Source organism: Lepeophtheirus salmonis, chromosome 3 (assembly GCF_016086655.4).
Source record: "Lepeophtheirus salmonis chromosome 3, UVic_Lsal_1.4, whole genome shotgun sequence".
Classification (NCBI taxonomy): domain Eukaryota; kingdom Metazoa; phylum Arthropoda; class Copepoda; order Siphonostomatoida; family Caligidae; genus Lepeophtheirus; species Lepeophtheirus salmonis.
In genome coordinates this window covers 49,010,689-49,061,940 of record NC_052133.2, presented here as the reverse complement: position 1 = coordinate 49,061,940, position 51,252 = coordinate 49,010,689, and the positions used below count along the sequence as shown (strand labels likewise).

At 32.8% G+C, this 51,252-nt stretch overlaps 2 protein-coding genes across 2 annotated transcripts; one reads left to right on the top strand and one right to left on the bottom strand.

The window, feature by feature from the left end:
• Window positions 1–5,319: 5,319 nt before the first annotated feature.
• smg (sterile alpha motif domain containing protein 4 smaug) lies at window positions 5,320–36,927 on the top strand. Its single transcript, XM_040709477.2, has 7 exons — window positions 5,320–5,695; window positions 15,921–16,127; window positions 17,058–17,543; window positions 17,936–18,141; window positions 20,188–20,645; window positions 21,463–21,844; window positions 34,764–36,927. Exons 3-7 carry the CDS (start codon window positions 17,432–17,434, stop codon window positions 35,478–35,480), a joined length of 1,875 nt encoding a protein of 624 aa, XP_040565411.1. The 5' UTR covers window positions 5,320–5,695; window positions 15,921–16,127; window positions 17,058–17,431; the 3' UTR covers window positions 35,481–36,927.
• Window positions 36,928–41,608: 4,681 nt separating this feature from the next.
• LOC121115387 (putative ammonium transporter 3) lies at window positions 41,609–49,872 on the bottom strand. Its single transcript, XM_040709608.2, has 6 exons — window positions 49,384–49,872; window positions 47,897–48,054; window positions 46,356–46,464; window positions 45,740–45,948; window positions 43,313–43,626; window positions 41,609–43,250 (listed from the first exon to the last, which is right to left on the bottom strand). Exons 1-6 carry the CDS (start codon window positions 49,818–49,820, stop codon window positions 42,945–42,947), a joined length of 1,533 nt encoding a protein of 510 aa, XP_040565542.1. The 5' UTR covers window positions 49,821–49,872; the 3' UTR covers window positions 41,609–42,944.
• Between the last annotated feature and the right edge of the window lie 1,380 nt (window positions 49,873–51,252).

Below are 51,252 nucleotides of genomic sequence, written 5' to 3'. Positions count from 1 at the left end.
CCTTTTGGATGCATGTCGTGGAGAAGGCCTGCAGTGTCCTTCATCCAAACACTGAGACACTTAAATCCACTGTCAGCCATCCCCAGGACGCCATGACAGAAGACAACATCTGCAGCGGGTGCCGAGCCTTCTGCCGCCACCTGACAGCCATAATTGCCATTGAGAGTTCGGACACACATCCATTTATAGTATTAGTTTTGTTGAAATTCTATATTAATAAATAATTAAATCTGAATATCATTGTGTATGTGTTTGTTCTTCAATCACGCCCAATCAATGGGTTTAACCATTCATCCCCTTTCTCAATTCTTCCTTATCATATTAATTAATAGACAGCTGAAACGTCATGTCGAACTTGAATAACCTGCTTTGCCCAGTGTGTGCCACTCAAACTGAGGCAACTCTTTACACTAAGCTGCACGTGTTATCGAATCATCCAAAATACTATGAATCTTTTTCCATCAACAATTATATAAGGCCTCCCCTAAGCCTTAGGGTCGACTGACTCATGTTCAACGGCTGTTTACGCGAAACCTTTCTCCACATCGGTCCTCCAGGATATTTCTGAAGTATTTGCTACTACCACCAAGATCTGCACCAGAGGCGGCTCCGGTCAAGTTTACACTCGGAACCTTCCGCGCAACCTCTGGGTCCTTCCTACTCCTTGAAACATAATTAAAAAATTAATTTCTCTGTTTCAAGGGTTGGGTATGAGTGAAACGCTTTAGCTCCATCCATTTTCAGGGGTAGTTGCTTCGGCATGTGAGTTGTTACACACTTCTTAGCGGATTCCGACTTCCATGGTCACCGTCCTCCTGAAAATCCTGAAATTTTTCATGAAGGTTCTTAACGCTCCAGAAACAGACCTGGTAAAAAAAAAATTGGAATTCAAGGCCATGATGTCCTCAAAATAGAATTTTTTTAGCACTTTACCTGTACAACCTGAGGAACAGGGACTATTTTAGATATCAGAAGTGTTGTTTGATGCTCAGGGAAGCGGCAAGGGAAGAATTTAACCTCCCTCAGGGAACACTAGCTCATATACACAACCCGTGGGCGAGGGTGTATTCTAGCATATTAGAAGGGGTTCTTCGTGCTTAGAAATGCGGCAGTGGTGTAGTTTAAACTTTCTTGAGGCTCAGTGAAGGGTGCTGGAGAATTTTAAATGACCTTGGGCCCTGCACTTCACTTGCACAACCTGTGGACTGGGGTATATTAGAAGGATTTCTTGTTCTCTAGAATCATTGCGGCCGTAGAGTTTAAACTGTATTTTGTCCCAGGACTTTTGGTTGCATGTCAAGGGGAAGGCCTATAGTATCCGTCATCCAAACACCAACGCCATCAACGCCACTGTCATCCAACACTGGAACGACAGAGGACTACATCGTGTGCAAGGCCTATTGTCATCGCCTGGAAGTCATCATTTCCTGCTTAGGACGGCTACATTTATGATTAAAAGAGCGCAGACACACATCTATTTATAGTATTAATTTTGTTGAAATTCTATTGTTAATTAAAAAATTATATCTTGTTGACGTTTAAAATTCAAAGTGTTCAGATTTTAATGGACCACTCGGTAATGTGTTGAGTTTCTATTTTTACGGAAATAATTTCGAATATATTAACTTTTTCCCTTACAATTTATCCATAATCTTCGAGATAATAATATGTTTATATATGTCACTTGGCAATATAAAAGCAGTCTTGAATTGTTTTCGTAAAAGTTGTTCAGTAAACTAACATAATAGATTAATTACTGTTCTTTAACATTTTTTTATTCGTTGAGTTAGAGACGCGTTATTAATTTCTTTGTTACGTGTGGCCAAAATTCAATATACAGTGTACGTAACCAAAATCTGAACAAATGTTAGTACGATAATATTTGATCATATATCTTAGGAACAATAAGAGATAGAAACTTGAAATTTTATTTAATAAATTATCATATCATTAAGTTATAATTTATTAGAATAACGAGGATGAGAGTATGAACTACACATTCTATAGCGAGAAAATAGAAACGTCAGCACATATTTTCTACGAGTGTAATAGGGTGAGTCCTTTAGTCAGAATGTGTCAAGTAAAATTAAAAGAAAAACTACAAGTCTCAACGTCAGAAATTGATTGTGTAGTGGCCACCAATCCAATTCTTCCCATGGCTTTTAAAGTGGAGGCAATCATCAGTAAATTGCAAATTAAAATATATTCTTGCAAATGTAACAAAAAACCCATACCAACAAATTTGGAAGGTGTAATAGAGAAAGAGGGGGGTTTTAGCCAATTTTTCCGACAATGGTCGTTAATTCGGACTTTTGGGTACTTGTATAGAAGAGAAAAAAAAATGAAACAGCGGCTCCATACAGATACTTACATCGAACTTATGGATAAGAAAATGCTACCTTGGTCCAGAGCAAAGTTCGGGAACAACTTTGTTTTCCCTCAAGATGGAGCTCGTTGTCATCACGCCCCTAAGACCAATGCCTTCCTGAGAAACAACTTTTGGGACCTCAACATGTCGCTGCCCTCCTCTTCAGACGGGAACACCTTGGACTACTCTATCAAGACACGGAGAAGGTGTGTGCTACTCCTCACAAGAGTTTCCATTCTCTAGAGGCTTCCATCATGAAGGAGTGGATCGAGCTCGAGTCTGACTACATAGTAAAGATCTGCAAGGGATTTAGGCCTCGTACTGAGGCAATTTTAGAGCTGAAGGCTCACATATTCAATAAAAGCTGTGCGGAGCACTATTTTCAGATTGTTTTGTTAAATAAATGTCCTCACAAAACCTCTCGGTTCAATTTTACTCTTGAATAATTGAAAATAATCAAATGTGTACCACTAAAAAAAGTGAGGAATATTACCTAGATATAATCCACTCATTCTCACAGGATATTATTTTGCCGAATTAAAGGGTGCATAATGGCCTGTAGAAAAATCGTCTGATTCTTTGTTATGAAGCAAAATAGGTGGATAAAGAAAAATAATTTTTTCTCATTTTCTTCTCTTAACCCAGCCAACTTTTATGTATACACGTCACATATATAAAATAAAGTGTCCCACAAAAATAAAAGTCTATTTTTAAACTATGTTTGATAAAATGCCCGAATTGCCAAGTCGGCACCTGTTATCCCTTGTTGTAGCGTAAAGAAAAATCATATTTGTGTATGTAGGTGAGATCAAACAGAAAAAAAAAGAGGATATTCATTTTAGTTTTTAGGAAGAAAAAGCCAAACTAACAAAACGTGCAACTTTCCATACTATAATCTTCAAACTTCAACAATTATTTACATCAAAATGAAGAGGTTATGTGATTTAAAATTAACTTTGTTTGGTGAAAACAAAATCCCATTAAAAATAAATTTTGGATGCATATGAGTGACTACCGTGCTTCCAAAATTTATTTTTTTGTGGCATTTTCTCTTCTCCAAACAAAGTTTATTTTAAATCACAGAACCTCTTAATTTTTATATAAATAATTATTGAGGTTTGAAGATTATATTATGGAAAGTTCTTAAAAATACATGGTCTATGGCTCTGTTCCAAACTTCAATATGTATATTTACAAAATATCGATAATTGTGGTTATTCGCCTTTAGTGAATATTTAAATAAAAATCTTTTTGTTATGACCATGATAAAATAATTTCCATATAAATACATAAACATCAAAACTTATGTCCACAAAAGATATATTAAGTTTTTTCCCTGAATTCACAAATGAACAGGGTTAAGTCTTGATTGTTTCCTGGAGTCTTTATTCAAGGATATGATAACATATTCATCTCCCGTGACTGAAAGAATATTATTAGCCTCATATTTCTATAAGCATCTGTGTAGATACTGGTTGGATTCGAGTCACATCTATCCAGTTCTAATAAGGACATATGACAAAGAAAAATGTAAAAAATTCTAACTTCATCAATTAAGTCAATTTGACTGGGGTTTTTTCCAAAAATGGGATCCTATTTTTAAAACTTTTTGCTTTTTACTAGATTTTTTTTGGTGAAAAAATATTTTTATGCGAAAAAAGGGGTAAATTTTTTTCATTCGTTTATGCAGCAGAGCAAAAAATATAATATTTGATATTTTTTCCAAAAATATAATTTTTTTAAATAGCTGTGGATTTATGAAATTTAAAAAAAAAATATTATAATTGAAATTATTTTCGAAAAAATACAATATTTGAATTTTTGTTTCAAAAAAATGATTTCTCTCCAAAATAATTTTTTTTTTTTTCCAAAATAATTCATAATTCACATTTTGCTTCCAAAAAAATTAATATTTGAAATTTCATTTCTAAAAAATTTTATTTTTCAAATTTTTTGCATCCCCTTTCTTGTCATGGACGTTTGTTTTATCCAGACTCATTCCACGAACCATTTTCAATGTCCTACTTTGAGAGAATGAGATTGTTGTCAAGATTTCTTGGAGTATGGAGTGAAGTTGTCGTTTCCCTTAGTATAAAAAAATACATAATGTCCCTGGGGGTCGGCTGGAGGGGCTGTAGTTCTCCCCAAATTAAGAATTGTTTGTTTTTTTACAAGAAAATTTAATTTTAGAATTTTTTTCCTTCAAATTTAACTTTTTTATGATAAGTTGTGGATTTTTGAATTTTTTTTTTTGAATAAAATAATTTTATGTGAATAGTTGTGCACTTTTGAAATATGTAAAATTTAATTTTTGAAATTTTTTTCGAAAAAAAAGAACTTTTCAAATTTTTTTCCAAAAAAAATTAATTTTTCAATTTTTTTTTTTTTGCCCTCCCCCTCAAAATAAGTTCTTCGGACGCCCCTGACCCCAAAGCTTAACAGTGGGGAAAAAACACTGTTTTTTTTTCATACATTGTCTCTCACCTTTAAAATAAACCTACCAGTAAAATTATTAACGGTTCTTTTCTTCCTCAACGGGCAAACTTACCAAATCTACAGGGATCAAATTTTCTCCACTGTAAGTCGTAGTTTTTAAAATATTCAGATTATTATATAAACGAATCAGGGAGTATTTATTTTATTTCCAAATAAAAAATGGAAAATTATCTAAGTACATTTAATGCGTATAATTAACATAAATCATTATTCATTGACAAATTTACGAATCTAGCAGATGACAGATCGTGAAAAGAATGCCATCAAAGCAAATAGGCAAAAAATGAAGAAATCCTTCCTCGTCCTTCCTCAATACAATTTGAAGAAGAGCGAGAGAGAAAGAAAGAGAAAAGGAGAGTGCCGACCCGGCAGTTTATAATATGATGAAGCACGCGCGCACAATTCATTCTGTTATTACATGCGCTTGCCTCATCTTTCTCTCTCTCTGTCTAATTATTCCTCTTCTCTTCTTCTCCTTTGGTGGTGGTGGTGGTGGTATGTTTGCGTTGTTACGAAGCTAGATTATTAACGCAGTCAAACTTTGGAGCTGGTCTCCTGAGGAGGCCCTGTGTCATACATACAAATTGTACAACATAGTATCATTTTAGTTGAGTTATTCCGTATTTACAACAACTACTATAAAAGCAAGCTTTTCCCGAAAAATAAATGCATATAATAGTTAATTATTTGAATTACATAGAATACAAGTGTGATTAACTGATACTACAAAAAGCGTAGTTCCATCTATTTTGACAGATAGACAGAACCAAACAACCAATCAATCATCGTTGAGCAAGTGAATATTCCAAGTCATTCTGTCGCTCTCTTAAGGTAATAATGATTCCGTGTCGTCGTCCCAAAAGGTTCTCGGGGGATTCATAATAATTAATTAACGTATATAATATGTAATTACTAACATAATAATATAACAATTGCTTAAGTAGAATCTTTATATAAATCAAAAGCAATCTCCGACAAAAATCAGGAAAACGAGAAATTCCCAATTAATTATTTTAATTAATTCATTATTTCATGTATACCACTCAATGTTTCATTGACCTATATCGGTCAATTATAGCATTTGATACCCAAAAGACTACAAATATTTTAAAGCCTTCGTTTGATGTAAAGGCTTAAATTTGTTCGGATATGGCCTTTCTTTTAATAGCGAGCAAGCTGTTTTTGCTATTTGGAGTATTTAGAATACGAATAGTTTATTAATAGAAATGAGGATCACTAATGTACATTATATATATAAATGTTATCCATATTCATTGTTTGTAGAGAAATCATTCTAGCTTGCTTTTGTCTTGATAGAACATATATATCAATGAAAGTTGCAGAAAGTGTGAAGATGGGAGAGGAAAGAGGCGGGGAAGGCAATGGCGATAGTAAGGGATGGAAAAGAGGCAGTCAAAGAGAATTTTTTGTTTCTTATTTTGACGTCATCTTTGCCTCATCGATTTTTGTATTTGTTTTAATAATGGAATAAATCTACTAATCGTGTCTTCCTCCTCTTGAATCCTTCTCACTGATCCCGGGTATCTCATATATTTGAATTGATACTATAGGTGCGTCCGCAGGATTATATATATATCTATTTTTTTTAAAAATATTTTTGGTTTTTAATTTTTAGAATTTTTTTCAAAAATTCCAAATATTCAATTTTTTTAATAAAAATTTCAAAAATCCACAGCTGTTTTATAAAAAATTTACTTTTTTCGGAAAAAAATCAAAAATCCACAGTTCCCTATAAAAAATTATAATATTAATTTTTTTGGAAAAAAATCAAAAATCTAGTTGTTTATGAAAAAATTATAATTTCAAATTTTTTTAAAAAAAATTTTGAAAAAAAAATTGGAAAAAAATTCTAAAATGAAATTTTAGAAATTTAGAAAATTCTCAGCTATTCACTAAAAATTTAATTTTTGGGGAAAAAATCAAAAATCCATAGGTATTGACAAAAAAAAAATAGGAAAAAAAATTGAAAAACTAATTGGTTTGGATATTTGGAGGGGAGCTACAGCCCCTCAAGCCCACCCCCTGCGGACGCTCCTGTATTAAATAAGAACAAGGAAAAGATATGGCTGGAAAAGGATCGATTTTTTTTTACTTTTGTATTTCATCTTTAAATTCAATGTTTCTCTCAAAAAAACAAAAGCTTCCGTCTTTTCTCAGTCTCTCTCTCCGTCTTCCTTTCTTCCTCTGCTTTCTAAGACATTTCACTACTGCTTGGGAAGGATGCATAAATACACATTGTGTAGGCTAGAGTAAAGATTTGTTTTTGTTAATTGTATACCTGTCAGGGTTTCTCATTTCCCGGAAAATTACCTTAGAGCGGGATCCGGGGAAATATCATATTTTAGTTAGGTTATGTTTAACTTATGTCGATGTATTTTTTGTTCATTAGAGGATCTTAGACAGATGTTTTACTACAAGTAGGGCAGTGTCGGTCATTAATTATACAGTCCAGTCCAGTTTTAGGACCTGTCCTATAGGTAGTGATGTAAATTATGCGTTTCTTTTAGCCTGTCTCGTTTTGTTTTGCAATCTGAAGAATGAATTTTCTTTTCATTCAGCTGCCGTCATTATTATTTGACTCCTGAGTAGTGAACATCCTTTATACTACATTTAATTGTATTTAAAACCTGATTGAACAGTTGTGTATGCTCTTGAAAGATGGAGATTAATCCTGGAGGATATGTTGCCGAATTATAATTATCAGGGTATATCATTTCCCAAAAATTGCCTTTGAGAAGGATACTTTGAAATATCATATTTTAGATGGGTATTGTTTAGTTTTTTTTTTTTTTTTTACCAAAGTACAACTTTATTTTAATTTATTATTGTATCACAAATCACATACAGTGTGAAAGTAGACTCCCAACTAACACCTTAAAGCCACACTTACAAAAAAAGGAAATCACATTCCTATAAAAATATTTTTATAAATCTATCGATAATTAGTTGGACATAATCATTCGGCAGCGACCTTCTAGTGGAGAGATGTCCAAACTGTGCCCCTGTACCCTCTTAATGTTTAAGTGCGGTCCATAACTTGAAGTGAGTAGTGTACCGCACTTAAAAATTAAACTATTCATTCTCACTTCAAGTTGTATTTTTCAGCAAAATTGTCTCAATATCATCAAAACGCGTAGAACGCACATACTCCGTACAAATATAGGAATTTTTTGAAAAATTATCACTCTGAAAAAAAAAAAAAATTAATGAGAAAACAGATTTTTTTTTCTAACAGAGGAAATTTTTTAATTTTTTTTAAAAAATTAAAAAAACCAAGCCACGGCCTAACTTATAGTCAAACGGACTCCCTGAACAAGAAAGTCAGATTAGCCTTTTTTGTAGCCGTTGGCCCCGAAAAATGAGATTTGGCCTAAATTCGAAATAAATATATATTTAATAGTTTTATTTTATGTAGCCATTTTTCATCGAATTTAATTTATTAAGTTCTGTGGCTCTAAAATATTTCAAGTGGTAATGTAGCCCATTATATTAAAAGGTTGGCCATCCCTGTTCTAGTGGATCTGAATTTCCATTCGATAGTCTCAACTTTTGTCGTAATAAAATTAATTTCTTTTTGACTGAGGTCAATATAAAAATATGTAATTCATAATATTTTAAAATTCAAATAAAAAACATAGCTTAAGTGAGCCCAGACATTTTCTATATTCTCAAATTCAAATAAAATATCTTTGCTTTACTAAAAAAAACCAAATTCGTACTGCCCAAAGACAAGGTGTAACTATTTTATATTTATCTTAAATTGTGACTGATCAAGCAGAGTGTTCCCCAGGCCTTTTGGTCAGAAGAATCTAACCGATGGATGTTCAACCTATGGCCAACTTGCCTTATTGCATCCCGCTTAATGTTTAAGCGTTGCCCACTAATCATCCTCACTACTAATAGTATTTTTTGTAAAATTAACTCTATTTAATTTTAACGAAAAAACAGAGAAATAAAGAAAAAAAGAAGCAGACACCCTTAAACAGAGTTGCCAAATTGGCCTTGAAAAATGAAATCTGCTCTAAATTTAAAATACAATTGTGTTTAATAGTTTGGTTTTAAGAAGCCATTTTTCATGAAATTTAATTCAATAGGTTCCGTGTCCCCTTGAAATATTTCAAGTGTTAATGCGGCCCATTCTATTAAAAGGTTGGACATCCCTGATCTAACCCAAACCCATTTTTTCTTCTTTCGATTTGATTCAAAAAGTGTTGTCTTGTGTTCCTATCTCAACTAGTTAATATTATTTAAGATTTTTATTTTAAACTTTGCTTAAAAAGTTATAAAAATAAACCCTGGATCCTGTTTGTCTTTTATAAGCCTATTTTTTTTAAAATTATCTTTCCAAAAACTGATTATGTGACAAAAAAACAATTTCTTGTTGAAGATTTTGCCTAAAAAATCTATCTTTCTTTTAATTTACGTGTCTAATAGAGAATCCATTTTTTTAGTTTTTGGCAAGACGTTCCTGCCATTTCATTATTTTTAAAATTTTTGAGGATAGTTTCCAGTTTATTGAATCATTTCTTTTTCCAAAAACCCCTTATATTTATACTTTTTTAGCCAGAAAGAAATATTCATCAAGAAGAGTTTTTAAAGCAAATTTCTACAACTCAACTATTCAGAGAGAGAGAGAGAGATGACCAGGAGTTGTGCTATATCGTCCGGTCCAGTCTTAGGGCCGGACCTTAGGCCTGTCAGTTCTTAGATTGGTCCTTGGAATGTTTCCTAAAATATGGATGGTTTATTAAGCCTAATAAGATAATTGAGATATGAGTTCAGAATATTGCACATATCTTGCAATAAATGTTCATATTTTCATAAAAATACACTGAGTAAAAATTGTATCCCACCACCTATTTAATGATCTATTGATTATATATTTACAATTGATTCTGGAAGTTTTTGAAGGAAAAATTGTCTTAACTGCTCATATCAATGATTATAAAACTCAGGTTACAGGTTTAACAAAATAATCAATATCTTCAGAGTCATACATAATTAGGTTCTTATTTTTCTTATCTTCTGAGAAATTGTCTACGACCCGGATCTGCGCAAATATTTTTTTTTAAATTTTGGGCTCTTAATAAATTATCTGGATCTGATTAGTAAATAATAAATGTAATTAAATTTAACTAATTATTTGTATATTTTAAGAAGAAAAAATGAATTTTAAAGTTGTCTTACCGTTAATATATTCTTAATTTATGATATCAACAATTACTTCTCAAAATGTTCTACTTCTGCGGTAAGCATGACCTCCAATCTAGGTCTTTCACTCCTTGGTGGCGTAGTCATTAGACATATCAGCCCACTCCTTCTCAGCGGAGGTCTTTATGGAATTAACATTGCAGTGGGTGCCTTTGCAGACCTCTCCACAAAGGCCCATATTCCATAGTCCAGTGATGAGCATTCCGGTGATGAGGTGGCCCACATATTTGAAGGCCAGAAATAAGTGATATTTTCCTTGATCCAAGCTGAACTTGTTACGGGCTTATGACCCAGTGTTGAAGCTTGTTACTAATAGTAATTCCCTTCGGGGGAGTTGGCATCCAACCAGGGCTTCACAAACTCTTTCCTTACCTCCTGGTAGTCTGTGGCTCCCACCATTGCGAGCCCTAACAAGTCTTCAGTGGCAATCTTGTTGTGTGCTACACTTCTTGCCTTCCTGGAGAGGCTCTTGCCGCTGTTAATGAGCCTCCTGACCTTACGGACAAGCTCAACAGAACAATTATCAACGTCTGCAGCTCCTTAACAGAGTGATTGACGCGGAGAAGATCTGCAATCTAAATAATCTATTTTAACTCAAAAATCCCTTTTCTTCCAATTAAAATGGTATGTACAAAGTCAAAAATAACATCCTAGGCCTCTAACTTTGCCAAATTCAGTTTTTTATGACTCTTTACAACAGAAAAGGTATTTGTGCTGGGGGGGGATATCAATCCTAAACGAAACAATTTAATGCCCATTTATGTATATTCTGAACAACAGAATAAAAAACTATACTAGTAATATTGCAACATAATTCTTAATTTAGTACAATTTTTATTCTTTTATTGATTGGTTAATTTATGTGGAGTTTTTATATCAAAAATGATGGAAACAAAGAGTTAATACATCCTAATATAAGTACGCACTTAATGCATTTTCAATTTGATAATTATCTATTCATTTTGAATAGATAATTTGTAATTTGAGGAGTTTTTTTAATATATAAAGAAAAATGTATCCATTTTAACGAAGCATAATATATATATATATATTAATGATGCGTGGGTTGATCTTTAGCTCACCTGATACCCCTGTTCGTATGTATTGAGCCTGCAATTTCAACAAAAATCAGCTCGTTCATCACTTACTAGTTAAGTTTTTTAACCACATACTTCTTACTAAACAAGTGTCTCCCATTCCTGGGCTCTTAAATCTCAATAGACAATAGGCTAGAAACTCAAATACCCCCACCCCCTTCTCGGGCGTCTATACCACATATGCACACAAGGAAAGGGTAACCTTGAGGTTGATGAAATAATTTTTTTCTGGAAACTAATATAAAGCATTTTTACGTGACGTCAGCATTGTTAATGTCAGGCATTTTGAGGGCCTAAACACTCAAGTTCTATAAGAATGAGATGTGTAAATGGAATCAAATATTAAAAGGACTTAAAACTGTTGTCAAAAGTGGCCTCTCAACCCTCACAAGGCTCTTTCCACCCACTTTTTTGATAGTTCTCTGGACTGTCTGGTGTAAAATCTGGAGATATCATGCTTGAGGGAATTGGCATGGGCAGTTTTCTTTAACTCCTTCGGATCCTGTTTGGCCTTTTTATCAGAGCCCTTCTTCCTCTCCAATGTGTCAAACTTTCTGACGGTGTCCTGAAGACGCCCAACTGCTTGGATTGCGCGAATGAAAATTCGTTCATCACGTTAAGTGTCATTTTCTCGACTTGTATATAACCTTTAGAGCTCACGTTTGTTTGGTTTTGTAACTAATGGTTTATGCTTTAATATAACCAAATATGAATTAAATTCAATTCCTCAATCTTAATTAATTATTGAATTAGTGAGTGTTCAGATTTCAATGGGCCACCTGGTAAATGTATGTTTCATGATCCATAGAATGTGCCGGTGTATTACCTCAACCCGTTCCTTCTTATTTTGTTTTTTCTTCATTTTTCCCATAGTAGTCTAATAAGATAAAATGTTGCAGATCCTTCCGGCTGGCTTAAATGATTCAAAAGATGTGGGATCCCGGCCTTAAAAAAAACCAGCTCATGCATCATTAATATGAATATATTTTTCTAATTATGAGGTTTGTGCTTGATATAATAACAATATGTAATTATAGTTTATTATAATTAATATCGTGCCATATCCAACTGCGTTTTGACATATATCTATGTTTTTTTTAAGGCTATTAAATATATATTAATTATTCTCAACTAAATATATATTATAGTACATGATTGTATGTTTGTAGATGTTTATCTGGGGTCTTAATAGACCTTTTCAACATTTGTAAATCTGTAACATCCTTATCAAATATGCTCCAAATGTTGTTTTGGGATCAAAAGAGGTCAAATTTATAGGCCAAATGTTTATAACTTTTAGAAATGTTAAAATTATATCACTCAAAGACATTTCCCTATACACTATTTATCAATGGGGCATGAGTAGAGTTGTAAATCGTAAGCTTTTTCGGTTTGTAAAAAAAAAAAGAGTATGAACACAAGTCCCAATCTGTATCAAGCAAGGACATAGACAGGAAGTACTCTGTTTTTATCTTCAATTATACAGTTTGGAACGATTAAATCTCCTGCAACTTTGTAGCAACACGACAGCCATATATTTTGTACTGGCGCTGATTTTTATTTTGCTAAGGTTTCTCGTAGTATTTAGTTAGTTACAAACAAAGTGCAATCACAACAACATCTCTTTAACATATAAAAAAGGGCAATGTCTTCAAAGAGAGAGATTGAAGATGTGTCGCAATTTAACTTATAATTTGTGGTGATCCTACTTGTAACAACAAGGAGATTTCTTCCATCCTGAAAATGCCAGAACGAACGGTTAGACGCATCAAAGCGAACCTTAAGGAGTGTGACAATCCCTGGAGGCTGTGGAGAGGAAGATGCACGACCTGGAGGGGTGCAGGAAGGTAAGAAACAAAGGATTCATCAACAAGGTCTAGGAGATCATTGATGCGGATCCCACGACGTCTATGCGGAAAATTACCGCGGATTTTTACTCATCAAACAACATCATCATCCAGTGTGTCAAGAACGACTTGAAGTGCCGGTCCTCCAAGTGTCAGGTGGTAATCTGATGAATGAATTTTCTTTTCTTTAGCTGTTGTCATTATTATTCAACTCCTGACTAAAGAACTTCCTCCCCTACTACATTCAATTATTTTCTTAGCCTGATTGAATATTCGTGTGTGCTCATAAAAAACGAAGAGTAAACGTGAGGAATTGTTGTGGAGTTATATTTGTAAGTCCTTGTTAGACTCCGAGTAGAATTGAAGATAGACGTTAGAGTAATTCTTTTAATGGTCTTTAGAACTGGCTCTATGATTGAACTGGACTAAATAAATAAGGTGTGCCACATCACCAGATAGGGTCCTGCATATATGTCCTAAAACTTATAAAGTTCGGTCTTTGATGACGTCACTCCACTTTATTTCTTCTCTTTTAAACAAGTTGTAGTACTTATAGTCCGAAGGACCAACGGTCTAAAGGTCAGGTGCTAAGACTGGACTGGATTGGACCAAATAAATAAGGTCTGATACAAAAAAAGTTTATATGTTTTCTCTATCTGACTCATGGCTCTAATTTCCACAAAAGGAGACCAAGTAAACTAATGTGTTAGTGACCCATAGATGACGCATCTAGTAGTATTCATGCTAAATAGAAACAAAGAAGTTCTCTTTGATGATTCATTTTTTTCAGTGTTTATGGACCACCTAGTACTTATAGATATATTATGTAAATAAATTGAACCTTATATAGTGTGTGTTGTTTAATTTGGTATCCTTGATAATGATGATGGATGAATTTCCATCTTGAGTGTATTGTACATATTATTTAAATGTCAAGGACCCATATAACTACCACACTGGTTTTTAGTTGCACTTTGCATAGATTTGATTGTATGTAGAATTTATTGTAATTATGTCCGTAATATTAGAAGATCTTTTTATAATTTTGTAATCGTTTTTATTCCCCCTTCCCCATCCATTATCGTTGTTATTTGATCTGAAAGACCTTTAAATTCTAAAAGTTCAGTTGCTTTGAAGGATGTTCCTGGTTAAATTCAAGTATAGATTGACTGAAATTCTATCCATGTATGTACAACAGGCTCTCTCTCCGGGTTTTACACCTGTGGTAAATTTCTGGCAAATCCCGGATTCAATTATTTGATAATATAAACTTTATTTAGTTATTATGATTATATACGTACCGGTTAAAAAAGTGGGATACGTGCACTCTAAAAAAACCAAACTGCGCATTATTGGGGATAAATGGGTAAAGAAGGGATCTGTGTAAAGGAAAAACTAAGTTTAGCGATTAGCAAAGGAAAAATAGGTGAGCGTGTGCTCTTTCTTCTTCTTTGTTCATTATTTAATCAGTTGTGGGTGTGTAAATTTCTCCCTCTGGAGTAAGCTATCTCGCCTATCTTCCGGGTAAATTGTTTTACATTATAAAATTAATAAATATAATTAAAACATTTTTCCTACACTAATGATATTTTAAATCTAGAAAGTTATCTTCTTTATTGCAGTAATTCATTTTTCCCTCCCCAAATCATCTAACATGCAGCTGATATTAATAGGTGTCTTAATTCACTAAAATCATAAGTTTCGCTCTTGCCTTTTCCTTGCACTCTTACAAAATCCTATCTCTATATATGGGTAAGATTAGCCTATAATGTATTCTATCTTTTAAAAATTTTATTAATACATACTTGAATTTCACTTTATTTACTTTTTACTTTCGGGATCCCAATATTTCCTGGGATCCCGAATTTTACTGGAAAATGTTAGTAAGGGTCTCATTTTAGTAGCCCCTTAAGTCTTGGTCCTCCTTTTTCCTCGTGCTCTCTACAAAAATCCCATCCATATTGATGACTTTCCTATGCTGTAAACGTATTGCTTCAACGAAAAAGTTGGCAAACCATGTGTTTTTTTTCCTGCAAAATAACCAAACTAGTTTTGTTGCAGGTGTTCTTATATGAAGAAAATTCATAATTATTTGATAAACATCAACTTGAACAGGTACTCGTCAATTACTTTGAATAACAATATATTTCTCAATTCTTAACCCGAAACAAAAAAATCTTGGATTTTGACCAATTAAAAAATATATATATTGTTAGATGTGGACACCAAAGAATCCTTATTTAAAAAAAAATGGTTTCTTCGTTGTGAGGCTCTAGATTTTGAACATATATTGTTAAAAAAAATTTGTTTCCAAATTAATTTTGAAAAAATTATTAAATATCCACTGATATATGATAGAGATTGCGTGATTTCAATATTATTATACTTAATTCAGACTATTAGTACTCGGAAATCAACAGATGTTCTAAGTTATCATTAATTTGTTGGTTTTAAGAAATTCAAATAAATAGTTCTTCATGATGATAATTTCTTTCTGGCTTTGATTTATTGGCACTTTACAACCTTTAAAGTAACTTTTTGAATTTTTTTACATTTTAGGAAGAAAGATATTATAAAAAGAATCACGCAAAAAACTTTCATAATTTAATTTAAATTATAAGATTTTATTATGCAGAAATTATTTTCATTTCAAATGTTTAGCAAAATCCCGTGTGTGACACAGAAATAATCAAAAATAAAGATCACCCTAAGGGACACTTAGTGGGGGTTATTGGGTTAAGGTCATGACTATCAAAATGTTTACTATTTTCACATATATTTGTGCTATCATTTTGCTCCAGCATGAATATGTAAAAAAATTATATTATAAATAGTTTTTTTATCAATGGAATCATTAATAATGAAGTAAAATTATTTCAGATTATATCAACAATTTTACAAGGATTTGATTGATCAAAAACATCTCTGACTACAATACCTATAAGTGGCGACGACATAAAGGATGGGATTCTATTTTTAGAGGATCCAATCTTTTTCAACAATTCCTCTTTATCAGATGGCAGAAGAAGCTAAAAAACTTACTGAACTAGTCAATACAGATTCCTCCATACCCGTAGATGTTAAAAAGTAAGTAGCTAATTACCACTTACATAATTATTTTTGCCTCCTTTTAAAATTTTTACACAAATAAAGATAGAGAACGCTTATCATTAAAAAAAAAAACTATAGAGGGGAAAATTCATGGAGTTAGGAATAATGGCGGGATTTATAAAAATTATAAATTTATTAATGATTTGTACTTTTATGAGGTACTCCAAATACAAGTTTTAAGACCAATTTATCGGGTGGTCCATTGAGATCTTAACACTAACTAATTCAATAATCTCAAGACCAGACTGTACAGAAAACTAGAAAAAGAGTGGGTGGAAAAGGGCTTTTGAGGGCAGAGAGGACACTTTCTCTTCCGTTAAAAAACTCTTTTGAGTTCTTCTTAACTCTTTTTTTTCGACACTTTTGGCCACTCTACAGCCCTGATGCCAAACCCTTCCGACTACACCTTTTGGGAACATGTCGAGGGAAAGGCCTGCCGTGTCCGTCATCCAAACACCGAGGCCCTCAAAGCCACTGTCAGCCAGCACTGGTACCCTATGACAGAGGACTACATCTGCAGTAGGTGCCAGGGGTTTCGCCGCCTGGGAGCCATCATTGCGCTAAGGGTGGCTACATTAATGATTAATTTATAGTATTAATTTTGATGAAATTCTATTTTTAATTAATAAATTATATCTTGTTGAAGTTTATAATACAAAGTATTTCGATTTTAATGGACCACTTGGTAGTATAGAACCGTTTGAAATGCGTCAGTAGCCCAGTACTACTATAACCAACCCCTACTTCTGAATTATTTTCGAATCAGGTAGCTTAGTGGCCCCGAAGATATTTATTTTATATGAATTGAAGGTGACTAGAGAATGATTCGAGTGCTAATATCTACTTTTGCTCACGTTCATATTCGACTATGAATGTTTTGTTTCTACTTTCAATTTTTTACTTCAGGCAATTGACGGACTGGCTCAAAACAGTTTCCGATAGTCCCAAAGTTCATAATATTTCAGAAGAATATATAAAGAACTTGGATCCTCGATTCAATATCCAACCAAATCAGCAACAGCACCACCTAGACCTCTCCAGGAGATCTTCCCCCCCTTCCCTACGTTCACCACCATCACCAACTTCCCCACCGACATCATCGACCTTATTCGTCACGCCCATGGCGGTCAAATTCTCTGACGCCTCCAACAGCAGGTGGAGGCGGAGGAAATCACTATTCCAACACTGACCATAGGAATTACACATCCAAAAAGAGACGTTCCAGCTCTTTAACTCCAAGACCCTCATTCGAGGACCACATTTTCCTCTCTGCACCCACAATGTCATCCTCCTCGTCCAATTTGGAAATTCATTATATGCATGGGAGCGGAGGGCTCTCTTGCGAAGACATATCCATGGCCTCCTCAATCAAATTACAACCCGGAATGAAGGGTAAGCTGTTTCAATAGTCTTTTACTTCCCTTGAATGCTATTATTTTCAAATTTATCAAATAAAGTATTTTCATGGAATTTATAAAAGAATTTTCTATCTTAAAATCAATTTGAACTCTTGGTTATTTTACTCCAAAAATAATCTTCAGTTCTTTAATTAATCATTCAAGAAATATTATGAGCAAAATGTAATATATATGTTGTCTACAAGTTACCATATTTCTACAAGCTGTAACTTGTACAAACAGACTGTACAAGTTACAATTTATAACTCCTGTTTCAATGGCAATATCCATGAACGGACATTATTCACTATTAAATGTGGACATATTTTGTACTACTAATTACAGTTTGCCTTAATATTTATTTGTTTCTTTCAAAAATATCTGTAGAAGTCAAAGAATGGCTTAAAAGCCTACGCTTACACAAGTACACGGCATTGTTAGAGAGCATGTCCTACGATGAGATGCTCGGCTTGACAGAGAAAGGCCTGGAAGAAAGAGAAGTAACACTTGGAGCGAGGGGTAAAATCCTTAAATCCATTCAACAAGTCAAGGATCGACCCATCATTATCAAGGATTTGAATGATAAGTTAGACGTAAGTTAAACATAAAAACAACCTTTTAATTAGTGTTGGATTCGAACTCGAAAATTACCTTGAAATATTATTTGAAAAACTCTTATAGATTAATCCTATTTCCAATTTTCTAAATTTTTAGCTTTCATACTATTCTGTCGTAGATCAGGGATCTCTAAATTAAGATAATGTGTTGAATCCTGTCCTACGACAGATAAGGAATTATAACATTGTTTGTGATGCGGCTGAGATCGTAATATCTATAGAATATGACAATCTAAACTAATTTCACTATTACTTTGCTGAGATTTTATAGATACAACTTTCGGAAATAACTTCCGATTTGGCAAATAAATTTTATGTATATTTTAAAGTCTGTTTATATCGTTATATATATTATATTTATATTGCTCATGGAATTGTAAACGATCCAACAGATCAGCCTTAAATTTAGCAAGTAAGCATGTTCCTATGGTCAATAAGAAGCACATTTTTTACCTCTAAAAATTGACAAAAACTTCCATTCCCTTTTTTCTTTCTATATCTCTCTCATTCTCTTCTCTCATTGTCTCTTTCTCCATCCTTCTCTCTCCCTGTTTTCTCTTCTACCATCATTCTTTGTTTCCATTCCCCTCTATTCAGCCCTGAAACGCGGCATCCTCAGCTAGTATTTTCTAAAATTACCTATATTATTTGATGAATAACTAAATAAGTAGTTCCTCTTTTCCACATATATTAGTAACAAATTCGGCCTTACAATGAACACAAAATCGATTTTTGTACTTTTTATAAAAATCTATTATTAAAATAAGCAAGTCATAGGAGTCTAAATGAGCTACACATAAGAGAATGAGGCTTTCTTATAGGATCTACGGCTAGTAGGATCTGACATGGTATGAAAACAGAAAATAATAATGGGGGGAATGAGCTAGCAAAACAAAAAATATAAAGCTAATTTGTGAGGTCTTTAGCAATCCTAAATTATATAATCCTTCTATAAAATATATTAATTATTTTCGACATTTGACGAAAGTAGGTTAATAAATTGATATGTGCCTTTGTTGGGGTCAAGTACTGGGTGGCCCATTGCAATATAAATACTAAATAATTCTATAATTATAAAAGATTGAGTGATTGAAATTAATTCATATTTCAATATTTTAAAGCATATACAAATAGTTGCAAAACAAAACTAACATGAGCTCTATAGATTACATGCATGTGAAAAAAATCATTCTTAAACATGATCGACGAATTTCAATTATTACCCTCCAAGCAGGTGGGCGTCTCTAGGACCAACCTCTACGACATTAACAAGTCCGAAACGTTGAAGAAGAGAAGGGTTCTGTCAAAAAGATGAAACTGGATATGGAGGAATTATAAAAAACAGCTCAGGCCAATCCCTTCAAGCCCATGAGGGTCCCTGCAAGAGATCTCAGGGTTTTACACCAGACTGTTCAGAGGGCTATCAAAAAGGGGGTGGAAAGAGCCTTCTGAGGATGGAGAGCCTCTTTTGAAACCAACCATGAAATAAACAATTATTTTGACCTCTTTTTGACACTTTTGGCCTCCTACAGCCCTGATGGCAATCCCCTCGACTAAACTTTTTAGGTACATGTTGAGGAAGGCCTGCAGTGCCCGTCATCCAAATACTGAGGCCCTCATAGCTACTGTCAGCGAGCGCTGGGACGCATTGACAGAAGACTTAATCAGCAGTGGATGCCAGGGCTTCTGCCACCGCCGGGAAGCCATCATTGTCTCTAAAGGCGGCTACATTAATTATTAAGAGAGCTCACACACATCTATTTATAGTATTAATTTTGTTGAAATTATATTGCTAATAAATAAATTATACCCTGTTGAAGTTTAAAATTCAAAGTGTTCAGATTTTAATGGACCACTCGGTATAATCAAACAATCTTAATTATTGAACTTTGATTATAGTGATTGAATGAATCAATATTTTTCTTTGTTTTGATGCATTTACTCGAACTCAATGTTTATAACTCGAATCCAACACTACTTTTAATTTAATAACAATTACTAACAAAATACATATTCTCACAGTCCTTAGCCTCCAAGTTTGATTTGTTTCCTATACTGACCGAGCTGGAGTTCGTTTTGCTCATGCCCCTTAAACCCTATGAATACCCATCAAGTACAAATGTTGTTGTTGTTGGATCTGATCTTTCAGAGACGTCGTCATCCCCGATCTGCCGCCCAAGTTCCAATATGGGATTGGAAATCTCCTTAACCAATATATCATCATCTACACCTTACTTTTATTCGGGTGAAGATATTCCGGGACAGCTATTTGATTTGCTGCGGAAGATTAATGCGCATCTAAGAGTTGGTGGAGAGTCTTTGGACGCCGTTACCATTTTTGTTTGTTTCCTCGAGCGATGTCGAAAGCAGGATGGATTTACGCTTCCTCAAAAACAATTCTTCCTCTCTTGGGCTCAAAAATTAAGAGCCATTTGGAATCCTCCAACAATTAAAAGAGTCAGTGACCTCAATAAAAGAAGGTAAAAATTATTTATAAAATGATGTTACAAAAATATTTGCTTTGAGTAAAAAAAACCTGTTTTTATATATTATCTGTTGAAAATCTTTCTCGGCGTGGAGTTACTTATATTTGCAGACTCTATTTTTGTTATCGTTATTGGTATGTACCATGTACGGTATGTATACTTCATGCCTTATGACGAAAAAGATAATTCTCCGTTTGAGTGAATACTACATATTTGAATTATTTTTTAAAAAGTATAGATAGTGTTGTACTTAAAAAAAATCAACTTTGATCTGTCTGATTTAAAAGTTTGTTCTAAATTGATATTTGAATGCATTATTAAAGTCGTTAATGCAGACTTGTGTTGTGTCCGTCCTTATTTAGGAGCAAGGACCACAGTCCAGTCCCACTTGTTGGCCATTAAAGAAAGTAAAATAGATCCCTTGTAGAGTTCATGAGGTTGTTCCTCATTAACTCTACAATTATTCCGCTATATAATATAATAACTAATTAACAATATAAATTGTTTCTATTATAATTTTAAAAAAATTATTTTTTTTACAAAAAAATATGTGCAATAATCTTAATGCATATTTCATATATCCCATTGGCACAATAAACCATCAGTAATTTTATGAAAAATTCCAAGGACCGGTTCCAAGGACATACATTTATCGTAGCAAATCTTAAGCATTTTTAGCCTGGGTATTTCTTTTATCTTAGCAACTTCAACAATGTTTTTAATTTTTTTCAGCTGTTATCATTAATCTTTCATACTTGAGGAGAAAACATTTAGGTATTGAGTAATGATTCTTAATATATTTAATTTCCAGATTTAGCCGTGAATCCTTAATTCGTAGATCCAGTATTCGTTCTCCCACTCAGTTGACCGTTGGCGGAAGCAATTTAGGAAGCTACACCCCACGAGGGCCCTCTCCCATTTCTCATTTCCCTCCTTCCATGGTCGTTACAACCCCTACACCTCCACCCATACCCATTGTTGAGATCACGAGTGATCCTGGAGGAATTGCGTCTGGACGCCTTCCCATCATTAATTTACCTCCTGAGGAACCTCCCGGAATGATTGGTTCCAATTCACTCAACTCCTATTGTCATCGGAAATCACCATCTGAAATTAAAAGTCCGTCTTCTATAGGTGGAGGGTTCGGTCATTCATCAACAAAGAGGATCAGTTATCAAGGAGATCTTAATTCCGTGAGTCTAGCCTTTTTTATTTTTTATTCTCCAATGCATTATGTTTTAAGAAAAGGAGGCAAATTAATTTGTAGGTATATATTTTCTGCCTTTTTGCACTGAATTAAAGCTACAAGTTAAAGGAATATTTAAAATAAATTTCAAATACAAAATTAAATAGAATTTTAAATAAGCATATTTAGGGTCGTGAAAATGTGCGCATTTTTAAGCGTGCGAGGATACAATTGTACTTTCTAGTTAAATAATTCTCCTCAAGCTAACTTGTCCGGTCTGCTGGTTTGTTTCAAAGCTTTAAATTGTACAATTGTATCACCACACGCTTAAAAATGTGCACATTTTTTAAGGATAATAATAAGGAATTATTCACAGCTTAACAAGAGCTAAATCAAGTTCAACCAAATTAAACTCATGTAATAATATACAGGGGGGTCCTAAATATTAGCAAGGCATTGTAGCAGGCACGGATCACTTCCATGGGAATGCTTACCAACTCCCTAATTAAGGAGGCTTTCAGTGTATCCAAATTTGGAATGGGGGGTCCTTGTAGAAGCTGTTCTCCTTAATGGATCAGATTCCGAAATCCGCCAAATTTAAATCGGGACTGGATGGAGACTAAAATCCTACTTCTAAAAGCTAGCGAGATAACGTCTCCTTTGCATCATATTTGATGCGTGAGAGGAAGCACCAATTCCCTATGGCAGGAGACCTTTCTCTAGTATGGTGCTCACGGACTCAATGCTGTTAATTTTCACTCCCGGAGGAATAAAGATAGGAGGCCCCCTATAGGATCTGCTCATGACATCTTAGTCCATTACTGTCTTTATTTTGCTTCCAATAGATCTTTTTCGGTGGAAGAAGATACTCTATTTAGCTTAAAATCATTTTGTGGGTTGTATTTTACCATTTTACCGGACTTAGAAAAAAAAATAATCAATAAAATTTATATATATTTTGAATCAAAAAACATAATCCTACAAACTACATTGATGCTTTTATTGATATCTTTCAAGGCGAAAAAAACCCTTCCTATCATGTAGATATTGTAAAAATTAATATTTTCATTAAAAACACTCTGTAGACCATAAAAGTCGAAATTTTGATTTACATAGCTCATTTTCATGTATCTGGAGGCAAAAGCAACAAAAGTAGACTATTATTATGTTTACTATTGTAATTCTTTAATCATTGCTCACCGGAAGTTCTTGTTAATCATAAAATGTCGCTTGAGCGTTGTTTACTTATTAGTAGTTTGTTTACATACCCGAGGATAGTGACGCCATCTTTGATTTATTAGTAGTGATGGAATGATTAAAAAAAGTCCTGATACCGAATCCGATTCTTTAATATTCTTAATGATAGTTAAAAAGTACCATTCTGCTATCAAAGGCATCCACAGATTATATATATATTTTTTTTTTGGAAAAAAATTCAAAAATAAAATTACAAATATTAAAATTTTTGTAAAAAATTATATCAAAAATTTTCAGCTACTTAGAAAATTAGTCAAAAAATTAAAACTCTTCCGAAAGTTTTTTTTTTTTTTTTTTTTTTTTGAATATTTAATTTTTTGGAAAAAAATATCAAAAATCTCCTGGAATTGTCAAAGAAATATATTTTTTGAAAAAAATTTCAAAAATAAAACTTTTATTATTAAATATTTTGCAAAAAAATTCAAATATAAATTTTTTGAAAAAAAATTGATTAAAAAACAAATTCAAACATTAAATTTTCTAGTAAAACCAAAAAATTGGTTTTCATAACCTAGAAAAGGAATAAATAGTTCAATACCAGTAATAAATAAGAATCGAAATTGCAGATTAAATACCATTTCCCTGATGCCTATTCTGAGGATTTGAAATTAATTCATATTTCCATATATGAAAGATTAATCAATTAATTACAAAACTAGACAAACTTGAGCTCTCTAGCTTAGGTACAAGTCGAGAAATGACAATTGAACGTGATTGACGAATTTATAATCGCTCACTCTATGTAGTTGGGCGTCTCCAAGACCATACACCATGCCGTCAGCTAGTCTGAAACGTTGAAGAAGAAGAAGGGCTCTGTCAAAATGGCGAAAACTGGACGCAGAGGAGCAAGCAAGAAAAAAAAAACAGACTCTCCAGAGAGCTATAAAAAAAGTGGGTGGAAATAACCTTCATGAGTGTGAAGAGGCCACTTTTGACACCAGCAATGAAAGAAAGTCATCTCCTCCATTGTAAGACTCTTTTGAATGAGTCTTTTGAACTCTTTTGTCGCTCCTACTACCCTAATGCCAACCCCCTCGACTACATCTTTTAGGCGCATGTCGGGGATAAAGCCTACAGTGTCTATCATCCAAACACTCAAAGCCGCTGTCGGTCAGTACTGGGACGTCATGACAGGGGACTATATCTGCAGTGGGGACCATACCTTCTGCCACTGCCTTGAAGCCATCATTGCCGCTAAGGGAAGCTACATTACTTATTAAGAGAACTCCAACACACATCTATTTATAATATTAATTTTGTTGAAATTATATATTTGATTCATATTTTGTTGAAGTTTATATTTCAATGTGTTTAGATTTTAATGGACCACTCACTATATATGGAACCTAACTTTTTATAGACATATTTTAGTCAATTATAGAGGCTTATTAGTCAAATTTATGGCATGAGTTAAGATATCCAGGAGTTGTTGAATAGATCAGGCCCTTTATTTGATTTAAGAGTCTTATATGGCCCCTTTCAAAGACAAATGTCTACTCTCAATTTTGAGAAAGATGATTCTAGAATGGATTTGTGCTGACGGGCTACAATTGTAGGAATTGAGGTCATGAATATTTATATTCAACATTTTATTTATGTACACAAATAGTGTTTTTTTTTTTTTAGACAACCCAGTTTTCCCCTATTTTTAATTGTATTTTAGAATGAATGATTCTTCATAAACTAAATAGATTCAAGTTGCAAAGTATTATGTACACACTAAGAACCTAGTAACAAGGCTATGCAGGCTGGTAAATTGATGTTTACCTCCTCAACTTAGTTACAATCAATGATGCATGCATCAAAACCTACTGCGTAATATCTACGTACACAGTTGACCTCATTTAAGTATACTTATTTTTTTTTTAAACTAGTGTTGTTGGAGTTCGTTCCGTAAGTCCTATCCCGGTCTTTCCTTGGGCCGAAATCTGTATATAAGTTTTCACTAGATTACGTTGACCAACTGCTCTTTTTTTACAACCTGTCCGGAGCGTCAGAGGACTTTTTATAAAATTTCCGGTGTTTGTGGGTTTTATCAAACTTCATTCAATTACCAGTGTCGTAATCGCGATTTTATTTTTGGGGCCCTGACTGAAGTTACTATGGATGCATCATAATTCTTAATCTTGATATTTTTACCATAAAAAATGAACAAATTTCCAATAAATCTTGATTAAACTCCATCAAATGGCTTGTGAATAAAAAAAGACTTAATATCTGCATTGAATACTACACAATGCAAATGGTAATCACAGATGTTGTAATACTATCAAAGTAATATGCACTCAAAATCCCTAAAAATGGTTTCGAGAGTCGTCGGAAAAGTTTCCGACGGACTAAAGATACAAAACATTTTGTAGGAATTTTTATTTCTCAACATAATCGTCTGTTAACTCTTCATCTCTGTAATCCGTACAAATAGTACTGGGCGTTTTTCTCTGAAAAACGCTTGTTCACGAGACACTTTTTGTTTTTGGCTCAATTACTCCTAGGCGCGTCAAATTTTAACACAACAATCTATTATATGTCTGCTATTGTTTGAATCTATTTAAAGGTTACACTTTAAAAAATAATTTTGAATGAAATATCTTATTCCTTCCAATTCTAATAGTTAATTTATATCTACACTATGGAAATAAGATATTATGACGATGTAATCACATATTTTTAATAGATTTTAGGCTCAGATATATCATCAAACTAGCATTTGAGTGATAGAATGTTTTATAGACAATAAGGTTTAAGGCCATTTATTTGTTGCTCAGATTTAAACATCCAATAGTCTACTATTTTCCTTAATAATATTGATAAAAGGGTTTTCATTGTTATAAAACTTGGTTGTAAGGTCCCCAAAATGGCTGACATCAAATGTTGACGTAATGTGAAAACACAGAGCTGGTCTGTGAGACTGTTTATTTAGTAAAGTGTCGTTTGTATATACCACTGTAGTAACAGTATACAGAACAACACTTTTTTAGATCGAACCGGGAGTACATCGATATCGGGCCGAGTCTCATCACTAATAAATGCTTCATAGTTATTCTTTTCTTTTTCTCTGTTTGTTGTGTGTGAATCCATTTGTCACTTCTCACTCCACAAATTCATGAAGAAAGGAGAATAATTAGTTACTACTTGAGACGTCGATTTAACTCTAAATTCTTAAAAAATATCGTTATTTTTTATGACTCTCGTTCTCACCTACTTGCACGTAATACATATTTATGACGTATGTTAATGTAATATAAACGTCATATCCGTTTTTTATTACTTTTTGGCTCTCTTCATGAGACGCTTTTTATCTCCTCTCAACCTCGACTGACAAATAGGAAAGTATAAATTTGAAAAAAAACAAAACATATGGTAACTAATATTGTTAAAGACTCGGTCCAGCACCGAATATTTCCACTGGTTATGTCTCAAGTGATTTTTTCTCGTCCGATTTTTTGGTCCGGACCGTGGGCCGGTTTTTTTCGGTCTCACTTTATGGACAGATTTTTGTTTTTTTGGTCTAACTTTGTGGACCAACTTTTTTCGGTTTTACCCTATGGACCGACTTTTTTCAATCTCATATATTATGAGAGGTCAATTTTTTTTTTTTTTTTTCTAGATCAATCGTCATTTATTTGTCAAAAAAAATCTCAAAAGTACACAATATTTTCTAGACCAAATACTTTATACATATAATTAATATAAATTTATTTATTCGATTATACAAACAAATTAGTTGAGTAATACGTAATAAGTATTATAAGTAATAACAATCTGTTTCCTTAGTTTGTTTGATTATTAAGGTAACTTATTTGCCCTCCAAGAGTTAGGAGAAAATAATGATAGAGGGAATACAAAGGAAGATACTTTTAACTTAATCATCCATCTCAAGAGATACTCGAATTCAGAATTCCGTATTCCACGAGAGACGACGGGAATAAAATTCATTCGAGCTATCTCTGTTTAAACTTTGTATGACGTCATTGTACTTGAAAATACACATGATGTCATATTATGAACATGTTCGTTGAAATTATGAATTAGTTCGGTATAATATGTATAAAAATATAACGGTCTCAGGCCAGTCTAAGATTTCTAAACAAAACCCACAGTAGTTGCTACCCGTCTGTATTCCCCCCCCGTAACATAAATTAATTATTATCTAAAGAACAATTTTAACTATTATTCCCAGTATGCCCAAAAATTGATGGTGGTATTAAAAATATCCGTTTTACAGTAAAAAAAAAAAGAAAAATTGGTTGGAATAAAATGAAATTTGGCTGATACAATATTTAGGCAATATTGATTTTTTCTGATGCCATAATTTTTGATGATTGTATCATACATCAGTATAAAAGACCTCAGAAAATACCACGGGATGTTAATTGAAATTCAATATCCGAAATGATGAGGATTCACTCTTTGGAGAACAGGGCCAAGGCTGTTGTCATGATAGAGAGTGGATCAAGCCAGAGAGACGTTGCTCAAAGGTTACAGATTCCTCTCAGACCATTGAGAATTGGTGTAAGAAAAGGAAGGATGGACAAACCCTTGCAAATCAGAAGGGTCGAGGAAGGAAGAAAAAAATGAGCAAAGTTTCCAAACTGGTGATTTCAAAATCTTTGACCAAAAAGAGGTAATCCAAAAAGGGAACTTGCAGCAAGATTGACTTGAAAGGGCTATCCAATATCCAAGTCATCTGTCCACAACTACCTGAGGCACTCTTTGAATGCTTTGCCATACAAACCTCGTCTGCACCCCAAACTTTCAGAAAACTAAAGGAAGGCCCGGCTTCAATTCTGTCGTGAGCGGAAACACTGGACTGCAGATGACTAGAAATGTATCCTCTTCAGTTATGAAAGTCCATTTGAGCTATTTCATGCCCCAAATCCCCAAACAGATCGGGTTTGGGCAAGAGATAAGGGAGATGTGGAACCCACTCCAACTGTGAAATTTCCTCTGAAAATTCAGGTTTGGGCCGTTATCAGCCACCAGATCTTCACTTGATTTCACGATACCAAACTGATACGGCTGAGTACTACGTAACTGAGATCCTCAGCAAGTCTCTGATATCAGTTTTGTCTCATACTGAAGAAACTGGACATACTGTTCAATATACATTGAATTGATAATTAATCTTACCAATGACTGCATATGAAATGACACAAATTTCTAAACAAAGGCCCTTCATTGTTAAAAAAAAAAAAAACTAATCATAAAAAACATTGAATTGATAATTAATCAAATGTGCAGTTCATAAAAAATTAAAAAAATCAAATGTAAAGACAACTAAAGACAACTGTTTTAAATCATGTTAGTCATTTTTTTTAAATGAATGAAAACAGCTGAACTAAAATACACTACATCTTTGTTTATTTAAAAAAAAAAAAGGAGCCCAGCTTTGACACCTCCTTACCTCACTAACCCAGAAACATACAGCGGATATTGATGTCAGCTGTCAATGTGTCTTCTTCTTTTCTCCTAATCCGTACTCTGAACGTTGATTGATTAAAATAGAATTAACTCCTGTTAAGCTGTTATTAATCCCCAACTTTTATTGAATGATAATACTATTGTTGGGAGGAATTGCCTACATACCAACTGATTTTGGGCCTTTTATTGTTTCTGTTCGGAGGAGAAGTTGTGGGATACAATACAGGTAAATACGTTTTGAGAAAAAGGAATGTACTTTACTTTTTTGTATCTTAAACCCTTTCCTACTTTAAAAGGACCCTCTTTAACTGGTCTCAATGTGAAGAGCAGACCTAACTATAGCTTGTCTCAAGTTTGGTATATTCCTCGGTTATTCGACTCAGAGTCGGTTCGTGGACAGGGGGAATAGGCCTGATATCTCATTAAGTAGATCACTACGACTTCTTCTGTATCTACCATCAACCCTTACTGTATAAATCCATTAACTCCTGAAACAGAAAATAACCATAAACATATGTAAATATAAACATACTGTTCAAACTCCAATGATTGGCTAATCCTACGTAGAAGTTTATGCGAGGAATTGTGGAAAATTATAGGAATCCCTCTTCTCCAATAACATATTCTTTGCGAAGTTATTTCCTTATTACTAAAAGGAGATTTGGAAGGATTGAATTTCAACTATAAGCTATAGTGGACTCTAATTTTGATATATAAACAGAAAGTATTGCGTACGAAGAAACTTATACAATGTACCGAATGGGTCTATTATAATCTTTGTTGAGAATAACTAATTCGGTCCATGTTCGATCGTAGTAAAAGTCAGTCTACCCAACTATTTTTTACGTATGACCTTTTTTTATAAACTCCCCCGAACACGTTTTAAATTTTGTTCCTTGGTTTACATTTCATCGACTGTTTTAAAACGATGTCTGGACCGTAAAATCACTTAAGACAGAACCGAGAAAGAATGTTGGACTCGAAGCGAGTTTTTTCACTAATACCTACTTATTAAGGGGGTTCTTCTATTAAAGCCATTAAAGCTAGTGCCTATTTTTAATTTCTTACATACATGAGGAGGTAGTAATCAAGCGGGGTTTTTTTTTTTAGATATTTGTTTTGTACACCTAGTTCTGTGTCCTTTCTATATTTAAGAACCTTGGAAAAATGAACGTAGTACATTTTTCAACTTTTTTTTTTTTTTTGTCATGATATTGTTATATTTATAGAGAGAATATATTATAATATTTCTACATTAGACTGTCCCGTTTTCAGAGTAATGTAGTTTTTTATTTACAAAAGATATTTTCTACTGGTGTACATGGACTGTTTAAGGAGGCAATTTCCCCAAATTGCCCCAGGCCCTCGTCTTGATTGGGCTTCCACACTGGATAGTCATATATTAAATGTGTTTGTCCTTCAATCACGGTCAAACCAATGGATGGATTTTCATCAAATTTTTCATATACGTTATTAAGGCACAAGATATAGTTCTGGTAACAATTTTTTGGCCTTCAAGGCCATTGCGGCCTAAAAATAGCATCTTTCTAAAAATGTATATTTGTATACTTTCTTTTAAAAGATATTATAAAGTTTAGAGAAAAGAAAAAGAGATTAAGACAAAGGATTTTTAACAATCATATGAAAGTTGAGCGAACGATAGTTCAATTTGAATAGTTTTAATTCACTAAACAGTATAATCTCCTTCAAAAAAGTATGCAAAGATAAATAACAGCAGGCTGGAAGAATAATTCTTGATTATGAAGGAGAAAAGTTCAGAAGTAATTTTAATTTCTGAACGTCTAGGCAACGCCAGGCAAATCTACTCAAGTATATATTATTTTCCGATAAATGCCTTTAGTAATGTTAATCTCGCTTCGTATAAGTGCAATCAATGTGCACTAGATGACGTAGAAAGATAAGATTTCGTACTAAAAAAATTTCTTAGACAGTTTCGTGATTGTTTGACTCAATGGTATTTGAGCGGTCGTCCAAGATGGACGCACCAACAAAGAGAAAATGTGCCATTCTTGAAAAATTTTCAGCTCATTTAATTTTTATGTCAAGGATACACAACGCTCTAGAAGGCCAATTATTGAAAAACTGTTTTGATTGCCTTGGAAATAAACATTCATGGAATTTTAAAAAAATCGATTAAAAATAATGAATTTTTTATTACTACCCCTATGATATTATGATTGATGTCACAAGAATAATATTTTTGTACCGGTTCAAAGACCAATATAATTATCGGTATTTTGGGACTCTGTTTGACTAAAAATATCAAGCCAAAACATCGTTGAGGGCAATTGAAATGCACTTAGAGGATTTTTGTTTGGTGCAGGAGATATCAAAGAGTTTGACTTTTCCTTGTTTTTGTTTTTATAAAGGACAATATTTTTATGGGTGAGGACGAAGAGTATGAAATTTGTGACGTCATCTGTTATTTCAAAAATAGAAATAAATATTTGTTGCTTTTCTATATTTGAAAAAAACTCATTCAATGAAATGTATATAAAAAAGGTCAAAACTTTCTAAAAGTAGTCAATAAGGCAAAAACTTTATAAAACTAGTGAAAAAGGTCAACAATGTTTAAAATTAGTAAAAAAGGTCAGCAATGTCTAAAATTAGTGAAAAAGATCAAAAATGTCTAAAATTAGTAAAGACTTTCTAAAATTAGTGAAAAGGGTAAAAACTTCCTAAAACTTGTAAAATAAAGGTCGAAATTCTTATAATTAGTGAAAATGTCAAAACTTTCTAAAATAAGTGAAAAAAGTCATTAATATTTTAAAATATGTAATCAAATTTTATTAATGGAATGAAGAAAAAGGCTCCCACATTTATTTTTGCTCACAGGCCTAAAATAACACAAAAATCGGCTATGTACGGAAAATCCTTAAATGGCCTGAAATGTCTCAAACTTTACCAGAGTTAGTTTTTTGATCGTCCTCAGCAGAAAATATTTTTGTTCAGTGGGAAATAAATATTAACCCAAAAACGGAGCGGACTAACGTACATTGTACATAGTTTTTATGTTCCTTTGTACAAATTGTTTGTATAGGATTTTCTTCGTCAACCTTGAAACATTAAATTCTTTATCAATTCCGCTATTCTTTTGTAGCTTCAAATGAAAAGAAAAGAAAAGTCTTCTTTTTTCTCTGCTCTCTGATTCTCTCCTTTAAATATTAACAATAATGATGACGTCAATGAAAGCAGCAGTTGATTTTGTTTGTATTGGTTGATCTTCTCTTATCACCTACGTGCGTACAAATACTACCACTCCTCTAGTTGACGTTGATAAAATAAAAAGTTATAGGGGGCACATAGGAGTTATGACGTCAATGATTTTAATAACTTTGTCATCGTGGCCTACATGACGAAAAGCTTGCGATCACACTTTTAAATATACGTAACGGGTGGTCCATTGAAATCCGAGCACTTATTAATTCAATCATTAATGAAGGTTGATCAATTGAAATTAGTTAATATTTCGATGTATTAAAGCATAAACCATTAGTTACAAAACAAAACAAACCGTAGCTCCCTAGCTTACGTAGAAGTCGATATAAATCCACACTTGATACGTGAACGACGAATTTCCATTCCTGCACTCCAATCAAATGGCCGTCTCCAGGACAACTGTTTACATCGTCAGCAAGTCCAAAACGTTGGAAAGGAGAAGGGCTCTGTCAAAAAGGCCAAACTGGATACAGAAGTTAAAGAAAAGTCCCTGAGAGCCCATACAAGAGATCTCAGGGTTTCACACTAGACTGTCCAGAGAGTTATTAAAAAAGTGGGTTTATAAATGTGGAGATGGCACTTTTGGCAACAGTAATGAAAGAAACCCATCTCTTCCATTGCAAATCTCTTTCAAATGATACTTTTGAACTCTTTTTTGATAAATTTTGCCCCTCCCCCCTTGCAGGCCTGATGCCAATCCCCTTGACTACAACTGTTGGGTGCATGTCGAGGGAAAGGTCTGCAATGTCCGACATCCCAACACCGAATCCCTCAAAGCCACTGTCAGCCAGCATTGGGACAACATTGTAGATGACTACATCTGTTGCTTCCGCCACCACCTGGAAGCCATCATTGTTGCTAAGCACGGCTACATTAATTATTAAGTGAGCTCAGAAACACATCTATTTTCAGTATTAATTTTGTTGAAATTCAATTGTTAATGAATAAATTATATCATATGAAAATTTAAAATTCAAAGTGTTCAGATTTTAATGTACCACTCGGTAGAGGATACGACCTACATTTAACAACCAACATTTCTATTTTTTGAATGGATTTTCTCCTAAACTAATCTTCCGATTGTAAAAAAGCCAATGCCAAATTAAATCTGAATCAAAAAACAATTGCTATTATTCAATATAATCGCCTTTGGCGTCAATAATATCCTATAATCCACCTCAGAAGCGGGAGAAGGTTTTGATACCCGTCTCTTTTAAAAGATTCCAAAATTCCTCCCGGATCCTGGATTTTTTGTAGCAGAATGTTTTGGTGTAGAGCAGTTTAACTATCATGACGTTTTATTATATCCACTGCAAGCAGTCGTGACTGGAAGGAAATAAACACAAATCACACTCCATTAATAGCAAGAACAAAAGAACTGTGATTTGTGTTTAATTCCTTCCAGCCACGACTAAGTATAATGTAACAACTAGACTTAGCTTGTTCAGATTGCCAACTACAGAGGGGGGAACACAAAACTTGCATTAGCATCATATTAAAATTTTATCCCTGTTACTTTAATTATGGGGATTCATTCCACAACCAATGGACCACTAAAAAGAAATAAACAAGTTTTGATTTTATCCGATGTATCTAAGCTTAAAAATGACAAGACAACGTGTGTGCCCACCAGTGCCGAGAAGGCTGCAGAGACCATTGGCATCTCCACCCGGACTGCCTACAATGTGGAGAAGTCCATTAAGGATGGAAATGGTGTTGAAAGCCAAAAAGAACCAAAACTTCTCAAGCGACAATATGGTTGACTTTTGGCCTGCATCCATTTGGCCCTTCTCCAGTAAAACCTCAGCCTCTGGACTTTCCAGTTTGGTGTCTGATGGAGAAAAACGTCTCCTGCAACTCTTATCCAAATCTATTCGTTATTGTGTCGAAGCTGTAATTGCTTATAAAGTAGGACATATTGAATATAGCTAAACATAGTATTGAAACAATTTACAAATTCCATTCTAATCACATTTTTCGCTATTGGGTCGTTTTGGTCCCCCATTCTGTAGAAAAAGCCACTCTCGCTTTCTAGGATATATCTTATACGCCTCAGGATATACATAATGTTGGATTTTATTAGTTATTATTTTTAATAACTAACTCTATTACATACATACAATGTAGGGCCTTTTATATTCTTCGAAAGCCCTGTTCTAATAAATGTACCTTAATAGTAATACTTTAATAACATATTCACATGATCCCACGTGATTATTTTTTTCATTATTAACTGATTTGAGAACATGCGAAGAATAAGGTAATATTCATGACTTTTTTTGTAAGGAAAAGAGGACAAAGGATATGACGTTATTTACTTTTACAACACTATGATTATTAATGACTCTTTATTTGCTTGTAGGCCTGTAGGCATTTATAATACTTTTACTTTAAGTATAAAAGTAAAAGTAACTTGTACAGTTAGACCTTTATTTAACGAACCCCGCTGCAACAGATTTCGGATGGAACGGAAAAAGTCCTCAAATTTTGTCCGCTTGGCGGTCCGGGAGGTTTGCTGATATCACCGCAGTAGAATCTATTAGGCTTAAATTTATTAAGAAAGAAGACTTGCATTGAAATTAAATTTATAACACTGACAAACCTGATGGAGATCGCTGGAAAAGAATAGTGCCAGAATTTTGGATCAAAGAAAAATACTCGGGAAGATTATAAGAAAGGATAAATTCTCATCATTATTGTGGGAAACGTGCGTCTTGCATTAACAGACAGCTTCTCCCCTCTATTAGTCTGTTAGATTGAGGTTTAACTGTGCACAACAAATATATTGACTTCAAATGATTCACTTATCAAATAATATGTCCGTAACAAAAATTTAATAAAGGAGAAAATCCAAATTGTATTCAAATAATACACATAAATTTGAATTATTTTATAATACTAGTACCCGATATATGTATAGATTTTTCGATTTAAAATGATATACATACTTATATAACTAATGAGTAATAACACTCTCAATCTATAATTAATTAATTTTTCCATTCCAGATTAGTGGAGCTGTGAGTGGAAGTGGAAGTTTGTCTTCATCACCGCTCATTCCAGACGATGACAACGATGACGATGATTCCCTAGGACTCATGCCCAATTTTGTGGATCCTGGATTACTACCATTTCAAATATCAAGCTCAGCAGGATTTAGAAGTCGAAGAGAGAGTTCTGAAAGTCGTGACTCAGGTTATTATCTATCCCTTCCCGATAGTCGACGCAACTCATCCATGTCTTCAACCTCTTCTGATTCTCGTCGGGAGTCTGCATTTTCTTTTGACGGGTCCTATTTTGAGGGAAGTAGGTCCTCCTCATTTCTACTCCCTTCATCAGCGACCTCGCCGATCTATCATCCAGAATTAAGGAGAGAATCCTCTTCAGATTATTTTTCAGATCGAAGAGAGTCGACGGCTTCCTCTGTGAGTGACTACTACTATATGGATCTGAGAAGAGATTCGGATGCCTTTCCAAATTCTGTAGCGGAAGTACCTAATGAAGATGGGGGAAGTTCTATACCTTCTTTTGTAGTGTCCCCCTCATCACCTACACTAGGAGTGCCCACGACTCATTCATCGACTTCACTCTCTGGTAAAGGGGCTAACTCTGTTAGCTCTGGATGTTTATCCGATGATGGTTCCATGCATTCATTAATTGAGCCTGATTTAGAACAACATATGGCTAATATTAGTTTGTCAGTTACCGAGCAGGTTCTCGATTGAACTCACCCAACCAATAATGCACATTCCGTGTTTTCGAGTGAATGATTCTGTTATATATCTCTTATATGTTGCTGTTTGATGATGTGTAATTATTTGCCGTGTCGTCATTACCGTTTTCCAAGACAATGGAAAACAGTGATAATTTAAAGTTAAAGAGAACATCTTTACATAAAATGTCAGAGGGACTCCACTCTGTTTGTATTTAGTATTGTTGATCTCGGTCTGTGACTTGTTTTTTTAATATTATTTTTAGTTCCAGTCTTAAGTGATTCTTTATAAAATCAAGAGCGACCTCAGTTCAAACTGCTGGTCTCAGACTGCGGATCGAAATGTAATCGTTCCCAAGCTGATCTCATAGACTGACTGTGAACCACTCATGATGTTTAATACAATCGGTTATTCATTTAAATGAATGACTGTAAAAATTCGTATGACGTCATCCAAACGATATTTCCTCATTTGAAATAATTATAATTGATGTTGTTCCTCAGATGAGACCCATAGATAAAAAAAATACATATAGTCAAAAAAGGATTAAGATCGGTATTTTGGCATTGCAAGGCTGTTTACAATACTCAGTCTGCTGAGATACGAACCTCCGATATGGTAAAGGCTTTAAAGATTTCAATGTCAGCTAATGAAAATTAGTTGTTGAGATTGACGATTATAATCATACAGAGCTGGGCAGCGTATCATTTTTTATTATTCGTGTATCCGTACCTCCGGATCATTTTTTAAGATAGAAGACTCCCCCTCCTTTTTTTATCAGTAATCTGTCTCGGGTCGTGGATTTACTCCACGGGTTTTATTATATAAAAATCACTGAAACTCTAAAAAAACTTACGACCCATCTATACTTTTTATTATTGGAGGTTTCGAGAGATGAAACTTTATATATACAGATATAAAGAGGTACAGTTTAATAGCTAAAACGCAACATGGGGTATTGATACGGAACCGCCTGGCTCTGTAATGATATTAATGAAGTTCAATTAATTAACATTAGACAGACAAATAAATGTGACTTCATATACCCTTTGTCTCAGGTGAAGCCCTTGCTCTATCTTGTCGCATCGATGTAAGTATTTAATTATCTGATGATATCGATCAAGTCATTTTATAGAACTGAATCGCAACTCTATATATTTAGTATTTACCCTATTTAGGATAAATCAATCTTATTCATAACTTACACAATTTCATTAGGCACATCAAACTATTATATACATTTATGTATAAACCTTAAACATTTATCATAATTTTTTATCTTGTCTTTCACCAATCAAATAACAGCAAAAACACCCATTCAATTCATGACCTTTTCTCTGTGCGAATCTATATTTATATTTAGAAATAATATTAACAATGCTTTTATACCCAATTTTTTCCCTGTTTGTTTATGCCGCAGCAAAATTTAAAAAAAATTAAATAAATAACGAACATGATACTTGATGATACTATTTCCAAATTATTAGTATAATATCACTGAGCCTAAAAAATACCTAAACACATTTTTTTTTAAAGAGTAGCAAAACTTATTTTTCATAAAATTTAGAAAATAACATATTTTCCCCTCTTAATGATGAGGAATTATGGGAATGATAATAAATTTAAGATCCAGGTGGTCCGTTTCGAGCTGGACTCGAATTATAGTAAATATATACCTACACGAAGATATATATGCATACATACAATATAGGGTTGTCGAGATAAATTTACACCTTATTAAACACCCATTTTCTTTTGCAAACCTGTGGATGACCAAATTTTTAATGTGAAGGGATTTGATCATATTGAATATCAAGTCTCACTTCAACTAAATATATTCCCCTTTAGATAGATCGACCACAAAATGAATTTTATAATCTTATTAGCTGAAAGATTAGTGCATTACAATAATCCGACAGTCGGTCTTGGGATTGACTGTGCCTTTGTGAGGCCGTTTGAAATACTTGAATCCCCCATATTCCATAATCGAAATATATATTATTTAAATCCATCAAACTAGAACAGTGATTCCCAACTGGGGCTCTTCGGTACATCGTCAAGGATTATTTTAAAGATATCGTAGTCCTGGATCAGTCCTATCAACGATTTCCTAATCACTTTTCTTTCAACCGATCATTTTTACCATTCAACGGTCTGGACCGATTAATCGATCCTTCAGTCTTAGCTATCTTTTTTATTTTCTTCACTTCTAGATAGGATTCAAGAATATAAAAACGAAGAAAATAATGAGTGATAGTTAGAACCTATAATACTTCAGTAAAATACGTTCTAGCTATCATATTTTAAACATCCGGCATCTTGTCTCTTTAAAAAAGGCTATGCTGAACAACTGAAAGGACATATTTAATCATTTCAGTTGTTGTAGTTACCATAAATGACCGATAAGCACTGTTCTATGAACTGTCACATTTTATTAGGACCGAACTGATAGGGTTGCAGTCTTTTTAAACCGATTCAACCCTAGCCGTAGTGTTGAAAAGGTTTAGAATCACTGAGTTGGAGAGTCATATCTACGAAAGATTGTTCCATAAAGAAGAAATCCATTTTTTGCAAACGCAGAGTTTGCAAGGGACCATTTGTCAACATACACATATTATATACTTAGTTTCTAAATAAAAATAATTAGGCCCACCTAGTGCAAATTTCAAACTCAGCATATGATTTCGGGCCGTATGAGATGTAACTTAAGATTTAACTCACATACTAATAGTGGAGAAAGTGAATGTAGGGTAAATTTGTCTCGAAAACCTTGTATATAATTAAATATATATTATATATGTAAGTATATCTCTCTTAATAAACATTCTGAGTAGTTGAAAGGGCATAATTATCAAATTTTTTTAGAAGAAGAAAACAGCTTTAATTACACTGAACATTATTTTATATAATTTATTCAAAATTTGATAGGAGTAATAAGTAATGAATAGGTATATCTTATAAATATATATAAAAAGGCAGGCCTCTTTTAATGATTGTATTTATATCCGTGTGTGTATCCACTACGCTTACAAACAAATATTTTGTTCCCTAGCCCTCCATAATCGAACCACTACCCCACCTTCTTCAGCCATCATTATTGTGAGAAGGGTCAACAACAATATATGTATTATTAGAACATGAACCCAATAAATATAAGAGTGGCGGCCCCTTCTCATCCCTACCACGCCACCACCACCACCCAGTTGTTGCCCTGCTCTTTTTGGTAAATTAAGTAGATGTCATGTCGTAGTAGTAGGACGAGTCGGAATCAGTGTCGGTTTCCGAGTGAAATCTGTGCTTATATTAAAGAAATAACTTGTACTTTAATGAATCCTAAGAGGCCCAGTGGTATAACTGAAAATTCCTTACGAAAATCGGCACTGCTCTGAATGTATGTCCAAAGTAGATATTATGTAATTACATGCTGATGATTCAATGGGTTAATTATGATACTAATTAAAAATATGGGTTGCGTGATTATGATTTACGTTGAAGTTGCGTGATTATGAGGTCGTCCTTATTAATGAGCTCCGGGATCCCAGATCCCGGAAACAAAATTCTATAATTTTCTATATGATGTATTTGTCAAGACTAAGACAAGGAATGGGCAAAGTATATGTGCAAAGATGGGTTAACCATAGTATCATCATCACGTTTTTTATATAATATTACTTAATTATAATGTAATAATTTGTCTGAGGCTCCTTCTTTCTCTATTTACTACATAGATACACATACACTTTCTCATATAATTAATTAATTAACTTCTCATATACTATATCTATTCTACTTATTTATTTTTTAGTTTGTGATATATGTATACGTATTGTCCATAATAGTCTTAATTAATTATGTTATTTTTATTTTCTCTAATGCTTTGTCATCAAGTTATTAAAGATCTGATTACTACTTTTACGTACATAATTAATTTATTAATAATTATCATTTGTTTTTTCTATTATTTTATTTCATTTTGTACTATTCTTTTTTCTTTTTCTTTTTTGTAAAAGTAAATTGTCATGGTATGTATTCAAAAAGTAATTCATTATTTAATAATTATCAATAAGTTCTTCTTATTCCCACACTTTCTTTTCATCTCTTTCTTACACTTGTATGCACACAAGAGCTGAGCTTTTGTAATTATATACTTTATATGTATAAAGTACTAATTTATGTTCTAACATTTTTAATGATCCTTTTCTAATTAATTACCATTATTATTACCAAAATCTGATTTACATAATGTATTATATATTTAGTGTGTACATACTAAATGTATTTATGTGATTCCGAAAAATAAATCCATTCACCGATTGGAGGCTTTTTATTTAATATAACGACTTACTTTTATTGATGGAAACCAAAGCTACTTAACGTTCGGGACGACTTGTCTACATAAGCATGGCACTAGTGCCGAAGCAAATTCTAAACGATCATTATGACTGGAAACATAATGAAATGTGAACAATCCAAGCTCAAAGCAAAGTTTATCTAAAATTATGCCATTGAGTAATTACAATTTTCCAAAAAAGTTTAACGCCGGCACGACTTTTCTAAAGGTGTAAAACGGTAGTGTCGTGGCAAAACCTCATAACAGAGGCTTCCGCAGGTACATATTTTGGAAGAGGGGCTTGGTTTTTTGATTATTTTTTGAAAAAAACTTCAAAAAAAATATTTTTTATTAATGAAACAGATTATGGGTTATGATAAATTTATAAAATACTTATATAAATTGAATTTATTATCTCTCAAATTTCTTTGGTATGTATTGAAAGATTGGTAACTACAAAATTGCTTTAAGAATTACAGTGAAATAATGGCTATATCAAAACAGTTCAAATATTTTTCCGTTCACACGCTCAAAAATGAGTGCTAGGCAAGATTGAAATTCAAAAAAAGGTTTTTTAAAGCCTTTAATATACATACTCGTGAATCTGTAGACGAAAATGAATAAATATTTTATAAATTCAAAAATATTGTTTTATTATTTCCTCACGATCATTTTTCCCCTCTCCTCATTGACTTCCACGAAACCGAAGCAATACAAAGGATTGTAATATTCCCTCTGTGCACGATCAAAATATATATTATATGGAAAACATATTATACCGAGTGATAAAACCTGAATTTTAAAATTCAACAAGATATAATTTATTAATTAACAATAGAATTTAAACAAAATTAATACTATACAAAATAGAAGTGTATCTGAGCTCTATTTGGGATTAATGTAGCCGCAATGATGCCTTCCAGGCGGCAGGGAATTCCTGACAATCGCTGCAGATGTAGCCCTCTGTTATGACGTCCAAGTGCTGACTGACATTGGATTTGGGGGCCTCGGTGTTCGAAAGACGGACACTGTAGGCCTTCACCTCGACATGCACCAAAAGATGAAGTCAAGGGGCGTTGGAGTTAGGGATATAGGGGGCAAAAGTGTCAAAAAAGAGTTTTTAGTTCAAAAGAACTCATGTAAAAGAGTTTTGCATCGGACGGGATGGGTTTCTTTCATTGTTTGTGTCTAAAGTGGCAAGCAGTGATGAGATGAAGGAAATGAACACAATCTCCTCTCCATATCTAGCAATGATGGTGGAAGGAATTACTCCGATGCCGATCCTCAATTCTACTCCGAGTACAAAAAGGAGTTAATTTTATAACTCCTCAACAAATCCTCAAGATTACACCTTCACTTTCACGCAGATTGTGAACACTTAATACTTATGGTTCTCTCCTCAAAAATAATGATAACAGCTTTGGAAAATACAAAAATACTATTCAGATTGCCACCTGGAAAAATATTTACAGGTGGTTATTTACTTAGAATTTACAAACATAGTTATAACTAATTTGTTCCTTAAGTTTATTTCATTTTCTAGAGTCTATACTTTCAATTATATAAAAAAGGAAAATAATTATTTACTAATCATTATTCATCAATTAAACTTATCAAAATAAACTAACGAAAAATAGTATAAGTAACTCTTAAAAATTATTTAAACAAATATAACTAATAAATTAGATACTATTAAAAGAGGGACCTGAACCCTTTGTTAGTGAACTGGGATTTTCTCAAACATCCTTCATAATAAATACAACTCTTTGTTGATGTAAACAAGTATTTATTTTTTTGTACTATTCGTAAATTTTGCATTTTTTAATAAAGGTTTGGTGAATTTGTTCTTTCTTAAGTCCTTCTTTTGTTTTTCCATTTTTATGTTATTTTCAATTTAAGAATGGGCAAGGCTACTAATGTAATATCAGCTGTTATTCTAAATATAATACAATCAATTTCATTAAAATTAATGAGTACGCTTTTGGTATCTAATATTCTTTAAATAAAAATAATTTATATTTTATATCTTGTTGTCAGGATTAATTAAGTATTGTAATTCAACTTTATGAATTGGAAAATGAATGAAATATTTGGTTAATTAAACAATTCTAAGCGTTTTTAGATGACTTTAGTGAGCTATATCTCTCAATTAATACATTGCATTAAAAAAAAAAATAGCTTGAAGTATGCTTAAAGGTTAAGCATTCACTTAAAAAAAACTTTATTTACAGTTTGTGTTTGCTGAAGCCAGCTGTGTGTTACAGCGTTTCAAAATTGAAGTAAAAAAAGAGAAAATTCGAAAGAGCAGGCGGCAAAAAAAAAAAAAATGCTATTTTTGGATTTAACGATTCCGTTCTGGCAATATGAACGTCAAAGATGCCCATAAAATGATGGAAATTGTGGATTTGGACCACTATATTAAATTTATTTTAATTTTATTGTCATAATAAAATAAACACAATCAGAACTTTTTCCTTCACTTATTATATAGAAAGATATTTCAAATTTAAAGAGCGTAATTTTGGAAATTCGGGGGTAAAGTTCATCAACTACGTAAAAAAGAATGTTCACTTACAGATGGTTAAGTATTTAATAGTGTTGAAAAATTCATATTTGATTGTGTCAAGCAAGTATTTGGCAATTTCCAATAGCAGGGCTCTCCGCAGTATTAAATTTTTGGGGGCAGGCTTGGTTTTTTGAGATTTTTTTTTTTTCAAAAATCCTAATTCAAAAATAAATTTTTAGGAAAAAAATTTAAAAAAATCCATATTTATTCTCAGAAAATTAACTTTTTTGGAAAAAAAAAATCGAAATTCTTTGGAAAAAAATTTAAAAAATCCATATTTATTCTCAGAAAATTTAATTTTTTGGAAAAAAAATTCGAAAATTAAATTTCAAATATAAAATTTCTTGGAAAAAAATTGAAAAATTAATTTTTTTCGAAAAAAAATCAAAAGTTAAATAGCTATTCATATAAATTCAACAAAAAATTGCTTAATTTGGGGGGAGGGGGGGCTACAGCACGTCCAACCCTCCCCTTGCGGACGGCCCTGAATAGTATATGCATATAAGTAAATAAATCAAATCACTGTGGGTTTTTTTTCTTTCTTTATGAAATAAGGTTGAGCAAATACTGGAGGAAGAAGCTATTCCAAACTGACCTCCACTTGATTTTTTGGTCGTATATTCTTCCAAATCTTTGAAACGGCCCGACTTCCTTCTCCTCTCACAGATTTGAGTTTCTTTTCAAATTTATCATATAATATTTCATCATGACCCTTATTGTGCCCTGCAGGCTCAATCGTGGGATCAATATTAGGATCATAGTGTTGAAGGACGGAAACGGCTCTTGAAACGCCCACGCCACTATGTCGGATGTCATGTTCACAGAAATCCGCGCCGAGTATTTCTTCATACTCTGTCATTCGTATTGGGATCACAATGTTGACAAGCTACAAAATGAGAGAAAATATTAGGATTAGTTTATACTTTATGACGGAAAAAATGCACTTACGAATAGAAGGATATAAGTCACAATCATTGCCCAGGACACTAAACACACAATTGCTAAGGCTTGTACTCCTAATAAGTAGAAACCTCCACCATGTAGCAAACCATTGTACTTACAATAAGTTCCAATGATGTCCCTTTTCCCAAATATTCCTACTGCAATCACACCCCAAGCACCACAGAAGCCGTGTACACTTGTAGCACCGACTGCATCATCTATTTTCAACAGGGTGAGTAAAGGATCTGTAGCAATAGCAAGAAAAGCCCCGATAGCACCAATGATGAAAGCCTCCCAAATTGTAATCACTGCACAACTAGCTAAAAGTTAAAAAAGAAATGAGCCTTTTGTAACTTCCTTGAGGTGTTTATCAACCCCCTCAAATATCTTTGTAATATCTTATGTGTACCATATTTTGATCCACTCGTTATATAACTTCTTAATTAATTATATACATTCTGTAAGCAATTTTTATGGGATATTACTTACTTAGTTTAGGAGTAGACTTAGGATTTGTGAGCTCAATCGCTCAAAAATTGCTTACTTTTGACGTTTTTGGGAAAAATGGTTTTTTTTATGTATGAAAATTGTTCATTCTTTTAAAAGTGGAACGAAATAAATAGATAAAATTTGGATTCTATTTATATTAAACAACAGCTTTTGATGATTCTATGATAATATATTTTTTTTTTTTTTGGGGGGGTGGAAATCCCCCTCCACAAACCATTCTTTATTAGGCTCTCTTTTTGAGTAGTAAAATTATGTATATCAGTGTTATGATTACATGATTGTATATGTGAAGAAGACAGATTTTGACAAAAGTCAATTAGAAGAAGGGGAATTTTGCACAAAAAAAAATTACTGCTGAATAATGCCCCTTGAATCTTGGAACAAAGGAGAAACACTTTTGCTCCAAATTGCGAAATCTTGATTTGTAGATATAATTTAGCAAAATGTATCGATAAGTTATGATAAATATTAAATCAACACTAATTACTTGAAATTATCCTTAAAAAATCCTTAAATAAAAACTGCTCAATATTGATATTTTGGGTCCTCACATTTCAAAACTTTAGTCATCTTTTTTAACTTATTTTGGCCAAAAAAAATCGCTCAAAAATCCTAAGTCTATGTATTAGTTAATGGCAGGAGTACCCAGCATTGCTCGGTTCTATTAGACGTCGACATACAGACAATATTTGCTTTAATACTTTTTTAGAAAAATGACAAACTGAGTTTTAGCTTAAAACCTGGTGCGTCTATTTTTTATTTCTTAGATCAAGTAGTTATCACGCAGCTCTTTTGTATTAAGCGCCCACTCAAAAATGAGCCATTGGCAGGCAGACAGGCTAACTATGTTTGATTAATATAGATAAGCACATTCTGGATACAAATATCAAGGTTTTAAAGAAGGTTTTTCCTGTGTTCTCATTATTAATCTAGCACAACAAATAATATGAAAAAAAAGGGTGTAAGGTGAGTGGGAGATATCTTATTCTCTATAAAACATGTATTCTTTAATATTAATTAAGAAATTTAGAATTTCAATTTTAACATTCCAACTGGAGGCTTTTGAAAACAAGAAAAATCCTTGTTATATTAAATCTGTGTTCTAGTTATTTAATAATAAACCCGTAAAAAAGGAGAAATTATTTTTCAAGGTCACTTGTTAGTATTTTTTTTAAAGTATTGTTAGGAAGACAAAAACAGATTATTCATCATAAATTATTTAAAAGCATAAATTCCGTGCTAGATACTGGTAAATATAAAATTTTCCAATTTCATATTTACATTTTTTTAATCCGGTCATTTTAATACTATAAAATTAAAATAATCAGAAGCTTGAGCCAACCCTAATCATGTGTAACAAAAAATCAAAGGCTTGGTTTTAAATTTTTTTGGAAAAAAAAAATTCCAAAAATTCATAGCTATTCACAAAAATATTAATTTTTTGGACATAATTTTTTTTTTTTTTTGAAATATTAAATTTTTTGGAAAAAAATTTCAAAAATTTCAATGCTGTTCACAAAATTTTTTATTGTTGGAACAAAAAATTTCAAATGTTAAATTGTTTGGAAAAAATATTTCAAAAATATATAGCTTTGCACAGAAAATTAATTTTTTTGGAAACTAAATTCAAATATTAGTTTTTTTTCTCTGCTGCATAATTTCCCTGAATGAATTTATTTTTTAAGAATATAAAAAATAAGAAATTTAAGAAATATTTCAAAAAAAAATTACCTCTTTACATGCTGACAAAAAAAATATATAGTAAAAAGCAAGAAATCTTTGATTTAGGCTGCTGCGAACTAATAAGTACAAATAAAGTTTTGTATTGATAAAATATCCATTTGAACGTTGGGGGTGCTAATTACTCCAGGGAAGTACTCATATTATTATTTGAAGGGAAGTAGAAGAGGCTAATTGAATTACCTGTCACACCAACTAACGAACCAAGGATTCCATTAATGGTCGACATAACGTCAATTTTCCTCTTATGTATAATAAAAGACATTACGAGAGCCACAAGTCCTCCAGCAAATGAAGATGCCATTGTGGTACATGTGGCCTTGGCTGCCAATCTCCATTTATTCCCTGTCACTCCAAATGTGCTTCCAGAGTTGAACGCCAGCCAACCCCACCTATCAGTAGGCAGAAAGTTTAAACTTTAACTATGATACAATATGAAACTGTCTCTCCAAAGAGGTGAGAAGAACGTTTGCACTTTACATTTTTAAGATACTTTTAAAAAATAATCCACATGTACTTTAATTCCACACTTGGAATCTCACGTATAATTTTGTTTTCTTTTTCATTTTTATCTTCAATTTTATCAAATAATTTTACTCATCTCTATTAAATCACAATTCCCCCTTTTTCATTTCATCTAATTCATTCATATTATCACATTTGATTCTACCACATTATATCATTTTATTTTGCCATATTTAATTTATTATATATTATCATGAGTCGACAATTTTGGTCTTTTTTTTTAGCCATTAGTCGAAACCAAATAAATAAAAATATTTGAACATTTCATACTTACCAAAGCATGAATAGACCAGTAAGAGCATTAGTTGGGCTTCCCATTGGAGGCATACCATCTAGATCCCAACGACCAAGTCTAGGGCCTAACATCCAAGACGCAATAAATGCTTTCAGATATATAAAAAAATATTTATTATATACAAATTAACATTTAAAAATTTGAGTTAAATTGAAAAAGGACATGTTTCATTCTTTTGAGGTCAAAATATTGACCTCGTGACCGTACGGGGTAAAACTCATTTTGTTGGCTTATACAAGAAAATATAACAATTATCTATTAAATGGTTTTTAAAGTAGATCGATATCTTCAAAAAGATTCAAAATACCCTTATAATTTAAAAATGGGGTAGGTGGTGTTGAGGCCAAAGCTTTAGAAGCCTCTATATCCTGAACCGGAGGACATAAAGGCTGAAATTTGGAATTTGGAGTTTTTAACTAATACTTAAATATGTTCCAAATTTGAAAAAAAAAAAATGAAGATGGTTCTTTGAAAAATGTCCTTTTTTGATTGATTTCACTTAAAATAGCACTAAAACAAAAATTATTTGTCTTCAATGTAACTCAGTATCTTTTATAGAATATAGAACCCTTACATTTTTTAAAAAAAATTCCACCGTCTCTTTTTCAACGTTACATAAAAAACCTTTTTCAGTTTTTTTTTCTATAAATGTTGTTGTTATGGTTCTGTAAATGAACGAATGTATAAAAAAATCTAGCCTTTTAGAGTTTATAACACGCAATATTTGTACAAAAAAATTGTCAACATTAAAATATATATTAAAGGATATGTAAGCAAGAATTGTAACAACCATAGGTTGGCACAATGAGCACACGTCATGTTTTTAAGCATGCCATACTATTAAATATTATATGCATGTCAAAATTACTCTTGAAATTTGGATTGGCAGTTTTATTATTACTTAACAAAAGTGGGAACTTGGATTCAAGTCCGTATTTTGAGGTGTAGAACTTGATTTTAGTTCAAAACAAAAGACCCATGACATTAGAGTGTACCGTAATGAGAGAAAAGTTCAAAGTATGATTTCGCAGGATATTTTGTATTTTATTCATCTAAACAAGAAAAGGATCTTATGGACGTGTTTTATGGATATATTATACCGGACTCAAGAGAAGTCTTAAGAGTCAAATCAGCAGATAGATAGATATTGAGCTCAAACGAAATCTAAGAACTCTATAAAAATATTTAAGTTTTTGTGCATGATATAGACTAGTGAGTAAATACTCGAGAGTTCAAAGATTTTGGATACAACATAGGGGTATTTTCCAATCCCTGGTGTTGAGAGAGAGAGAGAGTGAGTACTTGGACTAGAATCCGAATTTTGAAGACTTGCTCAACCAAATAAGAAAAGGAATTGGACTATATAACAATTAAGGGTGTTTGGGGTGGTTAATTTTGATTTATTATAACTAATTAATACGTAGCTCATAATGAAAGGTCAGACGTAAAATTTTTTAAAAAAAAATGTTCATAACACCCACCCTTCGTTCCTACGGCCTATATCAACGATTTCTACTAACCTGAGCTCCCTCCAACAAGATGAACTGGCCCACTTCCTCCAATGTCTACAACACCCATTTGGCGCAGAAAACCTTTGTTGCCCCATACCCAGCCCGCTGGTAAGCAGTATACGACTGTGTTGACCAATGAGAAGAGACAATACGCATGAAAATTACACCTGCAAGAGATTTATAGTTGGCTTAATTAATGAATATTCTTTATATATATTCCAATTAATCTAAAGCCGACCATTTTGAGAAAATTAAAATAAAATTCAACTTTTATTGGTGCAGAATAATTAAAACTCGAAATATTCTAGTTATAAGGGACTTTCTACGGGTAAAGCTCGCCAATGGATGCAAAAGTTTTATGAAGTAAACAAAAAAAGATACATAAAACTCGGTTTCTGTACTTAAAAGGCGAGTTTACTCGTAACTCGTCCATACTTGGGATTCCTCCTTTTTCTTTTTCGAGTACATTAGGGCATGTAAATCTTCTATGACTGACTTCCTTTTGCTGTAAAATTAATAATTTATGTTTTCCAAAGGCAGCACATTGTAGAAGTTCGTTGATGGTTGTGCAATGTGTACTCTTAGGACCGATTAACCCGCCAACGTTTTCAAAAAGATATAGTATATTTCTTTATTCGAATTAAAAAGGTTGTGTGTCCACACGATGAAGAATTCTATTTAATTCGAGCCTGCTATGAATGTTGATACATCTAATGGGAATCCGTTTTTTTTCCGTTATATAATAGAAAAAATTATATAACAAGGCTACAATATAATATGTATTATAATGAAAAAAATAACATTTGTTGCAAAATATTAGCAATAATCTTAATACATATTTCATATAAGTATCTTATTTGGCTTAATAAACCAACGATTTTTTCATAAAAAATACCAAGAAGCTACAGTTAAAGACTAGTTCAAATGATCGACAGTCCTAAGGACCAATAAGACCAGCCCTAAGACTGGACTCGACCAATTAAAGAAAGACTGAGACAACACTAATGATATCCCAAGTATAATCAAATATTGATGTGTTAATTATAAAAACTGTTGATTTACAATTATGACCACGATTCAAATAAGTAATGCTAAGTTTTAAGTTACTCTGGTGAACATAAATTAGGGGAGGGGGGAGGGATTTAAATGACCGGTTTTCAGTAATTATTATTTTCAAAGTAGGATTTTTTGACTGACGAGTTTGTTAGCGAGCAAATATTATTAGGGCGAGTAACGAGTATAGCTCGTAATTCCTCCTGTTTTTGTTAAATATTTAGAAACCCGAAAATGCTTAGGCAGTAAAATTTAGCTCGCGGCAAATCACAACTACTAATTCTTCATTAAATTTCTAGTTCCACTCACAAAAAATTGTAAAAGGCTCCTTTCTTATTAAAAGATGAGTTAGTTATTTATTAAAAAAGGAGGTATTCTCGAACTCAGCTGAACTTGAAGTTTTTGACTTGAATCCAAAAACAATAAATATTATACGTATGTACCTCTCAGCCATGGCTCCAGACACGATCGTGGTTGCAGTAGTAGCAAATGACAATTGAAATAGAAACGTTACAAAGGTGGGTCCCATATTTTCCCCTGGTTCCGAGTCAACAAACCAATTCCCAAAAGAAATAAAACCATTGGAATACTCAGAGTCTCCATAGCTTAACCCATATCCAAAGGCCCAATAGGTCATTCCTCCAAGTACGACATCCACCACATTCTTCATCATAATATTGATTTCATTTTTCAAACTCACAATGCCAGACTCGAGCATTCCGAAACCAGTTTGCATAGAGAATATGATGAAGCTCGAGGCGAGAATCCACGTTGCATCATCCCATTTCCATGCAGATCCACTTTTGGGGGCTCTTGAATCCGTTTCATTCCACGTTAGGTTAAATAAAATCCCGGTATCGGGATCTATATAAGAGGACATGCTTCAAGTCACTAAATCAATACATTCTCTGATTGACAAAATAACATGCAATGATATCGTGTTTTTCAGCATGGAAGTGCTTTTATTGGAGAAGTACTTACCATTCTCATCAATAATTAATGCACAGATTTTATCCCTGAATAAATTAATCGTTAAATCAAGGCTTTCATTAGTGATAAGATTCGATCTGAGAGCAAATTGTTTCTCTGGTTCGGTTTTAAGCGATTTTTAAGTGGATTGGGACCGATATATTGCAATCTGGAGCACGATCTCAGACTGTAACACTAAATTGAATCGTTTTCAAAACCCCTATCCTGATTTATGAAATGTACAAATATGATGTATGCAACACATTAAACGTCTTATTGCGCCAATGCTCACAAATACACATGACGTCATCAATAATTAATATATAGCAGTTCTTTCCAATCTTTCAAATATAGCTACCCATTTTAATAAAAAGAATCAATAAACCACCTACTTTCAATTTGATTTTAAAACCAAAAGTTTTTTGTTTTATTTACATATACATAGTGTCTTGGGTCGGAAAAATAAATTTTATAGTAATCAAAATTCAGTATGTTTTATATCTCCCTGTTTAATATGATCCAAGCTTATATTAAATAGATGTTATAATTATGTTGAAATATAGTTGTACTATTGTACAAAAAAAAACCGACCCACTTTCTTAAAATGTATTAGATATAAATTACAGAGACCGTCAAGATTATAGTAAATTCCAAAACAGACGTACTTCAGTGATATTTTCATTTCTATCCTCTCTAACTTTTAAATATTCATAATCTTGTCATATATATATTTGTATCAATCATCATATTTATCAAAATAAAATATTTTATTATTTCAAAGGACTAAAATATTAGTTTTGCTAAATCTATAAAATTATATAAAGCAAATTTTTGATTTTTATTATGCGGAGTAGTATCTATTATGAATCTCTCTCAACTCGGAGGCGTTGCTGTATTCCCAAACTCTAAGGGATGTATCCGTTTCAGGTATAAAGGCATGAAGCTTTTGCTATGGTTTTTGATTTGTTCAACCTCTTCTTTAAAAAATTCCGCTCTGTTTCGGAGTCAGTATGTCTACAAAAATAACCTTTATTGATTATAAATGGTTAGAAAAAAGCCGGAACGACTGAATCAATTTCGTGATTTGATTTTCGTATAGGTGGCGAAGTCTTGCTTTTGTGTCTTCTCTTTTAATTGTCCCCCCACCTCCATTTGTTGATCCTTTGCCATGACTACAGACAAAAAAATGCAGGTTTAAAAATGCTTTACAATTGTTTTATTGACCTACAGACTCGTTGGAAAAGTAAATCGCCTTGGTTTTAAAGTAAGTTATGGAATTAAGCGAGATCTTTCAGATGACAATCCTATTATTTAAAAAAAAAAGTTTTACTACTCACAGTTAT

Excerpts from the sequence above, each read along its gene's own strand:
- LOC121115387 (XM_040709608.2), bottom strand. The coding sequence starts at position 49,820 with ATGTCCTCTTATATAGATCCCGATACCGGGATTTTATTTAACCTAACG. Across the intron at positions 45,949-46,355 it reads ACTGGTCTATTCATGCTTTG|GTGGGGTTGGCTGGCGTTCA; the intron begins GTAAGTATGAAA and ends GCCTACTGATAG. Across the intron at positions 43,251-43,312 it reads TGACTTATATCCTTCTATTC|CTTGTCAACATTGTGATCCC; the intron begins GTAAGTGCATTT and ends CTCATTTTGTAG.
- smg (XM_040709477.2), top strand. The coding sequence starts at position 17,432 with ATGTCATCCTCCTCGTCCAATTTGGAAATTCATTATATGCATGGGAGC. Across the intron at positions 17,544-17,935 it reads ATTACAACCCGGAATGAAGG|AAGTCAAAGAATGGCTTAAA; the intron begins GTAAGCTGTTTC and ends AAATATCTGTAG. Across the intron at positions 20,646-21,462 it reads AGTGACCTCAATAAAAGAAG|ATTTAGCCGTGAATCCTTAA; the intron begins GTAAAAATTATT and ends TTTAATTTCCAG.